At 33.0% G+C, this 58,318-nt stretch overlaps 4 protein-coding genes across 4 annotated transcripts; all 4 read left to right on the forward strand.

Annotated features, from left to right (window-relative positions):
* The first annotated feature begins 12,815 nt into the window (after positions 1–12,815).
* LOC147411108 (uncharacterized) lies at positions 12,816–18,387 on the forward strand. Its single transcript, XM_086431203.1, has 2 exons — positions 12,816–16,180; positions 18,089–18,387. The coding sequence occupies exons 1-2, from the start codon at positions 12,820–12,822 to the stop codon at positions 18,385–18,387; spliced, it is 3,660 nt and encodes a 1,219-aa protein (XP_086287329.1). The 5' UTR covers positions 12,816–12,819.
* Positions 18,388–24,452: 6,065 nt separating this feature from the next.
* LOC147411109 (uncharacterized) lies at positions 24,453–29,919 on the forward strand. The gene is made up of 2 exons (XM_086444591.1): positions 24,453–27,601; positions 29,506–29,919. Exons 1-2 carry the CDS (start codon positions 24,457–24,459, stop codon positions 29,802–29,804), a joined length of 3,444 nt encoding a protein of 1,147 aa, XP_086300717.1. The 5' UTR covers positions 24,453–24,456; the 3' UTR covers positions 29,805–29,919.
* A 6,680-nt stretch (positions 29,920–36,599) lies between these two features.
* On the forward strand, positions 36,600–42,692 carry LOC147411110 (uncharacterized). Its single transcript, XM_086431291.1, has 3 exons — positions 36,600–38,847; positions 39,265–40,464; positions 42,327–42,692. Exons 1-3 carry the CDS (start codon positions 36,600–36,602, stop codon positions 42,623–42,625), a joined length of 3,747 nt encoding a protein of 1,248 aa, XP_086287417.1. The 3' UTR covers positions 42,626–42,692.
* Positions 42,693–47,438: 4,746 nt separating this feature from the next.
* Positions 47,439–52,904, forward strand: LOC147411111 (uncharacterized). Its single transcript, XM_086431362.1, has 4 exons — positions 47,439–48,090; positions 48,643–48,735; positions 48,878–50,581; positions 52,500–52,904. The coding sequence occupies exons 1-4, from the start codon at positions 47,439–47,441 to the stop codon at positions 52,796–52,798; spliced, it is 2,748 nt and encodes a 915-aa protein (XP_086287488.1). The 3' UTR covers positions 52,799–52,904.
* Positions 52,905–58,318: the final 5,414 nt, after the last annotated feature.

The raw sequence follows: 58,318 nt of genomic DNA on the forward strand, positions 1-58,318 counted from the left end.
TTAAAAGATCGCGCATCCAAATCTATGAGAAAAAAGAAAAAAAGAAAAAAAACATGACAACCTAACTTTGAGAAAAGGAATTACAACTTAAGATTTGTTCTTATATTTTTTTCACGCCTCTCAACCCTTATAACTTAAGTTTTTCATAAATAAATACCCTTTAAAAAGCAATTATTATTTTGTCGTTTGATGCAAAAAACTTAAGGTATCTTATTGTTGTGCATTGATTTTTTTTTTTTTTTTTTTTTTTTTTTTAAATTTTAAAATTTACATTTACAAAAATGCCCCAAAGATCAATCACCAACTAGATCCAAGACATCTAACCCAATAAATAAACGACAAATACAAATCAATGGTGGTTAATTATATATCTACATTGATTCCTCTTGAAATGATACTAATTGATGCAGCTATTCTATATAACAACCTATGTGAAGATAGCAAATAATAACAAGAATATAAGTATGAGAATAATGATTTTGTTTATTAAGAAAGAAGAAAATAGTTGTGATAAAAGCAATAGTACTAGCTGCATGAATCAATCCATCTGATATCTAAGAAAAATTAAAGAGGACTTACAGGATGGAAAGTAGATCTTCTAAGCTCACTAAAGAAGTTAAAGAATCTCTCTCTTGATGTTGTTTTCTCCATCTTTATAAACTTTCTTGTTTGAACAAGTCGATTTGGTGTAGACTCAAGAAGTTGTCTGAATGGTGTACATTGGTCCGAAACAACTTGAGAAGATGAAGGTAAATTATCTGAAGAAGCTGGGTTTCCAATTGGTGATGATAAACTTCGCTCGTCTTCTTCGTAGACGGTATCGAGTACTCTCATTTCCATGAATTCTTTCAAGACATCTTCGAACTTTGTATCGGCATCTTCCAAATTTTTCATGCTTTGTGCTTCATCCATATTTTCCATCAAATGATTGGAATTTGAATTTCTATTAACGTCGTCTAATCTTCTTCCATTCAATTGAACCAACACAAACTATGGTAGAGCAAAAAATTCAAAAAGACAACCGTTAATGCATGTATGTTTTAGATTCAAGATCCAACCCACAAATCATTGATAGTTCGGATTCTTAGTACTCAATTCAATGTATAAAGAAGGAGATTGAAGTGTCTTAGAAATATTTTGAGATGGTTAAGAAGATTCAAAATCGATTTCATACTTTTGCAACAAGTTCCTTCGAATTCTTTTGGAAAGAAACCAATAGAGCTGCAAATTTTTTAGCCCGATTGGGGACTTACTTTAATAATTTTTCTTTTGTAATTGCAGAAATTTCTAGTATTCCTTAAGAGCTTCAATGAATTTTAGAGGAAGACCTTATCTGTAATTACATTCGTTAGTAGTGTTTTTTGGGAGGGTCCCATCAACCCTAACTTATCAATAAAAAAAGGATCCAACCCGTAAAACATCTGATTAAAGCACTAAAATTTATAGGAAATTATTTTACTAAATTAATGAATAGGGTCCCGAATATTGTTCATCTTTTGATTATAAATTCACATTCACCTTGTTTTGGGGTGTGTACGTAGGGTCGACTCCATTTTAAGGCAACTTAGGTGATTGCCTAAAGTATCATTGAGAGAAGGCTTCCTCAAAAGAAAAAAATATTCTTAAGAGATTTTTATTGTTTGGTTCAAAAACTAAAACTTTTTAAGAAGTCCCGTACGTTGGAACTTGAAACATTCAGAAAACAAAATTTTTTTAACTTCTTTAGAGATTCCATGTTAGAAGTTTCAAAAAAAAAAAAAAAAAAAAAATTCTTAAAGGGTTCTTCACATAAACAATCTTGGCGAATCACGTAAATTTTGTGTCGGTGCTTTATTTATCTTTCATTTGCATTTTATTTTGATTGTTAATGAAAGGTAGAATATTTTACCAAAGATAGTAGAGCTCCAATCAAGGTGGCCAATGTAACAGCAACTCCAATTTCCCATCTCTCAAGAGTTCCTATATGTGGAATGACCTGAAATCAAAATATTTTAAAACAAGTCAAACAAAGATATAGACATCAAATATATATTCATGAGCTTCATATTATAGTTGACTTCCAAAATAATCAACCCTTGAGCATGACAAGATCAGAAATAAAATAATTTTGAAGACAAATTATTGAAATTCTTTTGACTTTAATAGCATGAAAATATAAACAAATTAACAAACTAAATACAATAGCATGTTATGTTGCCCAAAAAGTAGAGAAAGATGGTTGAATTATAACTAAGGTTTCTAAAATATTTAAAAAAACATTAAAAACACACACACAATTAAGCTTGAAAATTTAGCTCACATTTTACAAGAAAGCATTCCAAATGGCCTTATTTTATTTTGAAAATTTAGCTCACACTTTATTTTCCTCGTTTTAAACAAAAACACAAACACATCCAATTAAGGTTGAGATAAGAAACCTGATACATGATAAAGAGACATAGTAATCCTGCTGAGAGTCCATAGTAAAATGGGAGAAAGATAAGGATTCGTTTCTTGGGATTTTCTTGGCGAAGCACCACGATTTTCAAGAATCCAAAGAAGCAGAATGCGCTCACACAAGCGATCAATGGAGAGACAATCCATTCCATGAAAATCCAAATGAATTTGTGATTTTTATTCTGCAAATGAGACAATCCATTTAGATAATATTACTATTAATGAGCTTTTATATGTGTTCACTCACAGTGCAAAAAACCTCCACGCTCAAGGGCTGTCAATTGGGCCTTCAAATCTGGCCGGACTGGGTCCTAATAATGTCTAGCCCAGCCTGCTACTATACTATCATGGTTTTAAAACTCGGATTCACGTCTTGTCTCATCCATGCATGATACTGAGTTGTCTCAGACAAGTTTTTTGATACGTTCGAGATGTCTCGTCCAAAATTTTCAATAATAAATGTGAGGTATTAAATCTCATTCTAGAAATTGACTTGTGTGTCCGTCTCATTCATGCCTAATATTGAGACGATTCGGACAATACGTCTCTGTCTCGGACGAGTTTTGAAACCATGTATGCTATACAATATATCTATGCATATTTTATATAGTTAGATATATGATTTTATAATGAAAAATAATAAATAAATTATGAACTCATGATTTAACACTCGTCTCCTCCCATTTTTTTTTTTTTTTTTGACCTAGGATGGAGATTGGATCCCAATGTTGAGATAAAAAATAAAAAATAAAGAAATAGAGTCGTGCTAGAGTGACATTAAAAATTAGTCATTGTTGACATCCTTTCATACATTGCTGACATGGAGGTGCACACATTTCCATAACTGCTTTTCACCCATATCTCAATGAAAAGCATTGTTGGTACCCACATCTATGTCAGCAATGTGTGAAATAATGTCAATTTTAATGTCACTCCAGCATTCTCCAAAATTATATATCGAACGGCATGGTAAGATTTATGAATTTGATTTTTAGTCCTGATAATATGACTCGTCGGGTGGCATATTCAATTGACTCCCTCACATGGACAAGTTCGAGAACAGCAGATCTGTATGCCTTGGGATATATGATTGTACTTCTCCATAAAAATAAAAAGTGTATCCCATCTAATGGTCTACTTGGCCACATTATAATTGTTATATCATATTTGATTCACAGCTTCTAGTTTTCTCAGAGAGAGAGAGAGAGAGAGAGAAAGTTTGCCACACCAACTTTTACTAAGAGCACACCAATTCACGTGACATTTAAAAAGAATTAGCATACATATTGGAGTGCTCTTAGTAAAAGTTGGTGTGGCAATAAAAGCATTAAAATTCAAAAATAGTATTTTGAGAAACATTTTTCTAACTAACTTCATAAAGATTTGGGCCTTACAAAGGGTTATTTTGTTCAAATGGATTACCACTTCAGCCATCCATCACCACAGCCCTTTAAGTTGCTTGGAAAAACTCAGATCTGGAGAAGAAAAAAAATTGAAAAACATTTTTCTTTTATAACTTTATTAAAGGTTTTAAAAATGGACGGCTACTCAACTTCCGCATAACTTAAAATTTTAATTCAACGGTGCAAAATAATTTCATATTTTTGGATGCCACAAGTTGAGGAGTCGTTTTTTTGCTCACAGACTCTCTGTGTTTGCCACGTCAAGTATACAAGGGTAGTTTTATAACTAATAAGGGTACTTCGGTAAATTAGGAATGTCATTCAATACACGTGGGCAAGTGATTGGTGGATCCTAGATTTCTGTGAGCAAATTTTTTTTTTTTCTAAGTTGAGCCCAAGGACCCTTAGTGATTTGTGGATCCTAGATTTCAGTGAGCAATTTTTTATTTTTTATTTTTTTCCAAGTTGAACCCAAGGACCCTTAGTGAGGGTGAAATCCTTACTACCCTAGTAGGGATGGTAGGACTCAAGTATTTTCTAGAAAACTAGATAGTGGGAGATCTTTTATTTGACAAAGTTTAAAAAAAAAAAAAAAATGAAAATATTTCCTTACCTTGCTCTGTGTGGGTAAGAAGCTAGCCCCATTTGTGACAAACATGGTTCCCAAGAGGGCACCCTGCATTGATTGTTGAGATGAAACTGGTAATTCCATGTATGTTGCTAGTGCAAGCCAAATTGCTGTTCCAAGGAAAATTAAATTTCCTTAGTAAATCATGAAAAAGGAAAAAAATTTCACTCCATGGAACCTCCACCCCCAGGAAGATCTTTTTAGTTGATAATGATCAGATCACAACCATTCAATCAGTTGACTTTCTTTCGTCCATTCACCTGATTTCGTTAAGAAATATAAATCTAAAAATGGACATATTAAAAAAATGTAGTAATCTTATGGCATTACCTATCAAGATATACGATAATATGATTTTAAAACTATGAAATGAGTCAAAGTCACCTAGTTGGAGTACTGTTTTGAAATGATAAGGGAAAACTTTGGGAAAAATGGAGAAAATGAGAAAAAGTCGGAAAAATTATGAAAAATGTATCCGTAATGTAAAGTATATAATACATTAAACATTTATTTTAAGTTTACAATATATTTTTAACTATGTAATACATTAAACATAATTACACATTTTATAATGATAAAAAAAATATAACCACATGTCAATGTATCTTTTGAGCAAAATAACACGCTATTGAAAAAACATGTATACATCAAATCCTGCATGAAACGATGAACCAAAGTACAAACACACATAAGGCCATAGGAATTAATCATATTATAAAAAAGAGTCGTGCTAGAGTGACTTAGAGGGGGACACTTAGATGTGGTGGCACGAACATATCCTTGTATGCGTTTTACTTGTATCTCGGAGAAAATGCATCTATGGGCATGCACCTGCCACCACGTCAAGATGTCCCCCGTGTGTCCCCCACTGAGTTCACTCAAACATTAATCTATAGAAAATGGTTTATTTTTATTTTAAATTAAATTAAATTTATTTAAAAAAAATATATATATATAGATGTTTAAAACGTAAAGGTCGTGTTTAAAACATTAAAACGTATTTTTTTTTAACGGAGTTTTTTGTTACTATGTGTATGATACCAAAACCTTACTTTATAACAATCATTTAAATAATTAAAAAGATAATTAATTAATTAATTTATCAAAATAAGGAATCGAGTTGACTAGGCCAATTCGATGACTCATTTCAAATCTCAGACGACTAAATGTGATGGATGATTTAAACTGTTTCGTATGTTTGCCTCTGAGAATGACATGACTTGCTTGAGTTATATCAGTCTCAGATGAGTTTTAAAATCATGAGAGAGTGTTTATGTGAAATGAAGAAAGGTTGTCGCTTTATTCAAATTAAAAATATTAATTCTCTAATTAAAAATTATAAATAACGTGTAAGTTGAAGATTCAAAAAATTGAGAAAAAGACCAAAATGAATATTATTTGAAATAATGAGTGGGTATAAACACACTAACATCAAAATAATGGACCAACAAAATGGGTAGAGAAGTGCAATCTTCTTAGGTCTTTCTAAGGATTAGTTTTGGGGAATCCCTAGGGAATATTTCCTATTTCGACAGTTCGTCAAGTGTCCAATGCACTAGAATTTGCCTAACATAAGATATGACTTTCGACAAAATTGAAAGGAGGAACCCAAGTTGAATGGTCTAGATCAATGCTGTGGTCGAAATCATCGATCATGACTATGATCTTTGATTTTAAATTTCTACTTGAAATAAGATTTAATTTAAAGAAATAAAAAGGGATTGGTAAGGTGTTGAAGTACTTGCTGTGAGGAGAACGATCACCATACTCCACATTAAAAAACCTTCACAAGGTTGAGTTTCTTCAAGGGTCTGCAAGACAAAGATGAAAATAATAAGCTACTCGTTTCGATCTAGACCACCCATTTATGGAAGGTTAAGGTCCACCCTATGATTTGGATCAATGTGGTTGTGGGTTCATGGTCAATTCGGATAAATTTAGGGAAATTTCATGAGCTATTAATCAATAAATCACCGATTAATTCAATTAATCGGTCATTCATTGATTAAATCAATTTGTCTTATTTGGAGAATTTACAAATTTTTGATTTTTTTTCTTTTTGAGAATTTGTTTACATACTTGAGAAAACAATGCATCGATGGTGCTGTTGCTTGCAAACGCTGCCCCAGGGACATAGATCATGCAAGCTGCCAGTGAAGCCTTTAAAAGGGTCAATGCACCTGACCCTACCGATGTTGAGAACTGTTGATGAACGGCCAAGAATACATCAAGATTTTTGTAATCAGATGTGAATTAATCAAATTATTATTATTTTTTTAAATCACTTTGAATGTTAATTGATGCTTAGTATGAGTGAATGGAGAATACACTAACCGGAACAGGGATACTGTTCGCACCAGAACAGAACGACATAGCAAATGATGCAAGAGCACCAAATATCGGGATCCATCCATAAGTCTCTTTCCATTTTCCAATCATTTCGATGGTCAAATCGATCGGGATTTTTTCTCCCTTTGTAGACATGATGGCGATCAACTCTTCGATCTTCTGTCCCCAAATGAGGAGATTAGAATGGTTTTTATTGTTGTTCTTGTTTAACTTTGGATGCATCTCCAAGATTTGGATTGTTCCAGTTGTTTTTTTCTTGTTTGGTTGCACATTTAATTGATCCATTGTTTCTAATATAACTGGTGGGATGCATGGAAAGTTGGCAATCGAAGGATTATTGGTAAAAAGTCAACGGTCCACAATTTTAATCACTTTTGATGGATTGAGAAGTTTAAGATTGGGCTGATTTTTTGTGAGGATGATCTCTTCACCATAACATTCTCACAAAAAAAATCAATTCAATCCGAAACTTTTAAGTCATATAGGACAAATCATTGGCTCCTTAACCATAAACATGAATGTCATCAATGGTGTAGCCCATGCTGTATCTTACATGCATCATGACTGCACTCCGCCTATCATTCATTGAAAAATATCAAACAAAAACATTTTATTGGATTCGGAATTTGAGGTTTGTGTCTCTGATTTTGGCATTACTAGGATTTTAAAGCTTGATTCATCATTATGGACTACAATCGCAGGCACATATGGTTATATCGCTCCAGACAAGTTTCAACTCCTTCTCTTTTTTAATATTTTAATTTGTAGAATTGTTAGAATTTTTCATTAGGTAGCACACAAATGGAAATTTACACCATATAAATATTCTCTTATTTATTCTGAATATAGTTTGGTTTGATGGGCCCTATTTTTGTTTTACAAAAGTTTGAAGGTATTTTAGTAAACAAAGCACACAAGAAGCTACGATAAACATGTTATACGTTTAATATATAGACACACACACATTGGCTTGGAGTGGTTTTGAGTTCAACCCTCCTCCTTGTGATGCTTCAAGGGACAACAACCGTGATAATTAATTTTGTCTTATATGTGTTAGAAGTTTCAGAATGGGCTTATTGTCGGTGAGGATGATTTTTTCACCATAGAGATCATCCTCACCAAAATTCAACCTATTTATAAACTTTTAATTCCATCAAAAGTGGTTTACAAAAAAATTGACAGTTCACGATTCTTCAACTTGTAAAATGGGGTAAGAAGTTTCAGAATGAGCAGATTTTTGGCGAGGATTTAAAATTTAAATCCGGAAATTCAATAGTTGTCCATTTTCAAACTCAAGATCGTGCCCAATTTTTTTTTTTTAGGATTTTCTTTTCCAAACCCAATCTAGACCACAAATTAAGAGGGATGATGTGTCATTTGTACTAATGTGGACCGAGGGACCATATATACCTCGGTTCATGCTTTACATAGTCCCTTGGTCCATGCAACATTTTCTCATATATATATATGATCGAGGGACAATTATTTGTTACAATGATTTTTACAATACCACCGGATGTTGCTGGATCTTGTAAAATAGACAACATCCGGGAAATGTAAAAAAAGTTATGACAAATAGTTGTCGCCCAATCTGATAAGGTCCCATAAAGTCATTTTTGGGACCGTAATTACACAAGGATTATCGGCACGTGATTGCTATTTCTCCTTAAATAAAAACAAATTGTAAAAAATGTCAAAATCATTGAGCGAATAAAATTTCTTACTAATTGCAGGTAAAAAGGGCAAATTCGAAGATGAATAAAAATGGAAATAATTTTCATTACAATGCTCGAGCCAAGATGGATCATCCACCCAAATCTCAGAGCAAAAATTCGTCATGTCATCGTGTTGTAGTCACCTTGTGGTGCTCAATGGTAATCCTAGGAAGATTAGCCTTGAGATTCGTACTGAAACTTCTAGACCCTTTGGTTGTTGTAATGATGGATTTGTCTCGCTTCAACTAAAACAAATTTGACCCGGAACTCGAAAGAAATTCTATAAGTAGAAGGGTTGTCTCAAAGAAAAGTATTCCTCTTCTTTTTCCTAATTTCACTATGTATTTTTGTTTTGTGAGAGAGAGTTATTTTAGAGTGAGAGCTAAAAGAATTATCTCTTCTCTTTTCTTTTTATTTATTCTTATAACCTTAATCTTGTTCTTGGTTTATTTTCAAGTTGTGTAATCAAAGAGTTTCAAGTTGGTTTTTGGAATCAAATTGCAACACAAAATCATCTCATCCTCTTCTCCACCATATTTTCTCTATTTTACTATTGTTGTAATTTGTTCCTCGCAATGATCAGATAGACTTTCTATAAAGAGGTCAAGGATACCGGAGCAAGTTTATCTTGATCTTGTTTAAACAATTCTATTATACATCTTTTAATTGTGCTTATGTAAAGTTTATTAAGTTTGAATTATTCGATTTGTATTGATTGTTCTCACTTTGATAATTTATGCTTAAATGAGATCAAACTTAATCATGCTTAGTGACAATTTGAGATAGAAATCTGATAATACCATCTTGATTCAATATTCACCTATACTATTGGATTCATCTACAAGACTTAACTGAATTATCTTTTGATCCATGAACAATGATTTGTTACGTAGATTGTGATCGAATTAGAATTATTTAGATTTCAAAGATAACTTGCAAATGTTGAATTGATCTTTCTAACTCTTACATTGCTTTAATTTTTACTCTAGCTTCAATTTTATTTTACTTCTTAACTGCAATTTCTATACCCTATTTTTAATTTGTTTTGGTTTCAATTCGAAAGAAGATCCGAATCACTGTTGTCTCTGTGGAACGAACGTTGTTCGCCAAAGTTTAGTATTATTTGTTCATTTTATATCTGCAATCTACAACTCGAACACAATCCCAACTCTCTCTCTCTATCTATATATATGTTGCGATCGAGAGATATTTACAAGTACCAACTATTTGTAAATCTCTCGGATGTCATACGTACATGACATATAGGGGGTAATTTTACGAACAAGGTATCTGATATACATGCATTTTTCAAATTTACTTTTAAGCTTTTTTTTTTCTTCCAATTCCAAATAAATAGAGGTACAAAAGTTATAAAAGGTAATTTTAAATAAATCAAGTACACCTAAAACTTTTTTTTTTTTTATAAAAGAGATTCAATACCATATAGGGGATACCCTAATTTTTAAATATTTTGAAAACAAGTGATAACTTAAGTTCCATGTTTTAATTGTAAATTAAATACATATCCATGGTTTTTAAAATTAATGATATATAACCCTTGACTTCAGTCTTCCATTAGAGATTGGCAAAATTTCTTTCTTCGAAAAACCCTTGCCTTCAACATCTTTCAAAAAACCCTTGATTTTTCCAAAAGTCAAGAATTCACCACTTTATAAAACCAAAAAATTCACCATTTTTTTTTTCTCATTTTTATAAAAATGGTTTATATCTGATTTTGTAAATCTTTTTAAGTTTAAACCAAACACCCTTCTTTATCATTTAGTTTTTGTATGCAGAGCTTACAATGGTCGTGATTGAAAAATGTGATGTTTATAGCTTTGGTGTATTGGCCATAGAAGTGATCATGGGGAGGCATCCCGAGGAACTTATATCGTCTTTATGATCTTCAAGTGATCCAACAATAATGCTAAAGGATGTGTTGGACCCAGGCTTTTCACCTCCTACCGATCAACAATTTCAAGACAAAATTGCTTCTTTACTGATGTTAGCTCTTGCTTGTATAAATGCTAATCCACAATCTCGGCCAACCATGCGTTCGGTGTCGCAAAATCTACTTTCTATGAACTAAGTTTTTCCTATTTTGTTTCTCCCAATTAAATCAGTCAAATAATTGATCACCAAATAGAGTTCAATGGGCAAAAATAATCACCCACTCAACTTTGTCTCCAAATCCTTTATTTAACACCATTTCATTGAGGAAAAAACCAAAGAAAAACTTTGTTCACTAAATAAATAGACTGGATGCCCTAATTTTTGTTGTTATTTAATGAATATGAAGTTATAAGTGTGAGGAGAATGGCCTATTTTGTGGGCACTAGATGGATATTTATATGAGTGGTTATAATCTGGTTTCTGTTTACTACCATAATATTTCTTGTAGCAAAAAATCATTGAACTATAAGCTTGAATCAAATTGAATTTTAAAACTTAATATAAGGAGTACTCGGCTGAAAGCTGATCTTAGACTAGTGATAGTAATCATGTTATGGTAAAATATGGGCAGCAACATTTTACAATTGTACTCTTGAAACTTTCTAACTTGATCAAGGGTCTTGGATAGAGAAACCTTACCTAATTTTGAGATTTTTTGCAGGGTTAAAAATAAAAGACATTTTAATCTCATGTCAGAAGGACTCTTTTGATATTATATAAAATATATTTTAATCTTATGGTAGAAGACTCTTTTTAACATTGTATAAAATACATTCCTATGTTATGTCAAAATGCTCTTTTTGATAGAAAAAATATTTTCGATAGCAAAAATAGGAAAACTACTATTTTTACCATTTTGGTAAATAAGATATATACTTCTGATATTATATAAAATATATTCTAATCTCATGGCAGAATGCTCTTTTTAACATTGTAAAATATACATTCTGTTGTCATGTCAAAATGATCCTTTCAACAAAAAAAACTATTTTCAATAGCAAAATAGAAAAATTATTACTTTTACCATTTTGGTAAATAAGATGTATAGTGCTCCATTTTGATAAATAATAGATATATCGTGCTCCATTTTGATAAATAATAGATATATCGTGCATGTTTTGATAAATTTTTCACGAAAGAAATCTTTTTTCTATTTTTTATATTATTAAATCAGATTTACGAGGTATTGGGTGTGGTAAAGAATTATATTTGCTACAGTAATCGAATGCCGATGTAGTTTAAGTTAGCCAGAAATTTTCTATACTACTTAATTATATATAGTACCACATAATGTGCTTTATAATTATTCTATATTTTTGAATGACATTTTCTAAGGATGAAAGAAAATCCAACTAAAAAGGCTTTTCTATTGAGCTAAAGAATTGTTTTCTAACCCATTGGGACCACGCGATGGATGATTCACCATGACTATCTTGCCAAGTCGCCTTTGACCACTCTTAGACGGAGGTTTAGTTTGATTGATTTGTATATGTTAAATTGTGAGAGTTTCAGCAAGAAATAATTTCCAGATGATATTTTTTTTATTTCTTTTCCAATTCCATCTTCTTCAAACTTCTTGAAAATCTATATTTTCTTGAGAATTGAATGTTGAAGAAAATAAAAATTGAAGTTGAATGATAAGATTATTACATATCGCTAATTAATTGATAAAGGTTAATATTATACAAACACCCCACAAATTAATAAGAGCAACCCACACCATAGCCGAATTGTTTTGTCTTGTATGGATTAAAAGTTTTGGAATGAATTGATTTTTAATGAAGATGATTAGAACTATGGTGTGGGTTGCCATTATTAATTTTTGGAGTGTTTTTATAATTAACCAGACATTTGTGAGAGTAACCACGATAACTCTATAACGTGGGACGGCTTAATCGTGAGTTGACTTAATCCACATTTTGTTGGAGTGCAAAAACTTGCCACGTGGCACTGATAACTTGAAAATTTGCCCAACTTTATCAGTACGCCTCACTATATAGAGACAAGTAGAGAAGGACAACATATACATACGGCAACAAAAAAAAAAATTAATATATAAAATAAAATAGAAGAGTCGTGTTGGAGTGAACTCAAGCTGGTACCTCATATCGCACTTTTCTCACTTGTATCTCGATAAAAAGCATCTTTGCTGATGTGGACAAGTACAGAACCATAGATGCTTTTCATTGAGATACTGAGTGAAAAGCATCTATGGTTCCATGCATACCACCACGTCAGCAACATGTGAATCGATGTACATTTTAAAGTGATGCCAACAATACTCTATAAATAAGTCCCAAAGGGTATTGGCTACCATGAGTCACACCCACAGCCAATGGCCTATTTCGAGAAATATTTCTCCCTTGCATTGTTAGTAATTGTATGGTTTCTGTTTGTTTCTTGCAAAACAGAAACAACATTTGAATCAGAAATTAAAGCCCTTCTCAAATGGAAAGACAGTCTTCAAAGTCAAGTTATTTTAAGTTCATGGACAATAGATCATAACAGTACTACTGCGTCAAGCCCATGCAAGTGGCTCGGGATAGCTTGTAACGAGGTCGGAAGCATAACTGAAATAAACCTTTCGAACATGGGTTTACAAGGTAAGCTTGACCACTTAAATTTCTCTTCCTTCCCAAATCTTGTTCATCTAAATCTAAGTGAGAACGGACTCACGGGTACCATCCCCATGCATATTGGTACACTTTCAAAACTCACTATTCTTGATCTTTATGATAATCGATTATTTGGTACCATCCCTTCATCTTTTGGTAATTTGAGTAATCTTATCATACTATACCTTACTCATAATTCTCTTTCTGGTCCAATCCCTTCAAACATGGGTACTTTAAGTAACTTAATTGGTTTAGATCTTTCTACAAACCAATTATCAGGTCCTATTCCTCCATCTTTTGGGAATTTGCATAATCTTATCATACTATACCTTACTCAAAATTCTCTTTCTGGTCCAATCCCTTCTAACATTGGTACTTTGAAGAACTTAGTGAAATTGGACCTATCTCAAAATCAATTATCAGGTTCCATTCCTCCATCTTTTGGTGATTTGAGCAAACTTACCCTTTTATACCTTTATCAGAATTCTCTTTTTGGACCAATCCCTCCTAATATAGGTTCTTTGAGGAATTTAATTGAATTAGAACTCTCTACAAACCAATTATCAGGTCCTATCCCTCCATCTTTTGGTAATTTGAGTACGCTTTCCACTTTACGTCTTTTTGAAAATCAATTATCTGGTCCCATCCCTCCATCTTTTGGGAATTTGAGTAATCTTATCATACTATACCTTACTCAAAATTCTCTTTCTGGTCCAATCCCTTCTAACATTGGTACTTTGAAAAACTTAGTGAAATTGGACCTATCTCAAAATCAATTATCTGGTTCCATTCCTCCATCTCTTGGTGATTTGAGCAAACTTACCATTTTATACCTTTATCAAAATTCTCTTTCTGGACCAATCCCTCCTAATATAGGTTCTTTGAGGAACTTAATCGATCTACGTCTTTTTGAAAATAAATTATCTGGTCCCATCCCTCCATCTTTTGTTAATTTTAGCAAGCTCTCGACTCTATCCCTTCAACGAAATTCACTTTCTGGACCAATCCCTTCAAACATTGGTGCTTTGAGGAACTTAATCGATTTGCGCCTTTTTGAAAATCCATTAACTGGACCCATCCCTCCATCTTTTGGGAATTTGAGCAAACTTACTAAATTGTGCATTACTCAAACTTCTCTTTCAGGACCAATCCCTCCTAACATTGGTTCATTGACGAACTTAGTCGATCTGTTTCTTCAGGGAAATCAAATATCTGGTTCCATCCCTCCATCTTTTGGTAATTTGAGCGACCTCTCGTATCTAGACCTTTCTAATAATTCTCTTTCAGGACTAATCCCTTCTGGCATTGGTACTTTGAAGAACTTAAAAGAACTGGTTTTGTTTGAAAATCGATTATCTGGTTCATTACCTCAAGAAATTGGAAATCTTTCATCTCTCTCTGTTCTCGCTTTGTCTTATAACAACTTATCAGGCTACTTACCACAACAAGTGTGTAAAAGCGGGTCATTAAAACATTTCAGTGCAAATAACAACTACTTCATGGGTCCGATTCCAAAAAGCTTGGTAAATTGCACAAGCTTATTTCGAGTTCGACTTGAAGGGAACCAACTCGATGGAAATTTATCCTTAGCCTTTGGCTTGTGTCCAACTCTGAATTATATTGATTTGAGTTTCAATAGATTATCTGGTATTCTCTCACCAAATTGGGGAGACTATCAAAACTTGACAGCTCTGAAAATCCATGGTAATAAGATCAGTGGTCGTATACCAAATGAGTTAGGCAAATTAACTCAACTACAAATGCTTGATCTTTCTTCAAACCAATTTGTAGGAGAGATTCCAAAGGAGTTGAGTAGATTGTCTGTTTTGTTTTATTTGAACTTGAATGATAACCAACTTTCAGGGGAAGTACCATTACAAATCGGAAGATTATCCAATTTGGAATCCCTCGACCTCTCAATGAATAAGCTAGTTGGAAAGATTCCAGAGCAATTGGGCAATTGCTCGAAATTAAGGTATTTGAGCTTAAGCAAAAACAATTTCGTAGGAAACATCCCATATCAGATTGGCAATCTGAGAGCCTTACAAGAGTTACTAGATCTCAGTCTAAATTCGCTCACTGGGAAGATATCACCACAACTGGGAAATTTGATTATGTTAGTACGCTTGAATCTTTCCCACAATAAACTTGTTGGTTCCATTCCTAATTCTTTAAGTGATATGCTTAGCTTGTCATCCATCGATTTATCGAATAATGAGTTAGAGGGTCGTCTTCCTGATAGCAAAGCTTTTCGAAACGCTTCATCGGAGGCATTCAGTAATAATAAAGGTTTATGCAGTGAATTTGGCTCATTGTCGCCTTGCAATCGATCTATAAATATGGGTGTTCGAAAAAATATACACAAATTACTTGTCGTCGTTGTTGGCTCACTCCTAGGCACATTGGTTCTTATTCTAGTCGGGGTCTTCTATCTTTTTCGTCGACGAATAAAACTGAGAAGCATAAAGAAGACTGATATTGCATCAAGCAGTAAGGATATATTTGCAATATGGAATTATGATGGAAAGGTTGTATACGAAGACATAATTGAAGCCACAGAAGATTTCGATGACAAATATTGTACGGGGGTGGGAGGACATGGACGAGTTTACAAGGCAGAGTTATCAAGTCATGTTTTAGCTATAAAGAAGCTTTGTACGCAGGAAGACGAGGAGTTAGACAATATGAAGTGTTTTGCGAATGAAATACAAGTTTTAACAGAAATTCGACATCGAAACATTGTGAAACTTTTCGGGTTTTGCTCTCACAAACGACACACGTTTTTGGTTTACGAATATATGGAAAGGGGTAGCCTAGATAAAATTCTCTGCAATGAGGGAAGAGCAACAGAATTAGATTGGGGTAAGAGAGTGAATATCATCAATGGTATAGCCCATGCTATATCTTACATGCATCATGACTGCACTCCACCTATCATTCATCGAGACATATCAAGCAAAAACATTTTATTGGATTCGGAATTTGAAGCTTGTGTCTCCGATTTTGGCATTGCTAGGCTTTTAAAGCTCGATTCATCATTATGGACTACAATTGCAGGCACATATGGTTATATTGCCCCAGGCAAGTTTCTACTACAAAATTCTCTTTTTTAATATTTTAATTTGTAGAATTGTTAGAATTTTTCATTAGGTCTCTTATTTAATCTAAAAAAGTTAGAAGGTATTTTAGTAAATAATGCACACAAGAACCAAGATAAACATGTTATACGTTTAATATATATAAACGCACACGCAGTGGCTTGGAGAGGTTTTGAGTTCAACCCTCATCCTTGTGTCGCTTCAAGAGACAACAATTGCGATAGTGAATTTTGTTTTATATGTGTTAGAAGTTTTGAAATGGACTGATTGTCGGTGAGGATGATTTTTTCACCATAGAGATCATCCTTACCAAAAATCAACCTATTTAGAAACTACTAATTCCATCAAAAGTGGTTTACAAAAAAATTGACGGTCCACGATTCTTCAACTTGTAAAATGGGGTTAGATCTTCCTCATCAAAAATCAGTCCATCATGAAACTTCTAACCCCATCAAAAGTAGTTTACAACAAACTATTGTCACAATTATTGTCCCTTGAACCATCTGGTGTGTATATATATAGGGTTAGGATTCATTGACTCATAAGAATGACTCATGATAAAAACATATGATCCCAACCCTTCAAATTAAAAATCCAATGGTTGAGATTTATCCTCAGGATAATCATTTCTGAGATTTGTGTTATCAAGATACTCATAAATCTCAACCATTGGATTTTGTATTTAAAGATTTGAGATCAACGGATCCCAACCCATATGTACATATATGGGGTTATATAGACCGAATGGTCATCAATCTCTATGGACCACAAGCCAATGTGGCGTCCAAAACCACCATCAAGTATCACATGTATGTAGAGCATGAAATTTTATGAACTTCCAAAAGAGAAAATGTTTAAAAAGAGAATTTTTTTTTTTTTTTCACTATTGGATTTAAAATTTAAATCTGAAAACTCAATATTTTCCATTTTCAAATTCAAGGCCCTGCCCAAATTTTTTTTTTTTTTTGGATTTTCTTTTTCAAACCCAATCTATACACATATTAAGAGGGATGAGGTGTCACTTGTACTAATGTGGACCGAGGGACCATGTAGACCTCTACATGGTCCCTCCTTCCATGCAACCTTTTCTCATACATATAATAGAAGGACAACTATTTGTTACAATACCACCACCGGATGTTGTTGGATCTTGTAAAATGGACGACATCTAGAAAATGTAAAAAAAAAGTTATAATAAATACTTAAATAGTTGTGCCTCAATCCCAATGCTATATATATAGGTCACGTTCAAGTGACATCTACAAGTGACAATTATTTTTACATCTCTCGGATTCCATATGTATATGACATATAAAGGGTAACCTTTGTTTGATAATTGTTTTTATTTTCTTTTACGAACAAAGTATCTGGTGTGCATGCATTTTTCAAATTTACTTTTAAAGTTTTTTTTTCTTCCAATTCCAAATAAATACATGTACAAAGGCTATAAAAGGTAATTTTAAATAAATCCAGTACACCTAATACCTTTTTTTTTTTTTTTTGTGGTAAAAAGGATTCATTACCATATCGGGGTTACCCCAATCTTCTAAATATTTTTGAAAACAAGTGGTAACTTAAGTTCCTTGTTTTAATTGTAAATTAAATACATATCCATGGTTTTTAAAATTAATGATACCTTGACTTCAGTCTTCCATTAGAGATTGGCAAATTTTCTTTGTTTGAAAAACCCTTGCCTTTTACCTATGTCAGAAAACCCTTGATTTCCCCAAAAGTCAAGAATTTACCACTTTTTGAGAGCAACAAATTCACCACTTTTTTTTTTTTTGTCATTTTTATAAAAAGGGTTTATATCTGGTTTTGTAAATTTTTTAAAGTTTAAACCAAACGCCCTTCTTTATTTCATTTAAATACATTTAGTTTTTGTGTGCAGAGCTTGCAAGTACAATGATCGTGACTGAAAAATGTGATGTTTATAGCTTTGGTGTATTGACCATAGAAGTGATCATGGGGAGGCATCCTGAGGAACTTCTATCGTCTTTATGGTCTTCAAGTGATCCAACAATAATGCTAAAGGATGTGTTAGACCCACGCCTTTCACCTCCTACCGATCAACAATTTGAAGACAAAATTGCTTCTTTACTGATGTTAGCTCTTGCTTGTATAAATGCTAATCCACAATCTCGGCCAACCATGCGTTCGGTGTCGCAAAATCTACTTTCTATGAACTAAGTTTTTCGTAGTTTGTTTATCCCAATTGAATCAGTCAAATAATTAATATGTTAATTAAACATTTTGGAAGATGCATAGCTTTATTAGCTTAAAGCATGTCGGACTAGCGTCTGTCTATCAAACTCAATCACCTGTCTCAATATCGTGACATATAAAACCAAAAATGGCAGTAAAATTTAAAAAAAAAATAAAAAATGACAACCTAACTTTGAGAAAAGGAATTACAACCTAAGATTGGTTCTTATATTTTTTTTCACACCTCTCGACCCTTACAACTTCAATTTTTCATAAATAAATACCCTTTAAAAAGCATTTATTATTATTTATTTTTTTAACAGAGTTTTTTGTTACTATGTGTATGATACCAAGACCTTACTTTATATAGATAACAAATATTTAAATAATTAACAAATGATAATTTATTTATTTATCAAAATATGGAACCCAGTTGACTCATTTCACATCTCAGACAACTAAATGTGATGGATGATTTAAATTGTCTCATATGTTTGCCTCCGTGAAATGACTCGTTTGAGTTATATCAATCTCAGATGAGTTTTAAAATCACGAGAGAGTGTTTATGGGCACTGAAGAAAGCTTGTTGCTCTATTTAGATTAAAAATATTAATTCTCTAATTAAATTATAAATAACGTATAAGTTGAAGATTCTAAAAAATTGAGAAAAAGACCAAAATAAATATTCATTGAAATAATAAGTGGGTATGAACGCACTAACGTCAAAATAATGGACTTTTTCTAAGGCTCAAGACTATTAACACCAAGACAAGTGCAGTCTTCCTAGGTCTTTCTAGGGATTAGTTGTTGGGGAATCCCTAGGGAATATTTCCTATTCTAACATAAGATATGACTTTCGACAAAATCGAATGGAGGAACAAGATTCATTAATCAACCACAAATTTTATATATGATGACTTGTCACATTTTGCATGTAAGAGGTGGTACCCCAAGTTGAATGGTCTAGATCAATGCTGTGGTCTAAATCATCGATCGTGACTATGATCGATCTTTGATTTTAAACTTCTACTTCAAATAAGATTTAAAAGAAATAAAAAGGGATTGGTAAGGTGTTGAAGTACTTGCTGTGATAAATCGCCAATTAATTGAATTAATCGGTCATTTGTTGATTAAATCAATATGTCTTATTTGGAGAATTTCACAAATTTTTGGAATTTATTTTTGGAGAATTTGTTTTCATACTTCAGAAAACAATGTATAGATGGTGCTGTTGCTTGCAAACGCTGCCCCAGGTACATAGATCATGCAAGCCGCTAGTGAAGCCTTTAAAAGGGTCAATGCACCTGACCCTACCGATGTTGAGAACTGTCAATGAACGGCCAAGATTCCATCAAGATGTGAATAAATCAAATTAGTTTTTTTTTTTTTTTGTTTGTTTTGTTTATCACTTTGAATGTCAATTGATGCTTAGTATGAGTGAATGGAGAATACACTAACCGGAACAGGGATACTGTTTGCACTAGCACAGAACAACATAGCAAATGATGCAAGAGCACCAAATATCAGGATCCATCAATAAGTTTCTTTCCATTTTCTGATCATTTTGATGGTCAAAGCGATTGAGATTTTTTCTCCCTTTGTAGACATGATGGCAATCAAGTCTTCAATTTTTTCTCCCTTTGTAGAATTGATTTATTGTTGTTCTATTTAACTTTGGATGCATCTCCAAGATTTGGATTATTCCTGTTGTTTTTTTCTTGTTTGGTTGCACATTTAACTGATTGATTGTTTCTAATGTAACTGGTGGGAGGCATGGAAAGTTGGCAATCCAAGGATTATTGGTAAAAAGTTGATGGTGCACAGGGTGCTTAACGGATTCTTTGATCCGAATACGTGCCTAGTGATTCCAATGGTTTTTATTCCTATTGAGTTTCTTAATCCATTTAGGAATGGATATAAGTTTTGTAATTGTTATCTATTTATAGAGATCAATTATGTTAAAAAATAATAATAATTCAAACTTTCTACAAAAAAGAGGCATTTGTGTATCCGAGAATCTGTGTGACAAATTTTCTCAAAATAGTACAAATTTTGAGGAATTATACAGTTGTGATAATACTGGACTCTGTTGTATCTTGAAGACAAGTTCGCCAGCAACTCATCTACATCTTCGTGTTTAATTGAAGTGGGGACATCTGCTGTCTATAACATAATGTATATTACTACGTGCCTCAGAGCAATTTTTTTCTTTTTCAAGTTCTATTTTTTGAACATATAGGATAAATCGTTGGCTCCCTAATCATAAACATAAATATCATCAATGGTGTAACCTATGCTAAATCTTACATACATCATGACTGCACTCCGCCTATCATTCATCGAGCCATATTAAGTAAAAACATTTTATTCGATTCGGAATTTGAGGCTTGTGTTTCCAATTTTGGCATTACTAGGATTTTAAAGCTCTATTCATCATTATGGACTACAGTTGCGAGCACATATGGTTATATCGCTCTAGGCAAGTTTTTACTACAAAATTCTCTTTTTTTATATTTTAATTTGTATAATTGTTAGAATTTTTCATTATGTATCACACAAATGGAAATATATACCAAATAAATATTCTCTTATTTATTCTAAATATAATTGGTTGGATCGGCCCAATTCTTTGCTTTACAAAAGTTAGCAGTAAACAAAGCACACAAGAAGCCAAGATAAACATGTTACACGTTTAATATATATATATACACACACACTAGCTTGGAGAGATTTTGAGTTCAACCCTCCTCCTCCTTGTGGCGTTTCAAGGGACAACAACTGTGGCAAAGAATTTTGTCTTATATGTGTTAGAAGTTTAGGAATGTGCTGATTGTTGGGGAGGATGATTTTTTCACCATAGAGATTATCCTTACCAAAAATCAGCCTATTTAGAAACTTCTAATTTCATCAAAAGTGATTTACAAAAAAATTGACGATCCACGATTCTTCAACTTGTAAAATGGGATAAGAAATTTCGGAATGAGCTGATTTTTGACGAGGATGATCTCCTCACCATTGAGATCTTTCTCGCCAAAAATCAGTCCATTATGAAACTTCTAACCCCATCAAAAGTAGTTTACAAAAAATCATTGTGACAAATGTTGTCCCTTGAACAGTCCCACGTGTATATATATATATGGTTAGGATCCATTGACTCCTAAGAATGACTCATGAATAAAACACATGATCCCAACCCTTCAAATGAAAAATCTAATGATTGAGAAAAATACTCGAGATAAGCATCTCCCAAGGATGCCATATGTATCTGAGATATAGGGGGTAATTATTATTATTATTTTTTTTATTTTTATTTTTTATGAACAAGGTATCTAGTATACGTGCATTTTTCAAATTTATTTTTAAAACTTTTTTTTCTTCCATTTCCAAATAAATACATGTACAAAAGGTATAAAAGGTAATTTTAAATAAATCAAGTACACTTAACACCTTTTTTTTTTTTGGTAAAAGAGATTCATTACCATATAGGCGATACCCCAATCTTCTAAATATTTTGAAAACAAGTGGTAACTTCAGTTCCATGTTTTAATTGTAAATTAAATACATATCCATGGTTTTTAAAATTAATGATACATAACCCTCGACTTCAGTCTTCCATTAGAGATTGGCAAAATTTCTTCGAAAAACTCTTACCTTCAACCTCTTTCCAAAAACCCTTGATTTTCCCAAAAGTCAAGAATTGACCTCTTTTTCAGACCAACAAATTCACCTCTTTTTCCTCATTTTTCGAAAAAGGGTTTATATCTGATTTTGTAAAATTTTAAAAGTTTAAACCAAACACCCTTCTTTATTTCATTTAAATACATTTAGGTTTTATGCGTAGAGCTTGCAAGTACAGTGGTGGTGACTGAAAAATGTGATGTTTATAGCTTTGGCGTATTGGCCATAAAAGTGATCATGGGGAGGCATCCTGAGGAACTTATATCATCTTTATGGTCTTCAAGTGATCCAACAATAATGCTAAAGGATGTGTTAGACCCACGCCTTTCACCTCCTTTCGATCAACAATTTGAAGACACAATTGTTTCTTTACTGATGTTAGCTCTTGTTTGTATAAATGCTAATCTACAATCTCAGCCAACCATGTGTTCGGTGTCGCAAAATCTACTTTCTATGAACCAAGTTTTTCATAGTTAGTCTCTCCCTATTGAATCAGTCAAATAATTGATCACCAAACAGAGTTAAATGGGCAAAAATAATCACCCACTCAACTCTATCTCCAAATCCTTTATTTATCACCATTTCATTGAGGAAAAAATCAAAGAAAAACTTTGTTCACTAAATGAATAACACTGGATGCCCTTATTTTTGTTGTTATTTAATGAATATGAAGTTATAAGTGTGAGGAGAGTGGCCTATTTTGTGGGCGCTAGATGGAAATTCATATGAGTGGTTATAATCTGGTCACTGTTTACTACAATAATATTTCTTGTACCCAAAAATCATTGAACTATTAGCTTGAATCAAATTGAATTTTAAGACTTAATATAGGAGTACTTGGCTGAAAGCTGAGCTTAGACTAGTGATAGTAATCATATTATGGTAAAATATGGGCAATAACATTTACAATTGTACTCTCGAATCTTTCTAACTTGATCAAGGGTCTTGGATAGAGAAATCTTATTTGATTTTGAGATTTTTTGCAAGGTTCAAAAATAAAATATATTCTGATCTAATGTCAAAAGGATCCTTCTGATATTGTATAAAATATATTATAATCTCATAACAGAAGACTATTTTTAACATTGTATAAAATACATTCTGATGTCATGTCAGAAGGATACTTTCAACAAAAAAAGTATTTTCGATAGTAATAATAGGAAAATTACTATTTTTTACCATTTTGATAAATAAGATGTATAGTGCTCCATTTTGATAAATAATCGATATGTCGTGCATGTTTTGATAAATTTTAAATAAAATAAATCTTTTTTCTATTTTTTATATTGTTAAATCAGATCTACGAGGTATGGGTGTGGTAAAGAATTATACCTGCTACAGTAATCAAATGCTGATGTACTTTAACTAGCCAGAAATTTTCTATACTACTTAATTATATGATTCACCATGACTATCTTGCCAAGTCGCCTTCGACCAGAATCCAAGTAACCATATTTGGATTTAGCAACTCTTTGACGGAGGTTCAGTTTGATTGATTTGTATATGCTAAATTGTGAAAATTTCAGGAAGAAATAATCTCCAGATAATGTTTATTCTATTTCTTTTCCAAATTCATCTTCTTCAAATTTCTTGAAAATCTATTTCTTAAGTTGAATGATAAGAATATTACATATCAGTGATTAATTGATAAAGGGTAACTATAAAAGCACCCCACGAATTAATAAGAGCAACCCACACCATAGCCGAATTGTTTATTCTTGTATGGATTAAAAGTTTTGAAATGAGTTGATTTTTAGTGAAGATGATCAGAGCTATGGTGTGGGTTGCCCTTATTAATTTTTAGAGTGCTTTTATAATTTACTATTGATAAATTATCAATTAATTCGTCAATTTAATATGCTAATCCCTTATTAGGCGAATTTTTCGAAAAATACAAGACATTTGTGACAATAACCACGATGACTCCATAATGTGGGACGGGTTAACCCTGGGTTGACTTAATCAGCATTTTGTTGGAGTGCAAAAACTTGCCACATGGCACTGATAACTTGAAATTTTGCCCAACTTTTTCAGAACGCCTCACTATGTAGAGACAAGTAGACAAGGACAACATATACATACGGCAACAACAACAAAAAATAGTATATAAAATAAAACAGAAGAGTCGTGCTGGGGTTAACTCAAGATGGTACCTCATATCGCACTTTTTTTCACTTGTATCTCGATGAAAAGATGTGGATAAGTACGGAATTATAGATGCTTTTCATTGAGATACTGAGTGAAAGGCATCTATGGTTCCATGCATACCTCCATGTCAGTACTATGTGAATCGATGTAAATTTTAACGTGACGCCAACAATACTCTATAAATAAGTCCCAAAGGGTATTGCTTACCACAAGTCACACCCACAGCCAATGGCCTACATCCAGAACTATTTCTCCCTTGCCTTGTTAGTAATTGTATGGGTTCTGTTTGTTTCTTGCAAAACAGAAACAACATTTGAATCAGAAATTAAAGCCCTTCTCAAATGGAAAGACAGTCTTCAAAGTCAAGTTGTTTTAAGTTCATGGACAATAGATCATAACAGTACTACTGCATCAAGCCCATGCAAGTGGCTCGGGATAGCTTGTAACAAGGTCGGAAGCGTAATTGAAATAAACCTTTCGAACATGGGTTTACAAGGTAAGCTTGACCACTTAAATTTCTCTTCCTTCCCAAATCTTGATCATCTAAATCTAAGTGAGAACGGACTCACGGGTACCATCCCCATGCATATTGGTACACTTTCAAAACTCACTATTCTTGATCTTACTGATAATCAATTATTTGGTACCATCCCTTCATCTTTTGGTAATTTGAGTAATCTTACCATACTATACCTCAATCGTAATTCTCTTTCTGGTCCAATCCCTTCTAACATTGGTACTTTGACGAACTTGGTGCAATTGGACCTATCTCAAAATCGATTATCAGGTTCCTTGCCTCCATCTCTTGGAGATTTGAGCAAACTTTTCATTTTATACCTTAATCAGAATTCTCTTTCTGGACGAATCCCTCCTGGTATAGGTTCTTTGAGGAACTTAATCGATCTAAGTCTTTTTGAAAATCAATTATCTGGTCCCATCCCTCCTTCTTTTGGGAATTTGAGTAATCTTTTCATACTACACCTTGCTCAAAATTCTCTTTCTGGTCCAATCCCTTCTAACATTGGTACTTTGAAGAATTTATTGAAATTGGACCTATCTCAAAATCGATTATCAGGTTCCATGCCTCTATCTTTTGGTGATTTGGGCAACCTTTCCATTTTATACCTTCATCAAAATTCTCTTTCTGGATCAATCCCTCCTAATATAGGTTCTTTGAAGAACTTAATCTATCTAAGTCTTTTTGAAAATAAATTATCTGGTCCCATCCCTCCATCTTTTGTTAATTTTAGCAAGCTCTCGACTCTAGCCCTTCAACGAAATTTTCTTTCTGGGCCAATCCCTCAAAACATTGGTGCTTTGAGGAACTTAGTCGATTTGAACCTTTTTGAAAATCCATTAACTGGTCCCATCCCTCCATCTTTTGGGAATTTGAGCAAACTTACTACATTATACATTACTCAAACTTCTCTCTCAGGACCAATCCCTCCTAACATTGGTTCATTGACGAGCTTAGTCGATCTGCGCCTTGAGGATAATCAAATAACTGGTTCCATCTCTCCATCTTTTGGTAATTTGAGCAACCTCTCGTTTTTAAACCTTTCTAATAATTCTCTTTCAGGACCAATCCCTTCTAGCATCGGTACTTTAAAGAACTTAAAAGAACTGATTTTGTTTGAAAATCGATTATCTGGTTCATTACCTCAAGAAATTGGAAATCTTTCATCTCTCTCTATTCTTAGTTTGTCTTATAACAACTTATCGGGCTACTTGCCACAACAAGTATGTAAAAGTGGGTCATTAAAACATTTCAGTGCAAGTAAAAACTACTTCATGGGTCCGATTCCAAAAGGCTTGGTAAATTGCACAAGCTTATTTCGAGTTCGACTTGAAGGGAACCAACTCGATGGAAATTTATCCCTAGCCTTTGGCTTGTGTCCAAATCTGAATTATATTGATTTGAGTTTCAATAGATTATCTGGTATTCTCTCACCAAATTGGGGAGACTATCAAAACTTGACAGCTCTGAAAATCCATGGTAATAAGATCAGTGGTCGTTTACCAAATGAGTTAGGCAAGTTAACTCAACTACAAATGCTCGATCTTTCTTCAAACCAATTTGTAGGAGAGATTCCAAAGGAGTTGAGTCGGTTGTCTGTTTTGTTTTATTTGAACTTGAATGATAACCAACTTTCAGGTGAAGTACCATTACAAATTGGAAGATTATCCAATTTGGAATCCCTCGACCTCTCGATGAATAAGCTAGTTGGAAAGATTCCAGACCAATTGGGCAATTGCTTGAAATTAAGGTATTTGAGCTTAAGCAAAAACAATTTCATAGGAAACATCCCATATCAGATTGGCAATCTGAGAGCCTTACAAGAGTTATTAGATCTCAGTCTAAATTCGCTCACTGGGAAGATATCACCACAATTGGGAAATCTGATTATGTTAGTAAGCTTGAATCTTTCCCACAATAAACTTGTTGGTTCCATTCCTAATTCTTTAAGTGATATGCTTAGCTTGTCATCCATCGATTTGTCGAATAATGAGTTAGAGGGTCGTCTTCCTGATAGCAAAGCTTTTCGAAACGCTTCATTGGAGGCATTCAGTAATAATAAAGGTTTATGCAGTGAATTTGGTTCATTGTCGCCTTGCAATCGATCTATAAATATGGGTGTTCGAAAAAATATACACAAATTACTTGTCGTCATTGTTGGCTCACTCCTAAGCACATTGGTTCTTATTCTAGTCTGGGTTTTCTGTCTTTTTCGTCGACGAATAAATCTGAGAAGGATAAAGAAGATTGATATTGCATCAAGCAGTAAAGATATATTTGCAATATGGAATTATGATGGAAAGGTTGTATACGAAGACATAATCGATGCCACAGAAGATTTCGATGACAAATATTGTACAGGGGTGGGAGGACATGGACGAGTTTACAAGGCAGAGTTATCAAGTCATGTTTTAGCTATAAAGAAGCTTTGTACGCAGGAAGACGAGGAGTTAGACAATATGAAGTGTTTTGCGAATGAAATACAAGTTTTAACAGAAATTCGACATCGAAACATTGTGAAACTTTACGGGTTTTGCTCTCACAAACGACACACGTTTTTGGTTTACGAATATATGGAAAGGGGTAGCCTAGATAAAATTCTCTGCAATGAGGGAAGAGCAATGGAATTAGATTGGGGTAAGAGAGTGAATATCATCAATGGTATAGCCCATGCTATATCTTACATGCATCATGACTGCACTCCACCTATCATTCATCGAGACATATCAAGCAAAAACATTTTATTGGATTCGGAATTTGAAGCTTGTGTCTCCGATTTTGGCATTGCTAGGCTTTTAAAGCTCGATTCATCATTATGGACTACAATTGCAGGCACATATGGTTATATTGCTCCAGGCAAGTTTCTACTACAAAAGTCTCTTTTTAAATATTTTAATTTGTAGAATTGTTAGAATTTTTCACTAGGTCTCTTATTTATTCTAAATATAGTTTGGTTGGATTGGCCCAATTCTTTGCTTTAAAAAAGTTAGAAGGTATTTTAGTAGATAATGCACCCAAGAACCAAGATAAACATGTTATACGTTTAATATATATAAACGCACATGCAGTGGTTTGGAGAGGTTTTGAGTTCAACCCTCCTCCTTGTGACGCTTCAAGAGACAACAATTGTGACAATGAATTTTGTCTTATATGTGCTAAAAGTTTTGAAATGGACTGATTGTCGGTGAGGATGATTTTTCACCATAGAGATCATCCTTACCAAAAATCAACCTATTTAGAAACTACTAATTCCATCAAAAGTGGTTTACAAAAAAATTGACAGTCCACGATTCTTCAACTTGTAAAATGGGGTTAGATCTTCCTCTTCAAAAATCAGTCCATCATGAAACTTCTAACCCCCTCAAAAGTAGTTTACAACAAACCATTGTCACAATTGTTGTCCCTTAAACCATCTCGTGTGTGTATATATATAGGGTTAGGATCCCTTGACTCATAAGAATGACTCATGAAAAAAACATATGATCCCAACCCTTCAAATTAAAAATCCAATGGTTGAGATTTATCCTCGGGATAATCATTTCTGAGATTTGTGTTATCAAGATACTCATAAATCTCAACCATTGGATTTTGTATTTAAAGATTTGGGATCAACGGATCCCAACCCATATGTACATATATGGGGTTATATGGACCGAAGGGCCACCAATCTCTATGGACCACAAGCCAATGTGACGCCCAAAACCACCATCAAGTATCACATGTATGTAGAGCATGAAATTTTATGAACTTCCAAAAGAGAAAATGTTTAAAAAGAGAATTTTTTTTTTTTTTGTCACTATTGGTTTTAAATTTTAAATCTGAAAATTCAATATTTTCCATTTTCAAACTCAAGGTCCTGCCCAATTTTTTTTTTATTTTTTGGACTTTCTTTTTCAAACCCAATCTAAACTACAAATTAAGAGGGATGAGGTGTCACTTGTACTAATGTGGACTGAGGGACCATGTACATGGTCCCTCCTTCCATGCAACCTTTTCTCATACATATGATAGAGGGACAACTATTTGTTACAATGATTTTTACAATACCACCACCGGATGTTGTTGGATCTTGTAAAATGGACGACATCTAGAAAATGTAAAAAAAAAGTTATAATAAATAGTTGTTCCCCAATCCCAATCCTATATATATACGTCGCGTTCGAGGGACATCTACAAGTAACTATTATTTTTACATCTCTCTGATGCCATATGTATATGACATATAGAGGGTAACCTTTGTTTGGTAATTGTTGTTATTTTTTTTTTTTACGAACAAAGTATCTGGTTCACATGCATTTTTCAAATTTACTTTTAAAGTTTTTTTTCTTCCAATACCAAATAAATACATTTACAGTACACTTGATACCTTTTTTTTTTTTTGGTAAAAAGGATTCATTACCATATCGGGGTTACCCCAATCTTCTAAATATTTTTGAAAACAAGTGGTAACTTAAGTTCCTTGTTTGAATTGTAAATTAAATACATATCCATGGTTTTTAAAATTAATGATACCTTGACTTCAGTCTTCCATTAGAGATTGCCAAAATTTCTTTCTTTGAAAAACCCTTGCCTTCAACCTCTTTTAGAAAACCCTTGATTTTCCCAAAAGTAAAAAATTCACCACTTTTTCAGACCAACAAATTCACCACTTTTTTGTCATTTTTATAAAAAGGAGTTATATCTGATTTTGTAAGTTTTTTAAAGTTTAAACCCGACACCCTTCTTTATTTCATTTAAATACATTTAGTTTTTGTGTGCAGAGCTTGCAACTACAATGGTCGTGACTGAAAAATGTGATGTTTATAGCTTTGGTGTATTGGCCATAGAAGTGATCATGGGGAGGCATCCCGAGGAACTTATATCGTCTTTATGGTTTTCAAGTGATCCAACAATAATGCTAAAGGATGTGTTAGACCCACGCCTTTCACCTCCTACCGATCAACAATTTGAAGACAAAATTGCTTCTTTACTGATGCTAGCTCTTGCTTGTATAAATGCTAATCCACAATCTCGGCCAACCATGCGTTCGGTGTCGCGAAATCTACTTTCTATGAACTAAGTTTTTTATAGTTTGTTTCTCCCAATTGAATCAGTCAAATAATTAATATGTTAATTAAATATTTTGGAAGATCCATAGCTTTATTAGCTTGATAGAAAAAGCAAACTTATCACCTTTTCCCCATTTTCAGAATACTTATTTCTATGATTAAATATTTTAAGACTTGCTACAAATGGACTTGCGACAGCTGCAATCTCACTCAAGGATTGAATGAGCCAAGGTATTAATAGAAAAGGTTCGAATTACAACTTAAACTTGTATCATTAAAGTCATTTAATTCCTAAAGATTTAGGGTGAGCTGAACGAATTTTGTTCTTCCATTCAATTCTATCTAAAGTCACATATTTGGTTAATTCAGGAGTGTTTATATTTTGTTCTCGTTACTTCAATCCATGTTCTTTCTGGTCTTCCTCGCAATCTCTTACAACTTTCATGGAAGTCCTTCTAATTGGGTTGTTGTTTTAATGGGACACATACATCTTTAAAATGTAAATGAGCTATATCTATCACTAACTTGTTTAAAATAAAAAATTACGAGATTTACGCAAAAATGCATGAAGCCAAAAGCTGTGGGAAGCTGAAGAAATCTTCCACCTGGTCAAATTTCTCTGCAAGAGCATGTCGGACTAGCGTCTGTCTATCAAACTCAATCACCTATCTCAATACCGTGACATATAAAACCACGAATGGCAGTAAAATTAAAAGATCGTGCATCCAAATAAGACAAATTGATTTAATCAATGTGGTTGTGGGTCCATCGTCAATTCTGATAAATTTAGGGAAATTTCATGAGCTATTAATCGATAAATCATCAATTAATTCAATTAATCGATCATTCGTTGATTAAATCAATTTGTCTCATTTGGAGAAGTTTACAAATTTTTGGAAATTTTTTTTAGGAGAATTTGTTTACATACTTGAGAAAACAATGCATCAATGGTGCTGTTGCTTGCAAACGCTGCCCCAGGGACATAGATCATGCAAGCCGCTAGAGAAGCCTTTAAAAGAGTCAATGCACCTGACCCTACCATTGTTGAGAACTGTTGATGAACGGCCAAGATTTCATCAAGATGTTTGTAATCAAATGTGAATTAATCAAAAATTTTTTTTTTTTTCCTTTTAATCACTTTGAATATCAATTGATGCTTAGTATGAGTGAATGGAGAATACACTAACAGGAACAGGGATAGTGTTAGCACCAGCAATGAACGACATAGCAAATGATGCAAGAGCACCAAATATTGGGATCCAACTATAAGTCTCTTACCATTTTCCGATCTTTTCGATGGTCAAATCGATCCAGATTTTTTCTCCCTTTGTAGACATGATGGCGATCAAGTCTTCGATCTTCTGTCCCCAAATAGGTAGATTAGAATGATTTTATTGTTGTTCTCGTTTAACTTTGGATGCATCTCAAAGTTTTGGATTGTCCTGTTGTTTTTTTCTTGTTTGGTTACACATTTAACTGATCCATTGTTTCTAAATTAACTGGTGGGATGCATGGAAAGTTGGCAATCCAAGGATAAGGAAATCCTGGAATAATTTAAATATGGATATCCCCACAGCTTTGCAAAATTAAACTTATTGGTTCACCACATGGGGTTGTTCTTGAGACTTGAATAGAGACATTGAGCCTGCGAAAGAAAAGTATATCAGACTTCTCGGATTTTGCTTGATTTAAGACCAAAGGGATTGCTTTCGGGTTGAATCAAGTTATTGATTTGGGTCACTAGAAGTTATTCCGATCATAAGTTTCTTATAGTCTTTGATTGAATTATCTCGGCTTGATTTATATGTTAAATCATTTTTTCCTTCTTGGGGTTTGAAATGTTGGATCTAACTATTGTCCGTTGTCAAAAAAAATCCCTACCACTGCCCCTATGGGAGGCCAAACCAAACCATGTTTGAGTCCCAACGTGGGATCAATTATTCGAATAGACCAGCTGAGCATCGAAAGCAACTTCGATCTTGTTCTCAGATCCCAGTCCTGTCCTTTAGACTCTAAGGGCCTTCATAGTTTAGAAAGTTTTGGTTGACTCGCTTTTGCTTCTTCGGTTACATCTGAATTTTGACACCACAACCTGGGGTCAAAACCCGGCTTCACCTACTAGTTATTGACCACTAATCTTGCTTTTCAACCAAAAAAAAAAAAAGTTATGAACAGGGCTTTGAAACGTACTGTACTCCTAGAAATCATGATTTAGATTAGGGTGGATTTATTTGCACACACTGAAATAGTTCATTGCACCCACTCAAGTGACTTTTGTATAATAATAAAAAAACAATTATCATTTTATCTTTTTGTTTTGGCTTATTGCACACACCACCACCTACCAAACAAAAAATTCAAAACCCATTTTTTATCTTCTTCCTTCCATCTCCTCTTATTTATTTTTTTCCTTTTTTTTTTTCATATTCATCTCTTTTTGAGTTTTGTAAGAGATTGAATCAATGACGATTAGATTTTAGGTTTTTTTCTTCAAGTTATCTTATTTCTTTAAAATTACTTTTATTTTTTTCAATTAATCATCAAGGAAGATGGAAAAACCACTATTAAGAACTCAAAATGATAATTTTGAACCGAAGATTTTTTAATAGTTTTGTTCAGTAGGTTCAAATCAAACTTACGAAAAAGTGTGATGTTTAGATGATCAAAATTTACATTAAGTACATAATGAAGACCTAAAAATCTCAAAATGACAAACTTTCAGTAAAAATCCTTAGTCTCTTTGTGATAGTATGGCACTACCCTGCATCTAGCCTCTTTGCTTTCTTTTTGGAGGCCCCAAGCAACTCTAGCCTTTGAGCAATCCCCTCTCAATCCCCCCAAATCATGTCATTGATTCTGAAAATCACACAATATGGTTTCTATACGTGTGTTCTGGTTAGTTATATACACATCAAACACATTAAGGTTGATTAGGTAGTAGTCAGCACGATGTTCTGATTGGTTATAAATTTATCATTGATTAATGATGAAACACATGCATATCAAAACTCTCAGTGATACATCTGTGTGTGTGTGTGTGTATGTGTGTGTGTTCCGGGAGCAATCCAAGGTAAGCAGAGTCAATGGTGTTTGATTTCCTAAATATATTTATTTTAATTGGAATTCTATCCATTTATGTAGAAATTCGTCTAAACAAAGGAGATTTTGTCGAAACAAGTTGTTCAATTAAAGGAGATATGTCGAAACAAGTGGTTAAAATTGCAAAACAAGTAGAACAACCCGAGTGATTTATCAACAAGGTAAGCATCACCTCCCCCCCACCCTAAATGAGTTTTCTTTGTTTGTGTTGGGTTGCCTTCATCTTATATTTCTGGGTATTAATCATTTGGGTTACTAAAATTGTTGGATTTTTATTGAAATTTTATTTTGTTTTATTTTTTATTTTTTAATTATTTTGAATTATATAGGGATTTGGATTATTGGGTTTCTCTTCATTTGGGTTATCTTCATCTTATATCTCAGGTATTGTATCATTTCGGTTAGTTAAGTTATGGGGTAATTTTTTAAAAATTTGAGATTTTTTGTTTAGGAACCTTTCTAAGTTTTTGTATTAATGATCTTTTTTCATTTAGGTTTCCTTCGTCTTTTATTTCAGGTTTTGTATAATTTGACTTACTATATTTGGTGGGTTTTTATTAAAATTTTGATTATTTCATTTTCTCGGATTTTATTAGTGGGTTTCCTTCATTGGACTAATTTTAGATTATATTTCATTGTTTTTTATCATTTGAGTGACTAAGTTTGCTACTTTTTATAATTAAATATAAAAAATAAAAATAAAAGTTGAAATTAACTTCTTTTTTTGTTATTTAGGTGACCCATCTATTGGGAGATCTTGGGTTTGGTGCAATTCTTGGGATTATTGATGTTTTAATTTAGATGAATATATGAGTAATAGTGAATGCTTGAGTGGGGATACTGTTATTTTATTTTTATTTTTTGCTTTTTTAACTTTTCACATTAGGCCCCTTTGAATCAAATTTCACGGTTAAGATTTGAAAATCAACAGAATGATGAAGTATTCATTATGCAATTACTTGGAAATAAAATATTTTATATTATTTATAGAATATTATAGAAATATAGTTGGAATTTCTTAGTAGATAGTCAAATTTTTTGTCTTAGACAAATGTTTAACTGTTTAGTTTGTGCAAATGAAAAAGATTGGATTAAAGTATTTTGCGATGTTTGTCTTTATTTAGTAATTTTAAATTATGAGTTATATGCATCACCTCTCTTCTCTTGAAGTATGAGTGAATTTTAAACAACTATCACTCTTCTCTTACAATTATAGGTTTATACTGATAGGCATTGGGTCAGTTGGAAGCATATCTCTACAAGCATCAGAACAAAAGTTGGTATGAGATTTAAAATCGTCTCAAAGTCATATAACACTATCTGCAAGGTAAACTAATTATAATTTTTGGGGTTTACAATTTATTTGAATTTACAAATACAATATTGGTTCATTGCCTCTCCATTGTCATTTCCACATGAAATCAAGAAAATGTTTGAGGCATCTTGATTGGGTTTATAAATCTTGACATGAATAATGTATGTTATTTATGAATAATGAATTCAGATGATAGGCCTTCCAAAAAAAATTCAGATGATAAACTCTGACATGATGAGAAAATAAAATTTTCACTTAAGAGTCAAGTCGAGTATCATTTAAGGAGTTTGTTGAAACTTCTGACCTTATAAATTATTTGTTGAAAGGTTTGTCAAAATAATTATTTTAGAATATCCTAACTTCTAATCCAGTTTTGAAAGTGTAGAATGCTAAAAAAAAATGTTTGAAAGTTATAATACAAAATATTATTCCTTTATCTTTCTTCAAGGAAGATGTTAGTTGATCACTATTCTCCAACTTTTCCAACAAAAGGAATTCATTCGAGATCAAATAATAAAGACGATTTTGATGTCCCACTATAACACCCCTTTATTGTAAGAACAACCATAGTTTGCATAAGAAGATTAGAACACTAAAACTATTACACTTAGGTGGAGAAGTTGCATTTAGGACGAGTCTTCTTCCATTAAAGGAAATTAGTGTTAACAACTCAGATGGTGATTGTGAATCGATGACAACCTAACTTTGAGAAAAGGAATTACAACCTAAGATTTGTTCTTATATTTTTTTCACGTAACTTACGTTTTTCATAAATAAATATCCTTTAAAAAGCATTTATTATTTTGACTTTTGAAGTAAAAAGCTTAAACATTTATTATTTTCTTGACCCTAGCTTGCTCACTGTGGGTAAGAAGCTAGCTGATGTTCTCTGCTACATAACTTTCTCATTTCTCAACCTAACAACTTTGCTTTTCTAGCAAATTGAAATTATATAAGGTGCACCACATTAACTTGACTTACAAATAATTATAATTTTTATGCTAATTTCTTTTAATTTAGTGTTACTTACATTAACTTTTACCCAATTCCATGATTTACATTAACTTTTAAAGTATATTTACAATAACTTTTAATATCATGGCAGAAGGCTCTTTTACATTCTGATGTCATGTCAGAAAGATCTTTTTGACAAAAAAAATATTTTCGATAGCAAAAATATGAAAATTACTAATTTTACCATTTTGGTAAATAAGATGTATAGTGTTCCATTTTGATAAATAATCGTTATGTCGTGCATGTTTTGATAAATTTTTCACGAAATAAATCTTTTTTTCTATTTTTTATATCATTAAATCAGATCTATGAGGTATGGGGTGTGGTAAAGAATTATACCTGATACAGTAATCAAATGCCGATGTAGTTTAAGTTAGCCAGAAATTTTCTATACTACTTAATTATATGTAGTACCACATAACGTGCTTTATAATTATTCTATATTTTTTAATGACATTTTCTAAGGATGAAAGAAAATCCAACTAAAAAGGCTTTTTTATTGAGCTAAAGAATTATTTTCTAACCCATGGGACCACGCGATGGATGATTCACCATTACTGTCTTGCCAACTCGCCTTCGACCAGAATCATAGTAACCATATTTGGATTTAGCAACTCTTTGACGGAGGTTCAGTTTGATTGATTCGTATAGGTTAAATTGTGAAAATTTCAACAAGAAATAATTTTCAGATGATGTTTTTTTATTTCTTTTCCAAATCCATCTTCTTTAAACTTCTTGAAAATCTATCTTTTCTTGAGAATTGAATGTTGAAAAAAATTAAATTTGAAGATGAATGATAAGAATATTACATATCAGTGATTAATTGATAAAGGATCATTATAAAAGCACCCCACGAATTAATAAGAGCAACACACACCATAGCCGAATTGTTTTATCTTGTATGGATTAAATTTTTTGGAATAAGTTGATTTTTAGTGAAGATGATAAAAGCTATGGTGTGGGCTGCCCTTATTAATTTCGAGGGTGCTGTTATAATTAATCATGGATAAATTATCAATTAATTCGTCAAATTTAATATGCTAATCCCTTATTGGGCGAATTTTTCAAAAAATACCAGACATTTGTGACAATAGCCACGACGACTCTATAATGTGGGACGGCTTAATCGTGAGTTGACTTAATCCACATTTTGTTGGAGTGCACAAATTTGCCACGTGGCACTGATAACTTGAAAATTTGCCCAACTTTTTCAGTACACCTCACTATGTGGAGACAAGTAGACAAGGACAACATATACATACGGCAACAACAACAAAAATAAAATAGAAGAGTTGTGGTGGAGTGCACTCAAGCTGGAACAATACTCTATAAATAAGTCCCAAAGGGTATTGGCTACCACAAGTCACACCCACAGCCAATGGCCTATATCCAGAAATATTTCTCCCTTGCATTGTTAGTAATTCTATGGGTTCTGCTTGTTTCTTGCAAAACAGAAGCAACATTTGAATCAGAAATTAAAGCCCTTCTCAAATGGAAAGACAGTCTTCAAAGTCAAGTTGTTTTAAGTTCATGGACAATAGATCATAACAGTACTACTGCGTCAAGCCCATGCAAGTGGCTCGGGATAGCTTGTAACAAGGTTGGAAGCGTAACTGAAATAAACCTTTCGAACATGGGTTTACAAGGTAAGCTTGACCACTTAAATTTCTCTTCCTTCCCAAATCTTGTTCATCTAAATCTAAGTGAGAACGGACTCACGGGTACCATCCCCATGCATATTGGTACACTTTCAAAACTCACTATTCTTGATCTTTATGATAATCGATTATTTGGTACCATCCCTTCATCTTTTGGTAATTTGAGTAATCTTATCATACTATACCTTACTCATAATTCTCTTTCTGGTCCAATCCCTTCAAACATGAGTACTTTGATGAACTTAATTGAATTAGATCTTTCTACAAACCAATTATCAGGTCCTATCCCTCCATCTTTTGGTAATTTGAGCACGCTTTCCGCTCTACGTCTTTTTCAAAATCAATTATCTAGTCCCATCCCTCCATCTTTTGGGAATTTGAGCATGCTTTCCACTCTATCTCTTTTTGAAAATCAATTATCTGGTCCCATCCCTCCATCTTTTGGGAATTTGAGTAATCTTATCATACTATACCTTACTCAAAATTCTCTTTCTGGTCCAATCCCTTCTAACATTGGTACTTTGAAGAACTTAGTGAAATTGGACCTATCTCAAAATCAATTATCAGGTTCCATTCCTCCATCTTTTGGTGATTTCAGCAAACTTACCATTTTAAACCTTTATCAGAATTCTCTTTCTGGACCAATCCCTCCTAATATAGGTTCTTTGAGGAACTTAATTGAATTAGATCTTTCTACAAACCAATTATCAGGTCCTATCCCTCTATCTTTTGGTAATTTGAGCACGCTTTCCACTCTACGTCTTTTTCAAAATCTATTATCTGGTCCCATCCCTCCATCTTTTGGGAATTTGAGTGATCTTATCATACTATACCTTACTCAAAATTCTCTTTCTGGTCCAATCCCTTCTAACATTGGTACTTTGAAGAACTTAGTGAAATTGGACCTATCTCAAAATCAATTATCAGGTTCCATTCCTCCATCTTTTGGTGATTTCAGCAAACTTACCATTTTAAACCTTTATCAGAATTCTCTTTCTGGACCAATCCCTCCTAATATAGGTTCTTTGAGGAACTTAATTGAATTAGATCTTTCTACAAACCAATTATCAGGTCCTATCCCTCCATCTTTTGGGAATTTGAGCACGCTTTCCACTCTACGTCTTTTTCAAAATCAATTATCTGGTCCCATCCCTCCATCTTTTGGGAATTTGAGTGATCTTATCATACTATACCTTACTCAAAATTCTCTTTCTGGTCCAATCCCTTCTAACATTGGTACTTTGAAGAACTTAGTGAAATTGGACCTATCTCAAAATCAATTATCAGGTTCCATTCCTCCATCTTTTGGTGATTTCAGCAAAATTACCATTTTATATCTTTATCAAAATTCTCTTTCTGGACCAATCCCTCCTAATATAGGTTTTTTGAGGAACTTAATCGATCTACGTCTTTTTGAAAATAAATTATCTGGTCCCATCCCTCCATGTTTTGTTAATTTTAGCAAGCTTTCGACTCTATCCCTTCAACGAAATTCACTTTCTGGACCAATCCCTCCAAACATTGGTGCTTTGAGGAACTTAATCAATTTGCGCCTTTCTGAAAATCCATTAACTGGTCCCATCCCTCCGTCTTTTGGGAATTTGAGCAAACTTACTAAATTAAGCATTGCTCAAACATCTCTTTCAGGACCAATCCCTCCTAACATTGGTTCATTGACGAACTTAGTCGATCTGCTCCTTCAGGGAAATCAAATATCTGGTTCCATCCCACCATCTTTTGGTAATTTGAGCAACCTCTCGTATCTAGACCTTTCTAATAATTCTCTTTCAGGACCAATCCCTTCTAACATTGGTACTTTGAAGAACTTAAAAGAACTGATTTTGTTTGAAAATCGATTATCTGGTTCATTTCCTCAAGAAATTGGAAATCTTTCATCTCTCTCTATTCTCGCTTTGTCTTATAACAACTTATCAGGCTACTTGCCACAACAAGTGTGTAAAAGCGGGTCATTAAAACATTTCAGTGCAAATAACAACTACTTCATGGGTCCGATTCCAAAAAGCTTGGTAAATTGCACAAGCTTATTTCGAGTTCGACTTGAAGGGAACCAACTCGATGGAAGTTTATCCCTAGCCTTTGGCTTTTGTCCAAATCTGAATTATATTGATTTGAGTTTCAATAGATTATCTGGTATTCTCTCACCAAATTGGGGAGACTGTCAAAACTTGACAGCACTAAAAATCCATGGTAATAAGATCAGTGGTCGTATACCAAATGAGTTAGGCAAGTTAACTCAACTACAAATGCTTGATCTTTCTTCAAACCAATTCATAGGAGAGATTCCAAAGGAGTTGAGTAGGTTGTCTATTTTGTTTGATTTGAGCTTGAATGATAACCAACTTTCAGGCGAAGTACCATTACAAATCGGAAGATTATCCAATTTGGAATCCCTAGACCTCTCGATGAATAAGCTAGTTGGAAAGATTCCAGAGCAATTGGGCAATTGCTTGAAATTAAGGTATTTGAGCTTGAGCAAAAACAATTTCACAGGAAACATCCCATACCAGATTGGCAATCTGAGAGCCTTACAAGAGTTACTAGATCTCAGTCTAAATTCGCTCACTGGGAAGATATCACCACAATTGGGAAATCTGATTATGTTAATAAGCTTTAATCTTTCCCACAATAAACTTGTTGGTTCCATTCCTAATTCTTTAAGTGACATGCTTAGCTTGTCATCCATCGATTTGTCGAATAATGAGTTAGAGGGTCGTCTTCCTGATAGCAAAGCTTTTCGAAACGCTTCATCGGAGGCATTCAGTAATAATAAGGGTTTATGCAGTGAATTTGGTTCATTGTCGCCTTGCAATCGATCTATAAATATGGGTGTTCGAAAAAATATACACAAATTACTTGTCGTCATTGTTGGCTCACTCCTAAGCACATTGGTTCTTATTCTAGTCGGGGTTTTCTGTCTTTTTCGTCGACGAATAAATCTGAGAAGGATAAAGAAGACTGACATTGCATCAAGCAATAAAGATATATTTGCAATATGGAATTATGATGGAAAGGTTGTATACGAAGACATAATCGATGCCACAGAAGATTTCGATGACAAATATTGTACAGGGGTGGGAGGACATGGACGAGTTTACAAGGCAGAGTTATCAAGTCATGTTTTAGCTATAAAGAAGCTTTGTACGCAGGAAGACGAGGAGTTAGACAATATCAAGTGTTTTGCGAATGAAATACAAGTTTTAACAGAAATTCGACATCGAAACATTCTGAAACTTTTCGGGTTTTGCTCTCACAAACGACACACGTTTTTGGTTTACGAATATATGGAAAGGGGTAGCCTAGATAAAATTCTCTGCAATGAGGGAAGAGCAATGGAATTAGATTGGGGTAAGAGAGTGAATATCATCAATGGTATAACCCATGCTATATCTTACATGCATCATGACTGCACTCCACCTATCATTCATCGAGACATATCAAGCAAAAACATTTTATTGGATTCGGAATTTGAAGCTTGTGTCTCCGATTTTGGCATTGCTAGGCTTTTAAAGCTCGATTCATCATTATGGACTACAATTGCAGGCACATATGGTTATATTGCTCCAGGCAAGTTTCTACTACAAAAGTCTCTTTTTTAATATTTTAATTTGTAGAATTGTTAGAATTTTTCATTAGGTCTCTTATTTATTCTAAATATAGTTTTGTCGGATTGGCCCAATTCTTTGCTTTAAAAAAGTTAGAAGGTATTTTAGTAAATAATGCACACTAAAACCATGATAAACATGTTATACGTTTAATATATATAAACGCACACGCAGTGGCTTGGAGAGGTTTTGAGTTCAACCGTCCTCTTTGTGACGCTTCAAGAGACAACAAAATTGTCAATGAATTTGTCTTATATGTGTTAAAAGTTTTGAAATGGACTGATTGTCGGTGAGGATGATTTTTTCACCATAGAGATCATCCTTACCAAAAATCAACCTATTTAGAAACTACTAATTCCATCAAAAGTGGTTTACAAAAAAATTGACGGTCCACGATTCTTCAACTTGTAAAATGGGGTTAGATCTTCCTCACCAAAAATCAGTCCATCATGTAACTTCTAACCCCATCAAAAGTAGTTTACAACAAACCATTGTCACAATTGTTGTCCCTTGAACCATCTCGAGTGTATATATACAGGGTTAGGATCCCTTTGACTCATAAGAATGACTCATGAAAAAAACATATGATCCCAACCCTTCAAATTAAAAATCCAATGGTTGAGATTTATCCTCGGGATAATCATTTATGAGATTTGTGTTATCAAGATACTCATAAATCTCAACCATTGGATTTTGTATTTAAAGATTTGGGATCAACTGATCCCAACCCATATGTACATATATGGGGTTATATGGACCGAAGGGGCCATCAATCTCTATGGACCACAAGCCAATGTGGCGCCCAAAACCACCATCAAGTATCACATATATGTAGAGCATGAAATTTTATGAACTTCCAAAAGAGAAAATGTTTAAAAAGAGATTTTTTTTTTTTTTTTTTTTCACTATTGGATTTAAATTTTAAATCTGAAAATTCAATATTTTCCATTTTCAAACTCAAGGTCCTGCCCAATTTTATATTTTTATATTTTGGATTTTCTTTTTCAAACCCAATCTAAACCACAAATTAAGAGGGATGAGGTGTCACTTGTACTAATGTGGACCATGCAACCTTTTCTCATACATATGATAGAGGGACAACTATTTGTTACAATGATTTTTACAATACCACCACCGGATGGACATCTAGAAAATGTAAAAAAAAGTTTTAAGAAATAGTTGTTCCCCAATCCCAATCCTCTATATGTACGTCGCGTTCGAGGGACATCTACAAGTAACTATTATTTTTACATCTCTCTGATGCCATATGTATATGACATATAGAGGGTAACCTTTGTTTGGTAATTGTTGTTATTTTTTTTTAACGAACAAAGTATCTGGTGCACATGCATTTTTCAAATTTACATTTAAATTTTTTTTTCTTCCAATACCAAATAAATACATTTACACGGACTATAAGAGGTAATTTTAAATAAATCAAGTACACCTAATACCTTTTTTTTTGTAAAAAAGGATTCATTACCATACCAAGGATACCCAAATCTTCTATATATTTTTGAAAATAAGTGGTAACTTTAGTTCCATGTTTTAATTGTAAATTAAATACATATCCATGGTTTTTAAAATTAATGATACATAATCCTTGACTTCAGTCTTCCATTAGAGATTGGCAAAATTTCTTTCTTTGAAAAACCCTTGCCTTCAACCTCTTTTACAAAACCCTTGATTTTCCCAAAAGTCAAAAATTCACCACTTTTTCTCATTTTTATAAAAAGGGGTTATATCTGATTTTGTAAATTTTTTAAAGTTTAAACCCAACACCCTTCTTTATTTCATTTAAATACATTTAGTTTTTGTGTGCAGAGCTTGCAACTACAATGGTCGTGACTGAAAAATGTGATGTTTATAGCTTTGGTGTATTGGCCATAGAAGTGATCATGGGGAGGCATCCCAAGGAACTTATATCGTCTTTATGGTCTTCAAGTGATCCAACAATAATGCTAAAGGATGTGTTAGACCCACGCCTTTCACCTCCTACCGATCAACAATTTGAAGACAAAATTGCTTCTTTACTGATGCTAGCTCTTGCTTGTATAAATGCTAATCCACAATCTCGGCCAACCATGCGTTCGGTGTCGCAAAATCTACTTTCTATGAACTAAGTTTTTTATAGTTTGTTTCTCACAATTGAATCAGTCAAATAAATAATATGTTAATTAAATATTTTGGAAGATCTATAGCTATATTAGCTTAATAGAAAAATCAAACTTTCCCCATTTTCAGAATACTTATTTCTATGATTAAATATATCAAGAATTGCTCCAAATGGACTCGCGGCAGCTGCAATCTCACTCAAGGATTGAATGAGCCTAGGTATTAATAGAAAAAGGTTCCAATTAGAACTTAAACTTGCCATCATTAAAGTCATTTAATTCCTAAAGATTTAGGGTGAGCTGAACAAATTTTGTTCTTCCATTCAATTCTATCTAAAGTCTCATATTTGGTTATGTCAGGAGTGTTTATATTTTGTTCTCATTACTTCAATCCATGTTCTTTTTGGTCTTTCTCGCAATCTCTTACAACTTTCATGGAAGTCTTTCTAATTGGGTTGTTGTTTTAATGAGGGCACATACATCTTTAAAATGTAACACAACATGAAAAAAAGCCTATATTTGGTTGCACATTTAACTGATCGATTGTTTCTAATGTAACTGGTGGGATGCATGGAAAGTTGGCAATCCAAGGATTATTGGTAAAAAGTTGACGGTGCACAGGGTATTTAACAGATTCTTCAATCTGAATAGGTGCCTAGTAATTCCAATGGGTTTCATACCTATTGAGTTTCTTAATCCATTTACGAATGCATGTAAGTTTTGTAATTGTTATTTATTTATAGAGATCAATTTTGTTAAAAAATAATAATAATTCAAACTTTCTACAGAAAAGAGGCATTTGTATATCCGAGATTCTGTGTGACAAATTTTCTCAAAATAATGCAAATTTTGAGAAAATATACAGTTGTGATAATACTGAACTTTGTTGTATCTTAAAGACAAGTTCGCCAGCAACCCATCTGCATCTTTGTGTTCAATCGAAGTGGGGATGTCTGTTGTCTATAAGACAACATAGATTACTACATGCCTTAGAGCAATTTTCTTCTTTTTCAAGTTCTATTTTTTGAACATCATCAATGGTGTAACCCATGCTATATCTTACATGCATCATGACTGCACTCCGCTTATCATTCATCGAGACATATTAAGTAAAAACATTTTATTGGATTCGGAATTTGAGGCTTTTGTCTCCAATTTTGGCATTACTAGGATTTTAAAGCTCGATTCATCATTATGGACTACAGTTGCAGGCACATATGGTTATATCGCTCCTGGCAAGTTTTTACTACAAAATTCTGTTTTTTTATATTTTAATTTGTAGAATTGTTAGGATTTTTCATTAGGTAGCACACAAATGGAAATATATACCATATAAATATTCTCTTATTTATTCTAAATATAGTTGGTTGGATCGGCCCAATTCTTTGCTTTACAAAAGTTTGAAGGTATTTTAGTAAACAAAGCACACAAGAAGCCAAGATAAACATGTTACATGTTTAATATATATACACACACACTGTAGCTTGGAGAGGTTTTGAGTTCAACCCTCCTCCTCCTTGTTGCGTTTCAAGGGACAACAACTGTGACAAAGAATTTTGTCTTATATGTGTTAGAAGTTTAGGAATGGGCTGATTGTTGGGGAGGATGATTTTTTCACCATAGAGATCATCCTTACCAAAAATCAGCCTATTTAGAAACTTCTAATTTCATCAAAAGTGATTTATAAAAAAATTGACGATCCACGATTCTTCAACTTGTAAAATGGGATAAGAAATTTTGGAATGAGCTGATTTTTGACGAGGATGATCTCCTCACCATTGAGATCTTTCTCGCCAAAAATCAGTCCATTATGGAACTTCTAACCCCATCAAAAGTAGTTTACAAAAAATCGTTGTGACAATTGTTGTCCCTTGAACAGTCCCACGTGTATATATATGGTTAGGATCCATTGACTCCTAAGAATGACTCATGAATAAAACACATGATCCCAACCCTTCAAATGAAAAATCTAATGATTGAGAAAAATACTCGGGATAAGCATCTCCCGAGGATGTCATTTGTATATGAGATATAGGGGGTAATTATTATTATTATTATTATTATTATTATTATTATTATTTTATGAACAAGATATGTGGTATACATGCATTTTTCAAATTTATTTTTAAAACTTTTTTTTCTTCCATTTCCAAATAAATACATGTACAAAAGTTATAAAAGGTAATTTTAAATAAATCAAGTACACTTAATACCTTTTTTTTGGTAAAATAGATTCATTACCATATAGGGGATACCCCAATCTTCTAAATATTTTGAAAACAAGTGGTAACTTCAGTTCCATGTTTTAATTGTAAATTAAATACATATCCATGGTTTTTAAAATCAATGATACATAACCCTTGACTTCAGTCTTCCATTAGAGATTGGCAAAATTTCTTCGAAAAACTCTTACCTTCAACCTCTTTCCAAAAACCCTTGATTTTCCCAAAAGTCAAGAATTGACCTCTTTTTCAGACCAACAAATTCACCACTTTTTCCTCATTTTTAGAAAAAGGGTTTATATCTGATTTTGTAAAATTTTAAAAGTTTAAACCAAACGCCCTTCTTTATTTCATTTAAGTACATTTAGGTTTTATGCGCAGAGCTTGCAAGTACAATGGTCGTGACTGAAAAATGTGATGTTTATAGCTTTGGTGTATTGGCCATAGAAGTGATCATGGGGAGGTATCCTGAGGAACGTATATCGTCTTTATGGTCTTCAAGTGATCCAACAATAATGCTAAAGGATGTTTTAGACCCACGCCTTTCACCTCCTTTCGATCAACAATTTGAAGACAAAATTGTTTCTTTACTGATGTTAGCTCTTGTTTGTATAAATGCTAATCCACAATCTCGGCCAACCATGTGTTCGGTGTTGCAAAATCTACTTTCTGTGAACTAAGTTTTTCATAGTTAGTCTCTCCCTATTGAATCAGTCAAATAATTGATCACCAAACAGAGTTCAATGGGCAAAAATAATCACCCACTCAACTCTGTCTCCAGATCCTTTATTTGACACCATTTCATTGAGGAAAAAACCAAAGAAAAACTTTGTTCACTAAATAAATAGACTGGATGCCCTAATTTTTGTTGTTATTTAATGAATATGAAGTTATAAGTGTGAGGAGAATGGCCTATTTTGTGGGCACTAGATGGATATTTATATGAGTGGTTATAATCTGGTTTCTGTTTACTACAATAATATTTCTTGTACCCAAAAATCATTGAACTATTAGCTTGAATCAAATTAAATTTTAAGAATTAATATAAGGACTTAAGGAGTACTTGGCTGAAAGCTGAGCTTAGACTAGTGATAGTAATCATATTATGGTAAAATATGGGCAACAACATTTTACAATTGTACTCTCAAATCTTTCTAACTTGATCAAGGGTCTTGGATAGAGAAACCTTATCCGATTTTGAGATTTTTTACAAGGTTCAAAAATAAAATATATTATAATCTCATGTTAAAAGGATACTTCTGAAATTGTATAAAGTATATTATAATTTCATGACAAAAGGCTCTTTTTAATATTGTATAAAATACATTTTGATATTATATCAGAAGGATACTTTCAACAAAAAAAGTATTTTCGATAGTAAAAATAGGAAAATTACTATTTTTTACCATTTTGGTAAATAAGATGTATAGTGCTCCATTTTGATAAATAATCGATATGTCGTGCATGTTTTGATAAATTTTTCACAAAATTATTGTTAAATCAGATCTACGAGGTATGGGGTGTGGTAAAGAATTATACCTGCTACAGTAATCAAATGCTGATGTAGTTTAAACTAGCCAGAAATTTCCTATACTACTTAATTATATGATTCACCATGACTATCTTGCCAAGTCGCCTTCGACCAGTATCATAGTAACCGTATTTGGATTTAGCAACTCTTTGACGGAGGTTCAGTTTGATTGATTTGTATATGTTAAAATTGTGAAAATTTCAGGAAGAAATAATCTCCAGATGATGCTTATTCTATTTCTTTTCCAAATTCATCTTCTTCAAACTTCTTGAAAATCTATTTCTTAAGTTGAATGATAAGAATATTACATATCAGTAACTAATTGATAAATGATAATTATAAAAGCACCCCACGAATTAATAAGAGCAACCCACACCATAGCTGAATTGTTTATTCTTACATGGATTAAAAGTTTTGGAATGAGTTGATTTTTAGTGAAGATGATCAGAGCTATGGTGTGGGTTGTCCTTATTAATTTTTAGAGTGCTTTTATAATTAATTATTGATAAATTATCAATTAATTCGTCAATTTAATATGCTAATCCCTTATTGGGCGAATTTTTCGAAAAATACAACACATTTGTGACAATAACCACGATGACTCTATAATGTGGGACGGGTTAACCCTGAGTTGACTTAATCAACATTTTGTTGGAGTGCAAAAACTTGCCACATGGCACTGATAACTTGAAATTTTGCCCAACTTTTTCAGAACGCCTCACTATGTAGAGACAAGTAGACAAGGACAACATATACATACGGCAACAACAACAACAAAAAAAACAAAAAAAAATAGTATATAAAATAAAACAGAAGAGTCGTGCTGGAGTTAACTCAAGATGGTACCTCATATCGCACTTTTTTTCACTTGTATCTCGATGAAAAGATGTGGATAAGTACGGAACCATAGATGTTTTTCATTGAGATACTGAGTGAAAGGCATCTATGGTTCCATGCATACCTCCATGTCAGGAATATGTGAATAGATGTAAATTTTAAAGTGACGCCAACAATACTCTATAAATAAGTCCCATAGGGTATTGGTTACCACAAGTCACACCCACAGCCAATGGCCTACATCCAGAAATATTTCTCCCTTGCATTGTTAGTAATTCTATGGGTTCTGTTTGTTTCTTGCAAAACAGAAACAACATTTGAATCAGAAATTAAAGCCCTTCTCAAATGGAAAGACAGTCTTCAAAGTCAAGTTGTTTTAAGTTCATGGACAATAAATCATAACAGTACCACTGCATCAAGCCCATGCAAGTGGCTCGGGATAGCTTGTAACAAGGTCGGAAGCGTAACTGAAATAAACCTTTCAAACATGGGTTTACAAGGTAAGCTTGACCACTCAAATTTCTCTTCCTTCCCAAATCTTGATCATCTAAATCTAAGTGAGAACGGACTCACTGGTACCATCCCCATGCATATTGGTACACTTTCAAAACTCACTATTCTTGATCTTACTGATAATCAATTATTTGGTACCATCCCTTCATCTTTTGGTAATTTGAGTAATCTTACCATACTATACCTTTATCGTAATTCTTTTTCTGGTCCAATCTCTTCTAACATTGGTACTTTGAAGAACTTAGTGCAATTGGACCTATCTCAAAATCGATTATCAGGTTCCTTGCCTCCATCTCTTGGAGATTTGAGCAAACTTTTCATTCTATACCTTAATCAGAATTCTCTTTCTGGACGAATCCCTCCAAGTATAGGTTCTTTGAGGAACTTAATCGATCTAAGTCTTTTTGAAAATCAATTATCTGGTCCCATCCCTCCTTTTGGGAATTTGAGTAATTTTTTCATACTACACCTTGCTCAAAATTCTCTTTCTGGTCCAATCCCTTCTAACATTGGTACTTTGAAGAATTTATTGAAATTGGACCTATCTCAAAATCGATTATCAGGTTCCATGCCTCTATCTTTTGGTGATTTGGGCAACCTTTCCATTTTATACCTTTATCATAATTCTCTTTCTGGACCAATCCCTCCTAATATAGGTTCTTTGAAGAACTTAATCGATCTACGTCTTTTTGAAAATAAATTATCTGGTCCCATCCCTCCATCTTTTGTTAATTTTAGCAAGCTCTCGACTCTAGCCCTTCAATGAAATTTTCTTTCTGGACCAATCCCTCAAAACATTGGTGCTTTGAGGAACTTAGTCGATTTGAGACTTTTTGAAAATCCATTAATTGGTCCCATCCCTCCATCTTTTGGGAATTTGAGCAAACTTACTATATTATACATTACTCAAACTTCTCTTTCAGGACCAATCCCTCCTAACATTGCTTCATTGACGAGTTTAGTCGATCTGCACCTTGAGGATAATCAAATATCTGGTTCCATCTCTCCATCTTTTGGTAATTTGAGCAACCTCTCGTTTTTAAACCTTTTTAATGATTCTCTTTCAGGACCAATCCCTTCTAGCATCGGTACTTTAAAGAACTTAAAAGAACTGGTTTTGTTTGAAAATCAATTATCTGGTTCATTACCTCAAGAAATAAGAAAATCTTTCATCTCTCTCTATTCTTAGTTTGTTTTATAACAACTTATCGGGCTACTTGCCACAACAAGTATGTAAAAGTGGGTCATTAAAACATTTCAGTGCAAGTAAAAACTACTTCATGGGTCCGATTCCAAAAGGCTTGGTAAATTGCACAAGCTTATTTCGAGTTCGACTTGAAGGGAACCAACTCGATGGAAATTTATCCCTAGCCTTTGGCTTGTGTCCAAATTTGAATTATATTGATTTGAGTTTCAATAGATTATCTGGTATTCTCTCACCAAATTGGGGAGACTGTCAAAACTTGACAGCACTAAAAATCCATGGTAATAAGATCAGTGGTCGTATACCAAATGAGTTAGGCAAGTTAACTCAACTACAAATGCTCGATCTTTCTTCAAACCAATTTGTAGGAGAGATTCCAAAGGAGTTGAGTAGGTTGTCTGTTTTGTTTTATTTGAACTTGAATGATAACCAACTTTCAGGTGAAGTACCATTACAAATCGGAAGATTATCCAATTTGGAATACCTCGACCTCTCGATGAATAAGCTAGTTGGAAAGATTCCAGACCAATTGGGCAATTGCTCGAAATTAGGGTATTTGAGCTTAAGCAAAAACAATTTCATAGGAAACATGCCATATCAGATTGGCAATCTGAGAGCCTTACAAGAGTTACTAGATCTCAGTCTAAATTCGCTCACTAGGAAGATATCACCACAATTGGGAAATCTGATTATGTTAGTAAGCTTGAATCTTTCCCACAATAAACTTGTTGGTTCCATTCCTAATTCTTTAAGTGATATGCTTAGCTTGTCATCCATCGATTTGTCGAATAATGAGTTAGAGGGTCGTCTTCCTGATAGCAAAGCTTTTCGAAACGCTTCATCGGAGGCATTCAGTAATAATAAAGGTTTATGCAGTGAATTTGGTTCATTGTCGCCTTGCAATCGATCTATAAATATGGGTGTTAGAAAAAATATACACAAATTATTTGTCGTCATTGTTGGCTCACTCCTAAGCACATTGGTTCTTATTCTAGTCAGGGTCTTCTATCTTTTTCGTCGACGAATAAATCTGAGAAGGGTAAAGAAGACTGATATTGCATCAAGCAGTAAAGATATATTTGCAATATGGAATTATGATGGAAAGGTTGTACACGAAGACATAATCGAAGCCACAGAAGATTTCGATTACAAATATTGTATCGGGGTGGGAGGACATGGACGAGTTTACAAGGTAGAGTTATCAAGTCATGTTTTAGCTATAAAGAAGCTTTGTACGCAGGAAGACGAGGAGTTAGACAATATGAAGTGTTTTGCAAATGAAATACAAGTTTTAACAGAAATTCGACATCGAAACATTGTGAAACTTTTCGGGTTTTGCTCTCACAAGCGACACACATTTTTGGTTTACGAATATATGGAAAGGGGTAGCCTAGATAAAATTCTCTGCAATGAGGGAAGAGCAATGGAATTAGATTGGGGTAAGAGAGTGAATATCATCAATGGTATAGCCCATGCTATATCTTACATGCATCATGACTGCACTCCACCTATCATTCATCGAGACATATCAAGCAAAAACATTTTATTGGATTCGGAATTTGAAGCTTGTGTCTCCGATTTTGGCATTGCTAGGCTTTTAAAGCTCGATTCATCATTATGGACTACAATTGCAGGCACATATGGTTATATTGCTCCAGGCAAGTTTCTACTACAAAAGTCTCTTTTTTAATATTTTAATTTGTAGAATTGTTAGAATTTTTCATTAGGTCTCTTATTTATTCTAAATATAGTTTTGTCGGATTGGCCCAATTCTTTGCTTTAAAAAAGTTAGAAGGTATTTTAGTAAATAATGCACACTAAAACCAAGATAAACATGTTATACGTTTAATATATATAAACGCACACGCAGTGGCTTGGAGAGGTTTTGAGTTCAACCGTCCTCTTTGTGACGCTTCAAGAGACAACAAAATTGTCAATGAATTTGTCTTATATGTGTTAAAAGTTTTGAAATGAACTGATTGTCGGTGAGGATGATTTTTTCACCATAGAGATCATCCTTACCAAAAATCAACCTATTTAGAAACTACTAATTCCATCAAAAGTGGTTTACAAAAAAATTGACGGTCCACGATTCTTCAACTTGTAAAATGGGGTTAGATCTTCCTCACCAAAAATCAGTCCATCATGTAACTTCTAACCCCATCAAAAGTAGTTTACAACAAACCATTGTCACAATTGTTGTCCCTTGAACCATCTCGAGTGTATATATACAGGGTTAGGATCCCTTTGACTCATAAGAATGACTCATGAAAAAAACATATGATCCCAACCCTTCAAATTAAAAATCCAATGGTTGAGATTTATCCTCGGGATAATCATTTATGAGATTTGTGTTATCAAGATACTCATAAATCTCAACCATTGGATTTTGTATTTAAAGATTTGGGATCAACGGATCCCAACCCATATGTACATATATGGGGTTATATGGACAGAAGGGCCATCAATCTCTATGGACCACAAGCCAATGTGATGTCCAAAACCACCATCAAGTATCACATGTATGTAAAGCATGAAATTTTATGAACTTCCAAAAGAGAAAATGTTTAAAAAGAGAATTTTTTTTCTTTTTTTTTCACTATTTGATTTAAATTTTAAATCTGAAAATTCAATATTTTCCATTTTCAAACTCAAGGTCCTGCCCAATTTTATATTTTTATATTTTGGATTTTCTTTTTCAAACCCAATCTAAACCACAAATTAAGAGGGATGAGGTGTCACTTGTACTAATGTGGACCCAGGGACCACATGGTCCCTGCTTCCATGCAACCTTTTCTCATACATAGGATAGAGGGACAACTATTTGTTACAATGATTTTTACAATACCACCACCGGATGTTGTTGGATCTTGTAAAATGGACGACATCTAGAAAATGTGAAAAAAAGTTATAATAAATAGTTGTTCCCCAATCCCAATCCTATATATATATATATATATATATATATATATATATATATACACGTCGCCTTCGAGGGACATCTAGAAGTAACTATTATTTTTACATCTCTCTGATGTCATATGTATATGACATATAGAGGGTAACCTTTGTTTGGTAATTGTTGTTTTGTTTTTTTTTTCTTCCAATACCAAATAAATACATATACACAGGCTATAAGAGGTAATTTTAAATAAATCAAGTACATCTAATACTTTTTTTTTGTAAAAAGGATTCATTACCATACCAGGGATACCCAAATCTTCTATATATTTTTGAAAACAAGTGGTAACTTTAGTTCCATGTCTTAATTGTAAATTAAATACATATCCGTAGTTTTTAAAATTAATGATACATAATCCTTATAATCCTTGACTTCAGTCTTCCATTAGAGATTAGCAAAATTTCTTTCTTTGAAAAACCCTTGCCTTCAACCTCTTTTACAAAACCCTTGATTTTCCCAAAAGTCAAAAATTCACCACTTTTTCATACCAACAAATTCACCACTTTTTTCTCATTTTTATAAAAAGGGTTTATATCTGATTTTGTAAATTTTTTAAAGTTTAAACCCAACACCCTTCTTTATTTCATTTAAATACATTTAGTTTTTGTGTGCAGAGCTTGCAAGTACAATGGTCGTGACTGAAAAATGTGATGTTTATAGCTTTGGTGTATTGGCCATAGAAGTGATCATGGGGAGGCATCCCGAGGAACTTATATCGTCTTTATGGTGTTCAAGTGATCTAACAATAATGCTAAAGGATGTGTTAGACCCACGCCTTTCACCTCCTACCGATCAACAATTTGAAGACAAAATTGCTTCTTTACTGATGCTAGCTCTTGCTTGTATAAATGCTAATCCACAATCTCGGCCAACCATGCGTTCGGTGTCGCAAAATCTACTTTCTATGAACTAAATTTTTTATAGTTTGTTTCTCCCAGTTGAATCAGTCAAATAAATAATATGTTAATTAAATATTTTAGAAGATCTATAGCTATATTAGCTTAATAGAAAAATCAAACTTTCCCCATTTTCAGAATACTTATTTCTATGATTAAATATATCAAGAATTGCTCCAAATGAACTCGCGGCAGCTGCAATCTCACTCAAGGATTGAATGAGCCTAGGTATTAATAGAAAAAGGTTCCAATTAGAACTTAAACTTGCCATCACTAAAGTCATTTAATTCCTAAAGATTTAGGGTGAGCTGAACAAATTTTGTTCTTCCATTCAATTCTATCTAAAGTCTCATATTTGGTTATGTAAGGAGTGTTTATATTTTGTTCTCGTTACTTCAATCCATGTTCTTTTTGGTCTTTCTCGCAATCTCTTACAACTTTCATGGAAGTCCTTCTAATTGGGTTGTTGTTTTAATGAGGGAACATACATCTTTAAAATGTAACACAACATGAAAATAGCTTATATTTGACGGCCCAAGGCTGTCGAATTTCATAAAATTTGACAGATAAGGCATTAAATTTTTCATTGTCAAATTTTTTTTTTCAACGGACTGAAACTGTTAAATTAATAAAGGATGAGAGAAATTTGATGGCTCTAAGCCGTCGAATTGAGGATCATCAAAATTTTCAATAGACACAGACCGTCAAAATTAACTTTCTAAAATTTGTGGGCTTCGGACCGTTGAATTTTTTTGTCAAAATTTTTAGTTTTCACATAGTGTAAATGAGTTATATCTATTACTAACTTGCATAAAATAAAAAATTACGAGACCTACACAAAAAATGCTTGAAGCCAAAAGCTGTGGGAAGAAATGGCAGTAAAATTAAAAGATCGCGCATCCAAATCCGAGGGGGAAAAAAAACATCACAACCTAACTTTGAGAAAAGTAATTACGACCTAAGATTTGTTCTTATATTTTTTTTCACACCTCTCGACCCTTACGACTTAAGTTTTTCATAAATAAATACCCTTTAAAAAGCATTTATTTTTATTTTTTTAAACGGAGTTTTTTGTTACTATGTGTCTGATACCAAAACCTTACTTTGTATATATACGAATCATTTAAATAATTAAGAAAAAATAATTAATTTATTTATCAAAATATGGAACCCAGTTCACTCATTTCACATCTCAGACGACTAAATGTGATGGATGATTTAAATTGTTCATATGTTTGCCTCCAAGAATGAAATGACTTGTTTGAGTTTATCAATCTCAGATAAGTTTTAAAATCACGAGAGAGTGTTTATGGACAATGAAGAAAGATTTACAACGTGAAAAAAGCCTATATTTGACGGCCCAAGACCGTCGAATTTCATAAAATTTGACAGGCCTTGACATCAAAATTTTCATTGTCAAATTATTTTTTTTGACGGATCGAAACCGTTAAATTAATGAAGGATGGGAGGAATTCGATGGCTCTAAGCCATCGAATTGTGGATCATCAAAAATTTCAATGGCCATAGGCCGTCAAAACTAGCTTTCTAAAATTTGTGGGCTTTGGCCCGTCGAATTTTCTTGTCAAAATTTTCAATTTTCACATAATGCTTATCGCTCTATTTAGATTAAAAAATATTAATTCTTTAATTAAATTACAAATAACGTGGAAGTTGAAGATTCTAAAAAATTGAGAAAAAAACTAAAATGAATATTCATTGAAATAATAAGTGGGTATGAAAGCACGAACATCAAAATAATGGACTTTTTCTAAGGCTCAAGACAATAGACACCAAGGGGACCAAAAAAATGGGTAGACAAGTGCAATCTTCCTAGGTCTTTCTAGCAATTAGTTTTAGGGGAATCCCTAGGGAATATTTCCTATTTCTTACATAAGATATGACTTTCGATGAAATCGACCACAAATTTTATATATGATGACTTGTCACATTTTGCATGTAAGAGGTGGTGCCCCAAGTTGAATGGTCTTGATCAATGCTGTGGTCTAAATCATCAATCGTGACTATGATCGATCTTTGATTTTAAATTTCTACTTCAAATAAGATTTAAAAGAAATAAAAAGGGGTTGGTAAGGTGTTGAAGTGCTTGCTGTGAGGAGAATGACCACCATACTCCACATTAAAAAACCTTCACAAGGTTGTGTTTCTTCAAGGGTCTGCAAGACAAAGATGAAAATAATAAGCTACTCGTTCGATCTAGACCACCCATTTATTATGATGGTCAACGATTCGGATTGTAGATATATGGACCAGTCAGTAATAGGAAGGCTAAGGTCCACCCTATGATTTGGATCAATGTGGTTGTGGTGGGTCCATCGACAATTCGGATAAATTTAGGGAAATTTCATGAGCTATCAATCGATAAATCATCAATTAATCAATTATTCGTTGATTAAATCAATTTGTCTTATCTGGAGAAGTTTACAAATTTTTGGAAAATTTTTTCAGGAGAATTTGTTTAGATCATGCAAGCCGCTAGTGAAGCCTTTAACAGGTCAATGCACCTGAACCTACCGATTTTGAGAACTTTCGTTGAACGGCCAAGATTTCATCAAGATTTCTGTAATCAGATGTGAACTAATCAAATTAGTTTTTTGTTTTTTAATCACTTTGAATGTCAATTGCTGCTTAGCATGAGTGAATAGGGAATACACTAACCGGAACAGGGATACTGTTAGCACCAGCACGGAACAACATAGCAAATGATGCAAGAGCACCAAATATTGGGATCCATCGATAAGTCTCTTTCCATTTTCCGATCAGTTCAATGATCAAATTGATCGGGATTTTTTCTCCCTTTGTAGACATGATGGCAATCAACTCTTCGATCTTCTGTCCCCAAATGGGGAGATTAGAATGATTTTATTGTAGTTCTCATTTAACTTTGGATGCATCTCCAAGATTTGGATTGTTCCTGTTTCGTTTTTCTTGTTTGGTTACACATTAACTGATCCATTGTTTCTAATGTAACTTGTGGGATGCATGGAAAGTTTGCAATCCAAGGATAAGGAAATCCTGGAATAACTTAAATATGGATATCCCCAAAGCTTTGCAAAATTAAACTTATGGGGTTGTTCTTGAGACATGAATAGAGACATCGAGCCTGCGAAAGAAAAGTATATCAGAGTTCTCGGATTTAGCTTGATTTAAGACCAAAGGGATTGCTTTCGGGTTGAATCTAGTCGATTTGGGTCACTTGAAGTTATTCCGATCATAAGGTTCTTATAAGTCTTCGATTCAATTAGCTCGGTTCAATTTATATGGTAAATCATTTTTTTTCCTTCTTGGGGTTTGAAATGTTGGATCTAACTATCGTCCGTTGTCAAAAACAAGCCCTACCACTTCCCCCATGGGAGTACAAACCATGTTTGAGTCCCAACATGGGATTGATTAACCAAATAGACCAGCTGAGCATCGAAAGCAACTTCGATCTTGTTCTCAGATCCCAGTCTTGTCCTTTAGACTCCAAGGGCCTTCATAGTTTAGAAAACTTTGGTTGACTCACTTTTGCGTCTTCGGTTACATCTGAATTTTCATACCACAACCTAGGGTCAAAACCCGGCTTCATCTATTAATTATTGACCACTAATATTACTTGTCAAGCAAACAAAAAAAAGGTACGATTAGGGCTCTGAAATGTACTATGTTCCTCGAAATCATGATTTAGATTAGGGTGGGTTTATTTGCACACACCGAAACAGTTCATTGCACCCACTTAAGTGACTTTTGTATAATAAAAAAAATCAATTATCATTTTATCCTTTTGTTTTGGCTTATTGCACACACCACCACCTATCAAACAATAAACTCAAAACTCATTTTCCATCTTCTTCCTTCCTCATCTTCTTTTTTTTATTTATTCTTTTTCATATTCATCTCTTTTTAAGTCTTGTGAAAGGTTGAATCAATGGCGATTAAGTTTTAAGTTGTTTTTTTTTTTTTCTTCAAGTTATCTTATTTCTTTAAATTTATTTTAACCTTTTTACATTTAATCATCAAGAAAGATAGAAAAACTATTATTAAAACCTCAAAATGATAATTTTGAATCGAAGATTTTTTAATAACTCTGTTTAATAGGTTCAGACCAAACTTTTTTTAACACATTCGGTAGGTACTTACCGAATGTTACCAAACACATTCAATAAGTACTTATCGAATGTTACCAAATCAATTTAGTAAGTACCTACCGAATATGTTTTAAGATTTGGTAGGCACCTATCAAACAGAACTTTTTCATTGAATTGTTTTGACTCGATTGAAAATGTTATAGTCAAAAAAATAAATAAGATCAAAACTCAAAACCCTCGTTTAAATCTTTTTAGATGTAAAGAAAAATAAGAATAAATAAAATAGAGAAAAGACGAAGAAGAAAAATGATTCTATACATTTAAGTAGATGACATAAGCAATTTAGGTTAAAGTACATTTGATAGATGTATGTAGATAATAGTTTTATCATTAAGGTGAGTATCGCCAAAAAAAAAGTAGGTGTAAGTTAAAATTTCGGTGTGTGCAAATAGACCCACCCTTTAGACGGCGTGATGTGTGATGGAGTTTGAGCATTAACAAATTATGGGAGTTGGATGGCATGAATCGACAAATGATTGAAATGAATAAGAGTGGTTGCAGCCATAAATAAGATTTTAATGTTTTAAATGGCTTCCTCATGTTTATATCGTTTTGGGTCACTTGGAGATTTGGGTTCCTTCCATGTCCTCTTATGTGGTCCTAGCAACTCATTTTCAATGAGACCACGTGATTGAGACTTGACCATATACAAAGGTCTCCCGCCAGTGGTGGTAATCAATCCTCAAAATATTGTGAAAATTACATTTTTTATTTATTCCTTTTAACACCCAACATGTCTATTGATTGAAATCATATTAACTTTAAAATCATAATCTAACAATTCCAAACCAATATTCTAAAATACAAGATTTGACTTTAAGTGGCCTACAACTAAAATCAATAATATCTCTATAGAGAAAGTTGTTGTCGAAGATCTTATGGGGATGTTAGCATTCTCTACAACATATTTTTTCAATAATACTAATATCCATTTTATCTTTTAGTAAAAATAATAAGGATATGTTGATCTTTTATATAATAAATACTTGTTTGAATTCATTGAGAAATCGATCGATTCTCACATTGTTGATGTGAAGGTACACATATAACCATGCATATTTTCACACATTTATCCTAATTCTCAATAAAAAGCATCTATGATTTCGTACATACATCCATGTCAACAATGTAAGAATCAATGTCAATTTTAAAATTACTTCAACATTTTCTGAACGTTTATTACAAATAAATCATTTAAATTTAAAATTTAAATGCCCTTATCATTTAACATTCATCATGTAAAAGATAAATATTTATTATATAAATAATCAATATATCTTTTATTTTTTTAAAATAAAAGATAAAATAAATAAAGATATTATTGAAAGTAAAAAACATGGTGAAAAATGCTAACGTCCTAAGTTCTTGGACATTAGTATTCTCCATTATCTA

Source organism: Akebia trifoliata, chromosome 1 (genome assembly GCF_017979445.1).
Source record: "Akebia trifoliata isolate Shusen 1 chromosome 1, ASM1797944v1, whole genome shotgun sequence".
Classification (NCBI taxonomy): domain Eukaryota; kingdom Viridiplantae; phylum Streptophyta; class Magnoliopsida; order Ranunculales; family Lardizabalaceae; genus Akebia; species Akebia trifoliata.

Excerpts from the sequence above, each read along its gene's own strand:
- LOC147411109 (XM_086444591.1), top strand. The coding sequence starts at position 24,457 with ATGGCCTACATCCAGAACTATTTCTCCCTTGCCTTGTTAGTAATTGTA. Across the intron at positions 27,602-29,505 it reads ATATGGTTATATTGCTCCAG|AGCTTGCAACTACAATGGTC; the intron begins GCAAGTTTCTAC and ends TTTTGTGTGCAG.
- LOC147411108 (XM_086431203.1), top strand. The coding sequence starts at position 12,820 with ATGGCCTATTTCGAGAAATATTTCTCCCTTGCATTGTTAGTAATTGTA. Across the intron at positions 16,181-18,088 it reads ATATGGTTATATTGCCCCAG|AGCTTGCAAGTACAATGATC; the intron begins GCAAGTTTCTAC and ends TTTTGTGTGCAG.
- LOC147411110 (XM_086431291.1), top strand. The coding sequence starts at position 36,600 with ATGGCCTATATCCAGAAATATTTCTCCCTTGCATTGTTAGTAATTCTA. Across the intron at positions 38,848-39,264 it reads ACAAGTGTGTAAAAGCGGGT|TCGGAAGATTATCCAATTTG; the intron begins CATTAAAACATT and ends TACCATTACAAA. Across the intron at positions 40,465-42,326 it reads ATATGGTTATATTGCTCCAG|AGCTTGCAACTACAATGGTC; the intron begins GCAAGTTTCTAC and ends TTTTGTGTGCAG.
- LOC147411111 (XM_086431362.1), top strand. The coding sequence starts at position 47,439 with ATGGCCTACATCCAGAAATATTTCTCCCTTGCATTGTTAGTAATTCTA. Across the intron at positions 48,091-48,642 it reads ACGAATCCCTCCAAGTATAG|GACCAATCCCTCCTAACATT; the intron begins GTTCTTTGAGGA and ends CTTCTCTTTCAG. Across the intron at positions 50,582-52,499 it reads ATATGGTTATATTGCTCCAG|AGCTTGCAAGTACAATGGTC; the intron begins GCAAGTTTCTAC and ends TTTTGTGTGCAG.